The sequence below is a fragment of the Thalassophryne amazonica genome, chromosome 8 (genome assembly GCF_902500255.1).
Source record: "Thalassophryne amazonica chromosome 8, fThaAma1.1, whole genome shotgun sequence".
Taxonomy (NCBI): domain Eukaryota; kingdom Metazoa; phylum Chordata; class Actinopteri; order Batrachoidiformes; family Batrachoididae; genus Thalassophryne; species Thalassophryne amazonica.
This window is the reverse complement of record NC_047110.1, coordinates 92,235,031-92,307,119: the sequence shown is the minus strand read 5'-3', so window position 1 is coordinate 92,307,119 and position 72,089 is coordinate 92,235,031. Positions and strand designations below refer to the sequence as shown.

General features: G+C 41.7%; 1 protein-coding gene across 1 annotated transcript; it reads left to right on the top strand.

The window, feature by feature from the left end:
- Positions 1 to 25,815: 25,815 nt before the first annotated feature.
- Positions 25,816 to 67,054, top strand: tshz3a (teashirt zinc finger homeobox 3a). The gene is made up of 2 exons (XM_034176991.1): positions 25,816 to 26,239; positions 62,846 to 67,054. The coding sequence occupies exons 1-2, from the start codon at positions 26,200 to 26,202 to the stop codon at positions 66,145 to 66,147; spliced, it is 3,342 nt and encodes a 1,113-aa protein (XP_034032882.1). The 5' UTR covers positions 25,816 to 26,199; the 3' UTR covers positions 66,148 to 67,054.
- The last annotated feature ends 5,035 nt before the right edge of the window (positions 67,055 to 72,089 follow it).

Below are 72,089 nucleotides of genomic sequence, written 5' to 3'. Positions count from 1 at the left end.
AACAGCTACAGAGAATGCCAACAACAAAGTACTCGTTTTACCGAAAGTTTCCGACACTGTCACTCTGAGCAAACATCCCAGCATGCTGTTGAATGGAATGTAGACAAACTGCTGCTAACAAGAGCGGAGTCACAAATTCATTGCAAGGTTTATATAAGAGTGGTGTTGTGTCATGATGACTCATTTTTAACATAACTGTGTTAATTTTAATGCATTTGTGGTAACAACAGCAGCCGCACTTCACTGTGAGAAGGCGTGCTGCATGTGCACGTTGGATAGTCATGAATGCACCCTGTTAAAAATACAGTCTGAGGCAGTCAGTGTTCAGGCAACTTGTAAAAACAGCATTGTGGAGGAGTTCCACGTGCACATTCACACCGTGTTATAACCAGTGTCACCGACCAAACGGACCCCCCTAAAAATCGGCCCACCCTGCCTTCACTGTGCATGCATCATATTGGAGCATTAGCAATGTTATTTCTGAGCGTCAGCTACGATTCACCAATTATCACATTGTTTCTGCTTAAAACTGCACTCCAGACATCATCTATCTCAGCAACAGATATCTGAAGCTTTTATATAACAATCATTTCCACATAAACTCAGCATTATTTCATAATAAAAGACAGGGGGACCAATCAGAACGCCACAGCAGCAGATCTGAGTCTGATGTGGTGCTGCTGCACCTACGTCATTTCGGAGCATCAGTAGCGATTCACAGATTATTGCCTCATTTCTGCTTAAAACTACCTCGTTTCTGCTTTAAACTGACTTTAGAATAATTTAAGAGGTTTAATTTGTCATCTGATGGTTAATAATCACATTATTCCCTTTGATCGCTTTGGGTGTAGAGAGTCAGACTCAGAGTCAGTCTCAGACGCATGCGCAGTGAAGGCACAGTAAAGGCACAGTGAAGGCACAGTGAAGGCAGGGCAGACCGATTTTTAGAGGGGACCGTTCTATCGGCGACACCGGGTTAAAACAGCTTCATGGTCCGGTACAGAGAGCAGACTCTACACACATCTGGATCCAAAGTGTCTGTCATCTTCTCTCTGTACAGAACACTGTGCACAGTGGCGCACACAACGCTCGTGCACATCCACGAGCTGGAAGAAAGTCCTGAAGCTCCTGAAAATAACAAGTGCTGTATTCCTGACTTTTTCCAATGTAAGAAATATAGCTGAATGTTCAAGCAGCTTGTAAACTACTGTTCTGGCAGCATTTCAGATACTCGTCCACACAGCCTCATGGAGAATATCCATGACCCAGTTCATGGTGCCAGTTATAACGGGGTTAAAACAGTCATGCATCATTACAGAGTGCAGACTCTGCACACATCTGGATCCAAAATTCAGCAGACTCTCTCAAAAATAAATAAATAAATTAATTCATTAATTAAATTAAAATTAAAGAATTGAGGGTGATGTTTCTGTCATCTCCTCTCTGTAAAGAGCACTGAGCCTATGCTTGTGCATATCCGCAAGCTGGTAGAAAGTCCTGAAGATCCTGAAAATAACATATTCCCAACTTTTTCCAAGCGTCTGCTCTGCAAGTCCACTGATCTGAATGAATGCTGAGCCATGACTTTCATATGAGTGGTCAGCACTTTCATGATCTGCAGCTGCAGGACTGCTTCAACAGCACTGACTGGGACATCTTTGAGGATGAGGACCTGAATGTGTTTACAGACACTGTACTGTCTTACATCAGTAACTGTGTAGATATGGTCACAGTGGAGAAACATATCTGGGTCGACCCCAATCAGAAAGCCTGGATGACCAGGGAAGTGAAGCAGCTGCTGAAGGAGAGAAACTCTGCCTTCAAAGCTGGTGACAGGGCTCGCAAGGGTTCTCAATCCAGTCCTCAATGACCCCTGAACCTGCACACTTTCCATCTCTCCCTGCTCTGCCACAAGCTGATTTGCTAATTCAGGGGCACAGCCAATCAACTCCTAACTTACACCTGAAGAGATGGAAAATGTGCAAGTTCAGGAATCCTTAAGGACCAGATTGAGAACCCCACAGCACAGCCCACCCCAACCTGAAGAGAGGCATCAGAAAGGCCAAGAAGGATTTCAGCACTGAAGCTTTTGTACAGCAATCATTTCCACATGAATTCAGCATTATTTGATCATAAGTTGATCAGCCACAGCATGAAATTATGGGAAAGAGTAGTGGAAGCTAGGCTAATAGGAGAGGAGCTGTGAGCAGCAGTACAGTTTCATGCTGAGAAAGGCCTGTACAAATGCAATGTTTGTGCTGAAAGTGCTGATAGAGAAGTATATTGAAGGCCGGAAGGAGTTGCATTGCGTGATTGTGGATTTAAAAAAAGCTTATGACAGGAAGACAAGAAAAGAGTTGTGGAATTGAATGAAGAAGTCTGGAGAGGCGGAGAAGTATGGGAGAGTGGTGCAGGGCAAGTACAAGGATAGTATAACATATAGTATAACAAGTATAAGATGCACAGTAGGAATTAGAGATGCGTTCAAGGTGTAGGAGAAATTACATCAAGCATCAGCTCTGAGTCCTTTCTTGTTTGGAATGGTGATAGGCAGGTTGTTGGACAAGATCAGACAGGACTCTCCATGGACTATGATGATTGCAGATGACAGTGACTACATTTACATACAGCCAATAACCCTTTCATAACCGGAATATTAGCAATAACACGGCCATGTAAACACCCGCAAAAACCCGAATATGCTCATATTCTGGTTTTTAGAAACCTGAATATGACCGCTGGGTTACTCTTTTTCTAACCTGAATATCAGGTCATATAAACGCACATCGGGATATCCCATTGAAAGGAACATTATTTTGTGTTCTGCACATGTCCTATCCGCAAGGAATCTTGGTCTTTTGAGTACGGTAACTACTTGTATGCGGCGCGTGCAACTCACCAGACACCACAGAAGCAGAGGTACAGTAGTGTTCAGAATAATAGTAGTGCCATGTGACTAAAAAGATTAATCCAGGTTTTGAGTATATTTCTTATTGTTACATGGGAAACAAGGTACCAGTAGATTCATTAGATTCTCACAAATCCAACAAGACCAAGCATTCATGATATGCACACTCTTAAGGCTATGAAATTGGGCTATTAGTAAAAAAAAAAAAAAAAAGTAGAAAAGGGGGTGTTCACAATAATAGTAGCATCTGCTGTTGACGCTACAAACTCAAAACTATTATGTTCAAACTGCTTTTTTAGCAATCCTGTGAATCACTAAACTAGTATTTAGTTGTATAACCACAGTTTTTCATGATTTCTTCACATCTGAGAGGCATTAATTTTGTTGGTTTGGAACCAAGATTTTCCTCATTTACTAGTGTGCTTGGGGTCATTGTCTTGTTGAAACACCCATTTCAAGGGCATGTCCTCTTCAGCATTAGGCAACATGACCTCTTCAAGTATTTTCACATATCCAAACTGATCCATGATACCTGGTATGTGCTATATAGGCCCAACACCATAGTAGGAGAAACATGCCCATATCATGATGCTTGCACCACCATGCTTTACTGTCTTCACTGTGAACTGTGGCTTGAATTCAGAGTTTGGGGGTCATCTCACAAACTGTCTGCGGCCCTTGGATCCAAAAAAAAAAAAAAAAAAAAAAAAAACAATTTTACTCTCATCAGTCCACAAAATATTCCTCCATTTCTCTTTAGGCCAGTTGATGTGTTCTTTGGCAAATTGTAACCTCTTCTGCACGTGTCTTTTATTTAACAGAGGGACTTTGTGGGGGATTCTTGCAAATAAATTAGCTTTACACAGGCATCTTCTAACTGTCACAGCAGTTAAAGGTAACTCCAGACTGTCTTTGATCATCCTGGAGCTGATCAATGGGTGAGCCTTTGCCATTCTGGTTATTCTTCTATCCATTTTGATGGTTGTTTTCTGTTTTCTTCCACGCATCTCTGTTTTTTTTTTTGTCCATTTTAAAGCATTGGAGATCATTGTAGATGAACAGCCTATAATTTTTTGCACCTGTGTATAGGTTTTCCCCTCTCCAATCAACTTTTTAATCAAACTATGCTGTTCTTCTGAACAATGTCTTGAATGTCCCATTTTCCTCAGGCTTTCAAAGAGAAAACCATGTTCAACAGGTGCTGGCTTCATCCTTAAATAGGGGACACCTGATTCACACCTGTTTGTTCCACAAAATTGACGAACTCACTGACTGAATGCCACACAACTATTATTGTGAACACCCCCTTTTCTACTTTTTTTTTACTAATAGCCCAATTCATAGCCTTAAGAGTGTGCATATCATGAATGCTTGGTCTTGTTGAATTTGTGAGAATCTACTGAATCTACTGGTACCTTGTTTCCCATGTAACAATAAGAAATATACTCAAAACCTGGATTAATCTTTTTAGTCACATAGCACTACTTTTATTCTGAACACTACTGTAAACAAGTATGGTGAAATCCAGATGTGGCAGCACAGCACCACACTTTTGCAGCGAGGAGGAAACCGAATACTTCATTAGTATCATGAAAAACTTGAATATAATATCTTTTATTGACGGTAGAAGGAGGAAGAAGAAACAGAAATGACGCATATTTGCATCATGACGTTCTCCGTGCATCTGGACATTGTCCATGCGTCGCTGTTTAGATGGGGATATTCCAAATGATACCAGTGACCATGTATAAGGGAGTAACTCTGTCTGCTTAAGCATGTAGACCTTAACCCGAATATTAACAGCATGTAAATGTAGTCAGTGCGATCTGTAGTAGAGTAGGAAACAGGGTGAAATTAGTCTGAAAAGGTGGAGATATGCTCTGGAGAGAAGGGGAATGAAAGTCAGCAGGAGAAAAATGGAGTACTTGTGTGGATGAGGGGGAGCTTGGTGGAACCATGCGGTTGCAAGGAGAAGAGGTGGTGAAGGTAGAGGAGTTATCCAAAGTAATGGAGAGTGTAGTAGAGAGGTGAAGATGAGAATGCAGGCAGGATGGAGTGGGTTTAGAAAAGTGGCATGAGTGATTTGTGACAAATGGATGCCTGCAAGTCTGAAAGGGAAGGTTTGCGAGAAGGTTGTGAGACCAGCAATGCTGTATGGCATAAACAAAAAGGCAGAGTCAGAGGTGACAGACATGAAGATACTGTGATTTTTATTTGGTGTGACTTGGATGGAAATCATTAGGAATGAACATATCAGAGGAACAGCACTGGAAGGGCAGTTTAAGGACAAAGTCAGAGAGGTGAGATTGAGATGGTTTGGACATGTGCAGAAGAGGGACCCAGGCTATAAAGGGAGAAGGATGCTAAGGATTGAGCCACCAGGCAGGAGAAGAAGAGAGAGACCAAAGAGGAGGTTTATGGATGTGGCAAGAGAAGACATGCAGGTGGTTGGTGTGACAGAGGAAGATGCAGAGGGCAGGGTGATATGGAGACAGATGATCTGCTGTAGAAACCACTAACAACAGCAGCCTAAAGAAGATGAAGATGATTAATGGTCTACAGACAATTCTTTTGACATCATACTTGGTTGATGCTCTGACATGCACTGTCAACTGTGGGACCATATATGTAGACAGGTGTGTGTCTTTCCAAATCATGTCCAGACAACGGAATTCACCCCAGGTGGACTCCAATTAAGCTGTAGAAACATCTCAAGGATGATCAGTGGAAACAGGATGCACCTGAGCTTAATTCTGAGCCTCATGGCAAAGGCTGTGAATACTAATATACATGTGATTCCTTTGTTTTTTGTTTTTATTAAATTTGCAAAAATCTTAAACTTTTTTCACATTGTCATTATGGAGTATTGTGTGTAGAATGTTTGGGGGAAAAAAATTTATTTTATCCATTTTGAAATAAGGCTGTGTGTAACATAACAAAATGTGGAAAAAGTGAAGAGCTGTGAATACTTTCCAGATGCACCGTATCTATGTTTGGGTTCAGGTTAAGGTTCAGGTTAGCATTTTCCCACTAAACAATGCAAAAGATACGAGGGCTGTCAATAAAGTAACGGTCCTTTTTATTTTTTTCAAAAACTATATGGATTTCATTCATATGTTTTTACGTCAGACATGCTTGAACCCTCGTGCGCATGCGTGAGTTTTTCCACGCCTGTCGGTGACGTCATTCGCCTGTGAGCACTCCTTGTGGGAGGAGTCGTCCAGCCCCTCGTCGGAATTCCTTTGTCTGAGAAGTTGCTGAGAGACTGGCGCTTTGTTTGATCAAAATCTTTTCTAAACCTGTGAGACACATCGAAGTGGACACGGTTCGAAAAATTAAGCTGGTTTTCAGTGAAAATTTTAACGGCTGATGAGAGATTTTGAGGTGATTCTGTCGCTTTAAGGACTTCCCACGGTGCGAGACGTCGTGCAGCGCTCTCAGCCGCTGTCGTCAGGCTGTTCAAGCTGAAAACCTCCACATTTCAGGCTCTATTGATCCAGGACGTCGTGAGAGAACAGAGAAGTTTCAGAAGAAGTCGGTTTCAGCATTTTATCCGGATATTCCACTGTTAAAGGAGATTTTTTTTAATGAAAGACGTGCGGACGGGTCCGCTCGTTGGGACGCAGCTGCCGCGACGCTCCGCCACAGGAAAAACACCTCTGTTGAAAGCCTTAAGGACAAGTTGGAACATGTCCTGCCTGTTAAACAATTTCTCATATACTCACTCCACTGAAAGCCATCAAAAGCCGCCTGGATTTTACAAATGGCTATCAACACGGAGGTGTTTTTCCTGTGCCGCCGCAGTGCGTCGGCTGCGTCCCGACGCGCGGATCCGTCCGCACGTCTTTCATTAAAAAAATCTCCTTTAACAGTGGAATATCCGGATAAAATGCTGAAACCGACTTCTTCTGAAACTTCTCTATTCTCTCACGACGTCCTGGATCAATAGAGCCTGAAATGTGGAGGTTTTCAGCTTGAACAGGCTGACGACGGCGGCTGAGAGCGCTGAGCGACGTCTCGCACCGTGAAAAGTCCTTAAAGCGACAGAATCACCTCAAAATCTCTCATCAGCCGTTAAAATTTTCACTGAAAACCAGCTTAATTTTTCGAACCGTGTCCACTTCGATGTGTCTCACAGGTTTAGAAAAAATTTTGATCAAACAACGCGCCAGTCTCTCAGCAACTTCTCAGACAAAGGAATTCCGACGAGGGGCTGGACGACTCCTCCCACAAGGAGTGCTCACAGGCGAATGACGTCACCGACAGGCGTGGAAAAACTCACGCATGCGCACGAGGGTTCAAGCATGTCTGACGTAAAAACATATGAATGAAATCCATATAGTTTTTGAAAAAAATAAAAAGGACCGGTACTTTATTGACAGCCCTTGTATATTGACATCCGGTCACAACAAGGGTTTTGCCTCAGAATGTGATGAGTTGGGTGTGAGAATGTGTTGATCGCATGTGCTGATTTTGGTTTTACCTTACAAAGTTGAACATTCCTGTGACCAGTCTCATGAGAGCCTGGCACCGAACTTTGAACTTTTACACGAGTTTGAAGACATGAAAGCAAGAGTGAAACAAACTTAATTAAACCAATTTATAATGTCAAAATCAAGACATCGACCGGTTCATAGTATATTTATTTTGATTCAAGGGATCAATGTAGTTGTATCTATTATGGTACTTTAAATTTTATTTTTGATTCATATTGGTGAGTTGTTACACCCCATTGAGAAGCACTGTCAGCTAAAGTGATATTCTGCTGATCTTTACAGGCGATTTAGAAAAACCATCACATTTCACAGGACACTTTGAGCCCACTGTATGAGCGAGAGTTCCTGCCCTGCCCCTTCTGTTGTCCGAGAGGACGCTGTGCACTGACAATGGTGTCACGTTGGCCCCCGGGGAAAACGGGGGGTACCTCCAAGTGATTTGTGGTCGGGGAAGACTGATGAACTGCTATTGCCACCCTGTTTCTTTGCAAGATCAATTCTACATGTAGGAGTGCGCTTTATGAATGATGGAGACCTCCTCAAGCCATCCATACAGCTGCCCAAAGACACAGCCCCAGCCCCCATAGCACCCACAAGGCAGGAATAAAGCAATCACTCTTCTCAACAGGGCCATGCATTACGCACCCACAGCCACAGACAAACATACCCACATGAATACATGGACAAACTCAAAACACACACACACACGAAAGTGTGTGTCTGTTTCAAACCAATGGAAATCTGTGCAGAGTTTAACGTTTCTGCAGAAACATGTCAATGAGTTGGAAAATTAAAAAGTGTGATTGCTTGTCTGTGTGCACTGTGACACCGGTTTGTGATGTCTTCATGGACAGACAATCTGAAGGATCGCATACAGAAACACGTCTGAAGACTGAGCACTGTCGTGAACAGGAGCAGCACGCACACTGTAGATGTCACGTTTCTGGCCTCCTGCAGAGAGGTTGAAAGAGAAAAGTAGAATCCAGTCATTACTGTCGTGTTCTGAAGGATATGAAATTGAAAAGTCTTCTCATTTTTTGCCAAACTTTCCAGCTGAAAAGTAGATACAACTCTGTTTTTTGTTTTTTTTTCAACATAACTTTTGGATTGATTTGATGAGGTGATGCTGGATTCTGCTTTCAGGAAGAAGGAAAACAAAAACAGCAACAAGGTGACTTGGTGCAAGTGAAATCACACAGAAATTGAGCAAAATTTCAGTAAATTCTTTAAAGGGGTCATAATGTTCAGCTTGTCAGTAGTTCTCCAGATGCCTTAAAAACATATTCACGTTTTTAGACAATGAGTGGCATACATTTGTGTCCCCCACCTGTGTAAAATGTTATTAATATACAAAAGTTTGAAAGCATATCAAGTCAAGGGACTATGTAGTGGCACTGCGATTTGTAGGATTAACAATGCCACTAGTCCATCCTCGCCTCTAGAAAGTTACATCTATCTGCTGCAGTCAGGTGAAGTGTGAATGTCCCCTTGGCCTTCTCCAGCCAGTGCGGTCCTCAACACTCAGACACCGATGTGCTGGATCATGCACATAAAGTACCGCATGGCCAAAATATAGAAATTGGGTAAAAAAAAACAACATGGAGTCAGCTTCATGTGGGTAAAGGGTCAGGTGTGCTGTTCCACAGGCAGTGGAGAGGAGCAAATGTCCACAAGGACTGATACATACAGCTGCCTTATAAATATATATAAGATGTATCTCAGTTTAGTTATGGTGGCAACATGGTTGGCAAAGTGCTAATGTGCAAACTCATCCAACACAGAGCACATGTCTATATGATATGAAAGTCATACCCAGACACACTAAAAATTTATGACAGAAACATTTTTGACTGTGATTTACTTTGAACTATGTCAGAAGGATCATAAAGAGAACATATGGGTCACAGAGAACTCACATGTAAACCCATCCAAGATTTTGGTTCAGAGAGCATGTGTATCCAAAGTGAGAGCAACAACTGGACCCAATGATGTGTTCTTTTGGTGAAAAGGCACAGATCCAACCTTCTGGATGGTGGGCTACAAAATCACCCAATAAACACTGAATGTGATGCATTCAAAAAACAAAATGTTTTCATATCTCTTGAGAAGCTATTTGTTTCTGTACCTGTCACAGGGTCACAAACCCTGTTCCTGGAGGGCACCTGCCCTGTATGTTTTCTAACTCTCCCTGTTCCACTCCCAGGCATTTAACTCTATCAGGTGTGCTCAGTCAATCAAGAGCTGGAAAACACCACTTTTAAAAAAATCAGGTGTGACTTGAATAGGTAGATGTGGAAAGCATGCAGGGCAGGTGCTCTCCAGGAACAGGGTTGGTGACCCCTGCTCAGATGCCATAAATGGTAAATAGACTGCAGTTCTATAGTACTTTCCCATCTGATGCAGGCGCTCAGAGTGCTTTACAATGATGCCTCACATTCACCCATTCTCTCTCACACACACAAATGTCAGGGTGCTGCCATGCAAATTGCTGAACTGTACCCCAGGAGCAACTTTTGGATTAGGGACCTTGCTGAAGAGACGTTATTGACTTTCCTGTCTGATGGGAATCAAACCCGCTTCTGGAGCCTCTTGACCTCCTCCGGGTCATAAAAGGGGTTTCTCCTCATCTGTTTCCCATTGATCGTATGGCTGTGTCACACAGAACACAGATCACAGAGGAAGTAGGTGTCCAGACATGGGCACACCCCTTTTTGTTTGTTTGTTTGTTTGTTTACAAACGACAGCACGTCATACATCCTGTTGTGTATGGAAGCAGATTACTGCCATATCTGTGACTGAATACCAAAATTGAATATTTAGTGATAAGTCAATATCTTTTTGAATTCATGTGGGCTGAATTTCACCTCATCATAGACTATCATGAGCTTCAAGATGTCATGACAAAAACTTTATTTTCCAGTATATGTTTATTTTAGGTTCTCAAATTCAGAGAGAGAATTCACATCCATCCTTTATCTTCAGACTTGAATTTGATGCATCATATCAGAGCAACCAGGTTAGCTTTTTCTTCCTTCTGATCTGATCTTAATGGAACAGAACAATCTGAATATGGCTTTTGAATATTACTGAGATGAATTCTCTGTGAATGAATGATGCAGAAACTAATAGTATCATACGACAACGAGGAAGTACCACAAATAGCAAACTTGTCCTGCAGGATTTCTAGTTTCAATCCAAAACTGCACAAAGCTATGAAATGTTAATGAAAACCTTGATGGAAATTGATTCTGTATTTGTTGCCATTATTGAGCATTTATTATGATGTACTGTAAATAACTCACAATTTATGCTGTTTTTTCTTCTTTGTCATCTGGGCTGAATTGATCATATAAATCCAGATTTATCAGTTTACAATTTCCCTCAACTGTTTCGTTGGATTACTGAGTTTCATGTGAATATCAAACTCATTTGCTTTGTGATCAGGTCTGGAAACATGCACCGATGCCACATCCACCACTCCACAGAACTCCCCCGGATCCTGGATAGCAACTACCCAGGCAAACAACGAGTCCACTTTACATTAACTTTTTGAAGAAGAAGAAGGACTGCATTTCTTCACCATTTTCCATTTATCAGATGCTCAAACCACTTTGCAAACATACCTTTTAAATTTATTTCACCAGCCGAGGCCACACCTGTTTTTACAGCTGGGTGGACTGAGACAACGTACATTAAGTGTCCAAAGACACAGATAGGTAGCATGCGTGGGATTCAAACCCAGGTCTACATATTGGCAGGCCAGCTTCTTTTTGCTTTCAGTTTACTTAAAATACATGCCTTTTGTTATGTTAATTTTTCCCAAAATAATATAACTTCATTTAGTTAGATGAAGTTAATAAATTTGCTTTAACTAACCTAATAAAAATTTTGTAGAACCTGCTGACAAAATAAATTTAATTAAAATCACTCAAAAGTCTTCCAGCTGCTGGGGCCCTCAACACTGAATGCAAAAAAAAAAAAAAAAATTAACATATTTTAAATTAACTTTGCACTCCTCTCTTGCACACCACTTGCAGTTTCACAATACATTTCAAATGGACATGCTATAAAATAAAGGTGAGCATCATCTCACATCACGGAGAGGCTCTGAAACCAAATGTGTTACTGTTGTTTCCAGTGTCCCCTAATGCGCTGTCTTATATGGGCCTTTTTGTTTGCTTTTCTTAAATACCTCACATTCTATTACACGTGTTGACACGTGAACATTTTACCAGTTAACTGCATAATTTATTTTTTGTTCCATGTCTTAAACACCCCAGTCTTTAGATATCGGTGCTTTTGCGCACAGTGCAAAGCAAGACGGATGCACAGCTGAGATAACTCCCATTACCAGTGTAAGCCTGGGAGACACACAGTGTAGAGGCCATATACTATTTATGGGTTAATCAATACAGTCACTGGATGACACCATGTCCCCGCTACTTTCTGTCATCATGATGGCTCACTAATTTTGGAAAGGCTGCTTTTTCCTCGTGCCTATAGCGGGCTGTGTGATGGTTTAATCTGGCTGTAAAAATGCCAATCACTGGGTTACTCCTTGTTCCTGAGGGAGGTCACGATGGGGGCAAGTCCATAGGAGGAAATATATTCACATAGTTCTCTTAGAGGCACGGCTAACCTCTGACATCCCATTTGGGTTGTAATTTCATGTTGTTAAAGTGACAGAGACCACAGTCCCTGTGCTTTTTTCGAGGAAAGAAGGCAGAGAGGTGTCCTTATCACAGGCTTTTGATTCGAGATCTGTGTGTGGGGGGTGGGGGGCAAGTACACAAAGCATGTTTTGGTAGCTGTATAAGTCTTTTGAGAGAAGAATGTGCAGTTGCACGCAAGATATAAATCACATTCTGGAAAAATTTGTACTTTAGTCAACAATTTATTAAGGCACATGGATTGGAAGGCGACTGTCCAGTGTTTAAGGCTGGCCTCCCATTACCGATTTTTGACCCAAATTGCCATCCTGATTCCAAAAATGAGGTAATCGGGCCTGAGTGTCCACAACAGCCATCTAAGGTTGTGTGTCATAATATGAGATGCGATCATACATCAGGTTACTGTTGATTACAAGTGAGACTGATGCAGCCCTGTGACACGGGAGCAAATGGGCGTGCTCACAGTGGTACTGTGTGCAATCTGTGTGTGACTGTATTTATACCAACACATTACTACATAACTACAATGAATCTGTTAACATCTGAAAACTGTCTTCTGCTGAAGAGTGCAGTATGCCTTTTTGCAGTATGATTATGGATGTACCGTGTGTCCGGAAAGTATTCACAGCACTTCACTTTTTAATTTTTTTTTTTCAAGCTTGTGGTATTATATTCAAAAAGACTTGAGGCTGTAATGCTGCCGAAGGTGCATCAACGAAGTACTGAGCAAAGGGTGTGAATACTTATGTACATGCGATTTCTTAGTTTATTTTTTAGAAATTTGCAAAAATTTCAAAAAAAAAAACTTTTTACATATTGTCATTATGGGGTGTTGTTAGTAGAATTTTGAGGGGAAAAAATGAATTTACTCCCTTTTGGAATAAGGCTGTAACATAACAAAATGTGCAAAAAGTGAAGCACTGTGAATACTTTCTAGATGCACTGCATATTATATTTCTAGAGGAGATTTACAGAGGTTGGTGAAGAGGGAATCTATGAACACACACATACACACAGACTGACCGCTGCGATGCTCGCTCCGGTCAATGACATCATTCTGCTCCAAAACGTAGTATTTGCACTGTATGTTCATTTAAGACTTCCATTTTAACTGGGCATCACTATGACTGCACAGCTAAATCCACATTCAGACAGAAACAGTTTATTTCAAGATGCATTAATGAAATTAAAATCAAACTGTTTGTAAAATTACAGTAAACAATGCATATTATCCCCGTCTGCACAGATTACATCTGACTTCATTCAGATTGTTCTGTCTGAGTTATTTTCATTAGTTACTTCATCCAAACCATCAACATGTCTTTTAGACCCCATTGCTACCAGGCTGCTCAAGGAAGCCCTACCATTATTTAATGCTTCAATCTTAAATATGATCAATCTATCTTTATTAGTTGGCTATGTACCACAGGCTTTTAAGGTGGCAGTAATTAAACCATTACTTAAAAAGCCATCACTTGACCCAGCTATCTTAGCTAATTATAGGCCAATCTCCAACCTTCCTTTTCTCTCAAAAATTCTTGAAAGGGTAGTTGTAAAACAGCTAACTGATCATCTGCAGAGGAATGGTCTATTTGAAGAGTTTCAGTCAGGTTTTAGAATTCATCATAGTACAGAAACAGCATTAGTGAAGGTTACAAATGATCTTCTTATGGCCTCAGACAGTGGACTCAACTCTGTGCTTGTTCTGTGTTTGAATCATATTATCTAATAGATTACAATTTGTTCATGTAAATGGGGAATCTTCTTCACAGACTAAGGTTAATTATGGAGTTCCACAAGGTTCTGTGCTAGGACCAATTTTATTCACTTTATACATGCTTCCCTTAGGCAGTATTATTAGACGGCATTGCTTAAATTTTCATTGTTACGCAGATGATACCCAGCTTTATCTATCCATGAAGCCAGAGGACACACACCAATTAGCTAAACTGCAGGATTGTCTTACAGACATAAAGACATGGATGACCTCTAATTTCCTGCTTTTAAACTCAGATAAAACTGAAGTTATTGTACTTGGCCCCACAAATCTTAGAAACATGGTGTCTAACCAGATCCTTACTCTGGATGGCATTACCCTGACCTCTAGTAATACTGTGAGAAATCTTTGAGTCATTTTTGATCAGGATATGTCATTCAAAGCGCATATTAAACAAATATGTAGGACTGCTTTTTTGCATTTACGCAGTATCTCTAAAATTAGAAAGGTCTTGTCTCAGAGTGATGCTGAAAAACTAATTCATGCATTTATTTCCTCTAGGCTGGACTATTGTAATTCATTATTATCAGGTTGTCCTAAAAGTTCCCTGAGAAGCCTTCAGTTAATTCAAAATGCTGCAGCTAGAGTACTAACGGGGACTAGAAGGAGAGAGCATATTTCACCCATATTGGCCTCTCTTCATTGGTTTCCTGTTAATTCTAGAATAGAATTTAAAATTCTTCTTCTTACTTATAAGGTTTTGAATAATCAGGTCCCATCTTATCTTAGGCTCCTCTCCTGTGGAACCAGCTCCCAATTCAGATCAGGGAGACAGACACCCTCTCTACTTTTAAGATTAGGCTTAAAACTTTCCTTTTTGCTAAAGCTTATAGTTAGGGCTGGATCAAGTGACCCTGGACCATCCCTTAGTTATGCTGCTATAGACTTAGACTGCTGGGGGGTTCCCATGATGCACTGAGTGTTTCTTTCTCTTTTTGCTATGCACCACTCTGCATTTAATCATTAGTGATTGATCTCTGCTCCCCTCCACAGCATGTCTTTTTCCTGGTTCTCTCCCTCAGCCCCAACCAGTCCCAGCAGAAGACTGCCCCTCCCTGAGCCTGGTTCTGCTGGAGGTTTCTTCCTGTTAATCAATCAATCAATCAATTTTTTATATAGCGCCAAATCACAACAAACAGTTGCCCCAAGGCGCTTTATATTGTAAGGCAAGGCCATACAATAATTACGTTAAAACCCCAACGGTCAAAACGACCCCCTGTGAGCAAGCACTTGGCTACAGTGGGAAGGAAAAACTCCCTTTTAACAGTAACAGTGGGAAGAGTTTTTTCTTCCCACTGTCGCCAAGTGCTTGCTCACAGGGGGTCGTTTTGACCGTTGGGGTTTTAACGTAATTATTGTATGGCCTTGCCTTACAATATAAAGCGCCTTGGGGCAACTGTTTGTTGTGATTTGGTGCTATATAAATAAAATTGATTGATTGATTGACTATGTACTTTCACATTCTGCAATGAATCTATCACCACACATTATTTACAAACTATAGCATGCCTCGATTGGTTATCCAGTTGTCTTTTTAGCCACAGTCATGAACAACTGGGTGCCAGAATTCTGCAGTGGGAGACCTCTTTTACTTTTTTTTAGGAATTAGCCCACCTCTGAGACACAGGACAGCTAGGGCCAACATCCTCAAAGATACTGCACCCGAAAAGAGAGAGGGGGGGATGCTCAACATATTTAAAGCTACACTGTGTAGAATTTAGGGAGGCTTATTAGCAAAAATTAAATATAGCATTCATAACCACCTGTTTATTGGTGCATAATTACATAAATAATCAATGTGGTTGCATAAGCTTAAAATGAGACCTTCATATCCATCTTCATGATGAAGTGGTATAGAGGAGGATTTTCTTAAAAAGAAGAACTGAAAGTTTAGCTACAAATTGCGAGAAGGTATATCTGAGATGCAAGCCTGGATTTGATCTGTTTTGGTGAAAGAAAATCCTTCTACGCTCTACTCCACTGTGAAGCTAAGAGTAGCGATGCAAAATGCAAAGCTTGCACTGTGCACAATTTCTCCAATCACAGCCACGTAAGCCTATAACTTCTTCTGGATTGTCTGGGTGTTTTGGTGGCTTTCCTCACTTTTCTACTTCTTGCACAGTCACTCAGTATTTCAGAACTGTTTACTCCATGCAGATTTACCATAGAGTGCCATACTGTTTGTATTTCTTTGTAACTGATGTAAATAAAGTCCAAGACATATTCAGTGGCAGCTTTACCATCAGAGAGCCTCGTCCAAAACTACCACAAAAGATTCCAAGCTGTCGTTGATGTTAAAGGGGCAATACACTGTATTAAGGACAGGTGTAAGTAAACTTTGGATCAGGTTCATTTGGGTAGTTCTCGTCATTTTGATTTAAAAAGAGGAAACACAGTTGTTTGACAATAAATGGCTTCACCCAACCACTAACCATGAGTGGAAAAAAAGTTTTTGTGTTGTCATTCATATCCTCTTAAAAATGGCCAAAAAAGAGAGCAAAAATTCTGCCAGGGTATGTAAACCTTTGAGCACAACTGTATGTAAGGTGATGCCCAATCTCAACATGGTCATTTTTTAATTGTAAATTACCATTTGTTGTATGAAAAAGGCAATCAAGTTATTTGTTTTGTTTTGTTTGTTGTCTGCAAAATATTTTCTTTAATATTTTAATTTTATATGACTTGGCCTCAAAAGCTAACTGCCATCCTTTGTCGGTTGGTGAAGATAATTATTACCCAGACACAAATAGGCACTTTCTATGTGCCCTTCCAGATTCTAATTGCTCCAACAGTTATAAAATGTGTAACAATCTATATCTGCAATATCAATCAATCAATCAACTTTTTTCTTATATAGCACCAAATCACAACAAACAGTTGCCCCAAGGCGCTCCATATTGTAAGGCAAGGCCATACAATAATTATGAAAAACCCCAACGGTCAAAACGACCCCCTATGAGCAAGCACTTGGCAACAGTGGGAAGGAAAAACTCCCTTTTAACAGGAAGAAACCTCCAGCAGAACCAGGCTCAGGGAGGGGCAGTCTTCTGCTGAGACTGGTTGGGGCTGAGGGAAAAAAACAGGAAAAAGACATGCCGTGAAGGGGGGCAGAGATCGATCACTAATGATTAAATGCAGAGTGATGCATACGGAGCAAAAAGAGAAAGAAACAGTGCATCATGGGAACCCCCCCCACAATCTACGTCTAAAGCAGCATAACCAAGGGATGGTCCAGGGTCACCCGATCCAGCCCTAACTATAAGCCTTAGCGAAAAGGAAAGTTTTAAGCCTAATCTTAAAAGTAGAGAGGGTATCTGTCTCCCTGATCTGAATTGGGAGCTGGTTCCACAGGAGAGGAGCCTGAAAGCTGAAGGCTCTGCCTCCCATTCTACTCTTACAAACCCTAGGAACTACAAGTAAGCCCGCAGTCTGAGAACGAAGCACTCTAATGGGGTAATATGGTACTACGAGGTCCCTAAGATAAGATGGGACCTGATTATTCAAAACCTTATAAGTAAGAAGAAGAATTTTAAATTCTATTCTAGAATTAACAGGAAGCCAATGAAGAGAGGCCAACACGGGTGAGATATACTCTCTCCTGCTAGCCCCCGTCAATACTCTAGCTGCAGCATTCTGAACCAACTGAAGGCTTTTTAGGGAACTTTTAGGACAACCTGATAATAATGAATTACAATAGTCCAGCCTAGAGGAAATAAATGCATGAATTAGTTTTTCAGCATCACTCTGAGACAAGACCTTTCTGATTTTAGAGATATTGCGTAAATGCAAAAAGGCAGTCCTACATATTTGTTTAATATGCGCTTTGAATGACATATCCTGATCAAAAATGACTCCAAGATTTCTCACAGTATTACTAGAGATCAGGGAAATGCCATCCAGAGTAACGATCTGGTTAGACACCATGCTTCTAAGATTTGTGGGGATTTTGTGGGCAGATTTTATCTGCGTTTAAAAGCAGGAAATTAGAGGTCATCCATGTCTTTATGTCTGTAAGACAATCCTGCAGTTTAGCTAATTGGTGTGTATCCTCTGGCTTCATGGATAGATAAAGCTGGGTATCATCTGCGTAACAATGAAAATTTAAGCAATACCGTCTAATAATACTGCCTAAGGGAACCATGTATAAAGTGAATAAAATTGGTCCTAGCACAGAACCTTGTGGAACTCCATAATTAACTTTAGTCTGTGAAGAAGATTCCCCATTTACATGAACAAACTGTAATCTATTAGACAAATATGATTCAAACCACCGCAGCGCAGTGCCTTTAATACCTATGACATGCTCTAATCTCTGTAATAAAATTTTATGGTCAACAGTATCAAAAGCAGCACTGAGGTCCAACAGAACAAGCACAGAGATAAGTCCACTGTCCGAAGCCATAAGAAGATCATTTGTAACCTTCACTAATGCTGTTTCTGTACTATGATGAATTCTAAAACCTGACTGAAACTCTTCAAATAGGACCATTCCTCTGCAGGTGATCAGTTAACTGTTTTACAACTACCCTCTCAAGAATCTTTGAGAGAAAAGGAAGGTTGGAAATTGGCCTATAATTAGCTAAGATAGCTGGGTCAAGTGATGGCTTTTTAAGTAATGGTTTAATTACTGCCACCTTAAAGGCCTGTGGTACATAACCAACTAACAAAGATAGATTGATCATATTTAAGATTGAAGCATTAAATAATGGTAGGACTTCCTTGAGCAGCCTGGTAGGAATGGGGTCCAATAAACATGCCGATGGTTTGGACGAAGCAACCAATGAAAATAACTCAGACAGAACAACCGGAGAGAAAGAGTCTAACCAAATACCGGCATCACTGAAAGCAGCCAAAGATAACGATACATCTTTGGGATGGTTATGAGTAATTTTTTTCTCTAATAGTCAAAATTTTGTTAGCAAAGAAAGTCATGAAGTCATTACTAGTTAAAGTTAATGGAATACTCAGCTCAATAGAGCTCTGACTCTTTGTCAGCCTAGCTACAGTGCTGAAAAGAAACCTGAGGTTATTCTTATTTTCTTCAATTAGTGATGAGTAGAAAGATGTCCTAGCTTTACGGAGGGCTTTTTTATAGAGCAACAAACTCTTTTTCCAGGCTAAGTGAAGATCTTCTAAATTAGTGAGACGCCATTTCCTCTCCAATTTACGGGTTATCTGCTTTAAGCTACGAGTTTGTGAGTTATACCACGGAGTCAGACACTTCTGATTTAAAGCTCTCTTTTTCAGAGGAGCTACAGCATCCAAAGTTGTCTTCAAAGAGGATGTAAAACTATTGACGAGATACTCTAACTCCCTTACAGAGTTTAGGTAGCTACTCTGCTCTGTGTTGGTATATGACATTAGAGAACATAACGAAGGAATCATATCCTTAAACCTAGTTACAGCGCTTTCTGAAAGACTTCTAGTGTAATGAAACTTATTCCCCACTGCAGGGTAGTCCATCAGGGTAAATGTTATTAAAAAATGATCAGACAGAAGGGAGTTTTCAGGGAATACTGTTAAGTCTTCTATTTCCATACCATAAGTCAGAACAAGATCTAAGATATGATTAAAGTGGTGGGTGGACTCATTTACTTTTTGAGCAAAGCCGATAGAGTCTAATAATAGATTAAATGCAGTGTTGAGGCTGTCATTCTCAGCATCTGTGTGGATATTAAAATTGCCCACTATAATTATCTTATCTGAGCTAAGCACTAAGTCAGACAAAAGGTCTGAAAATTCACAGAGAAACTCACAGTAACGACCAGGTGGACGATAGATAATAACAAATAAAACTGGTTTTTGGGACTTCCAATTTGGATGGACAAGACTAAAAGACAAGCTTTCAAATGAATTAAAGCTCTGTCTAGGTTTTTGATTAATTAATAAGCTGAAATGGAAGATTGCTGCTAATCCTCCGCCACGGCCCGTGCTACGAGCATTCTGACAGTTAGTGTGACTAATTTAAACTAACTAACTAGTGTTGACTCATTTAAACTAACATATTCATCCTGCTGTAACCAGGTTTCTGTTAGGCAGAATAAATCAATACGTTGATCAATTATTATATCATTTACCAACAGGGACTTAGAAGAGAGAGACCTAATGTTTAATAGACCACATTTAACTGTTTAGTCTGTGGTGCAATTGAAGGTGCTATATTATTTTTTCTTTTGAATTTTTATGCTTAATAGATTTTTGCTGGTTATTGGTAGTCTGGGAGCAGGCACCGTCTCTACGGGGATGGGGTAATGAGGGGATGGCAGGGGGAGAGAAGCTGCAGAGAGGTGTATAAGACCACAGCTCTGCCTCCTGGTCCCAACGCTGGATAGTCACAGTTTGGAGGATCCAAGAAAATTGGCCAGATTTCTAGAAATGAGAGCTGCTCCATCTAAAGTGGGATGGATGCCGTCTCTCCTAACAAGACCAGGTTTTCCCCAGAAGCTTTGCCAATTATCAATGAAGCCCACCTCATTTTTTGGACACCACTCAGACAGCCAGCAATTCAAGGAGAACATGCGGCTAAACATGTCACTCCGGTCTGATTGGGGAGGGGCCCAGAGAAAACAACAGAGTCCGACATTGTTTTTGCAAAGTTACACACCGATTTAATGTTAATTTAGTGACCTCCGATTGGCGTAACCGAGTGTCATTACTGCCGACGTGAATTACAATCTTACCAAATTTACGCTTAGCCTTAGCCAGCAATTTCAAATGTCCTTCGATGTCGCCTGCTCTGGCCCCCGGAAGACAATTGACAATGGTTGCTGGTGTCGCTAACTTCACATTTCTCAAACAGAGTCGCCAATAACCAGAGTTTGATCCTCGGCGAGTGTATCGTTGAGTGGGGGTAAAACGGTTAGAGATTGTGAACGGTGTTGACGGTGTACACGGGGCTTCTGTTTAGGGCTACGCTTCCTCCTCACAGTCACCCAGTCAGCCTGCTTTCCCGACTGCCCGGGATCTGCCAGGGGGGAACTAGCGGCGGCTAAGCTACCTTGGTCCGCACCGACTACAGGGGCCTGGCTAGCTGTAGAATTTTCCACAGTGCGGAGCCGAGTCTCCAATTCGCCCAGCCTGGCCTCCAAAGCTACGAATAAGCTGCACTTATTACAAGTACCGTTACTGCTAAAGGAGGCCGAGGAATAACTAAACATTTCACACCCAGAGCAGAAAAGTACAGGAGAGACAGGAGAAGCCGCCATGCTAAATCGGCTAAGAGCTAGTAGCTACGCAACCTAGCGGATTCCTAAAAACACACAAAGTGAATAATGTGTAAATAATTTAAAGGTGATTCAGCAGAAGGAGTGCCCCAATCAAGGCACCAAACAGGCCATGAAGCAGCACAGTCAACGCACGACAACGGTGCTAAAATAAAATAAAAATCAACTAAACACGCTGTGGAGCAGCACAGATAACGCACGACAACAGTGCTAAAAGAGAAAAAAAATAAATAAAAATACAATAAAAAAAAAATAAAAAAAATAAATAAAACGAAAGCGTTAGCAAGCTAGTTAGCTTGCCAACGCTGATGAAAGTTAGCTGATAAAAGTGCTCCGTCGCGATGTTTTGACCGTTAGAGGTCTTCCTTAGGCGTTGGAGCACAGTAAAAAGTAAAAAAAGTAAAAAGGTAAAAAGTAAAAAAGTCTTGAAAAAGACTGTTAATTCAAGTCCAAAGCAGCAGGTAGCAGTCTCTGTGTAAACAGTCCCAACAGAGAGCCAAAATTCTGATGCCAACACCTGTAACCTGGTGTCTCGTCTCGGGGTTTATTTCCAATAAATGCAACAATGTGTTAGTTTTGAATAACCTTAGTAGAGAAGCTTGAATCTTCAACTGGACTGGGTTGCTTGACGTGAGGACGTTTCGCTTCAGATCACAGAAGCTTCCTCAGCTAAAATTCTTGCTCTGGTAGTCTGACTTCTGTCTTGACTCTTGTAGAGAAGAATAAACCAGAAGACAACAAAAGCTGGAGTTTTTTTTAACCTAACCAGACCCCACCTACCGAGAGGCTGACTGCTATAGGCTAGTGACTAAACAATAGCTCTAATTAGCACCTATTGTGCTCTAGTTAGCACTCTCCTAATGACAGGACAGAAGCCTCCCCTGATGGCTCCCTTGACGACTCTCTCCTGATGATGTGAATGACTCATTACCATGAACAAAAGACTGAAACTGCTTTGACCTGAGTACCCCATTGTAAACAGGGGACAAAGCGTGTCTGAGACCCGCCCCCCGGTTAAGGCTGGGTTTCAACTGTTTTACAAAGAATGCTTCCTTGACACCTCTCTCAAACCATTTCTTCTCTCTGGCTAAGATTTTAACTTCCTTGTCCTCAAACGTGTGGTTAGTGTCTTTCAGGTGGAGATGAACTGCAGACTGAGGTCCACTGGCGACCTCTCTGCGGTGCTGGTATAGCCTCTTGTGTAAAAGTTGCTTTGTCTCACCTATGTAGCGTTCATTTTGAATAACCTATAAAAATCAATTATTAGTTCAGATGATTCCTCATTGAGACACAGTTCTTTCCTGTCAGTTCACAGAAGGCATTCTTTCTGATTCATTCATCGTGTTTGTATATAATAGAACTGATCTGTATCCTGGTATGTAAAAACCTATTATTTCGATTAAACAGTTGTTATTAAGTAAAAGTCACTAGTAGCAATCACTAGTAGAGGCCACAACACTCACTTTAAATTAAGATAATATTAGCAAAAGAACACAGCTACCATAGGTCCATTACAAACAGATGCCAAGATCATAAAAGTCAGATTTCAGTTGTAACGCAGCATGAAGCAAAAAAAAAAAAAGTGTAGCCTATAATGATGAACATATTGCTTTACAACAATTCTAAATTATAATATGCCTGTTTATACACCACATCAAAACTATAATGGTGGATTGAAATATTAGCACAGATTTTTACCTCTGCCAAGTAGACAATGCTTTCAGTGCTGTTTTTTGCAGAATTATACAAAAACTACTGGCCAGCTTTTTATGAAGCTTGGTGGAAAGTCAGAGTGTGGGCCAAGGAAAATACCTTTTGGGTGATTCTTAGACTACAGGCACTTATTATGTCTTTTGATCATATTGTATGAAAAACAGAAAAAAAGGGGAAATTTCACACTTTTATAGTTATCTTTACAATGAAAGTGTGTTAAGAAATTTGTTCTAGTAGTCTATGATGACTTTTTCACCTTTTTTCAGCATCATTATATGCAAATATTGCCGTTTTGTGCTTGTCCCACACCCAGACTTTTGATCTTCAATGATAAAAATGAATGGTAAAGATACATTTTTTCTAATGTTTTAAAATATCTCTGAATAAAATATCAATAAAATAATCAAAACATAATTGGGGTATTCAATGTCATACAATTGTTGTGATTTTTTTAAACAAAATGTAGTTGTCCCACACTATTGCCGTAATTTCCACCACAACACTGTAATGTCCCTTTAAACAGTTTGTATGAAAGATTGTTTGGGTAGTTTCTATGGAGATAAACAGTGACATTAGAGCACATGTATATAGTGCCAAATCACAACAAACAGTTGCCCCAAGGCACTTTATATTGTAAGGCAATGGTGTGGTGGAAATTACATTTACAAGGCCAATAGTGCCCGTAGTTAAAGAATCACCCTTTTACTTTTGGAGCAGATCCAATTGTACCGTAGTATTGTTTGAGGGTGTGTGCTAAAGGGGTAAAATACGATGCATATGATGCAATACTTCTGGGGACAGCCCTCATCTGTCCCCATCAGAAACACGGCACTTTCACTGAGTTTTCAGGCAAATTACATGACAAACAAGGTGAAAATACAAAGAAAAAGTGATGATGCCTTGGAAAGTGGACAAGTGTTACAGTCTGTCTATGACCCAGAACTCAAACATATCAAGGTGGGTGTGCAGGTGACAGATCGCAGCTACTCTGGCTAGCTGTGTAGGCTAACACTTACTGACATGACCTCTCCCATTTGCCTCATCTTCCCTTCTCCACTGAGAACCAAAAAACCTATACTTTTCGCAACTGATTCTGTGACTGCAGCCGAAAACAAAACAGTACACCAATTTTCCATTAGAAGTGATGCTGTGTTTGTGCAGGCTGTTCCCAAAAGTGGCCAAATCCCACGATATCACACAGGGATTCATATGAGACTACAATTTCCTATTCGCCCTATTGACATTTCAAATCCCGCAAAACCTCAGAGAGGTCGCCGCGTTGCGAGATCTCAGTAACATTGAGAACTGCACTGAGACGCTCTGATCACGCTGCACTTTAACCGCTGCACACGGACAACACAATTAACATCGCAACATAAAACTATTTTTATATTGTGCCTAAAACTCTCATGAATATATTCTCTGGGTTTATAGATGTTGTTATTGCGTTTTTTTATGTAAACATGCAGAATCACAGTCTGTCTCTCAGTTATGGAGCTGCTGTGAGCTACGCTCGCTTCCTGATCATGTTGTTCTGGGGGGAAAGTGAAGTTTGCTCTTTAACGTCTTGATTATTGTTCTTTACAACACTGTTTTCCTCTTTGTTCCAGACTAATATATATATTTCTGAAATTCGGTTTGCGTTTATTAAATTTCACGCAGATTAAACGTAGCAGACACAGATTATTTGTTATTCGCCCTATTGACGTATCCCATAATCCCTTGTGTGCCAGAGAGTCAAACAACATATAGAGAATCAACACGATGACAGTTGTAAATTAATATTATACTACAACAATGTATTTTTTTATGCTTTTCGTCACGTTAATAAGAGACTGCTGCATGACACCCTGAAAACTTGCTAAAACAATTATAACAAATAATCTGTGTCTGTTACGTTTAATCTGTGTGGAATTTAATAAACGCAAACCGAATTTCAGACATATTTTATTAGTCTCGAACAAAAAGGACAAACAGTGTTGTAAAGAACAATAATCAAGACGTTAAAGAGCAAACTTCACTTTCCCCCAGAACGTCAGGAAGCGAGTGTAGCTCACAGCACCTCCCACTGAAAATAACGGAGAGACAGCCTGTGATTCTCGCATGTTTACATAAGAAAATGCAATAACAACGTCTATAAACCCAGAGAATATATTCATAAGAGTTTTAGGCACAATATAAAAATAGTTTTATGTTGCGATGTTAATGGTGTTGTCCGTGTGCAGCGGTTAAATTGCAGCGTGATCAGAGCATCTCAGTGCAGTTCTCAATGTTACTGAGATCTCGTAGCGTGGCGAACTCTCTGAGGTTTTGCGGGATTTGAAACGTCAATGGGGCGAATAATTGTTTTAGCAAGTTTTCAGGGTATCATGCATGCAGTCTCTTATTAAAGTGATGAAAAGCATAAAAAAATACTTTTTGTAGTATAATATTCATTTACAATTGTCATCATGTGGATTCTCTATGTTGTTTTGACTGCAGCGACTCTCTGGCACGCAAGGGATTATGGGATACGTCAATAAGGCGAATTAAGGGTATTATTGCTTTCTTTAATATCATGAAATATGGCTTTTTCTTTTTTCCTTTTGGTCCACAAAATCTGGATTGTTATCCTTCTCTGAGCATTATCTCTTGAAAAATACACAAAAATGTTTGAAAGAAAAAAAATGCCCAAACTTGCAATGTTAAAGTGAAAAAAAAATCACCTCTATTTAAAAATACATATAGATGAATTTTGGGTTGGATTCAGGATTTTAGCAACTTTAAAAATTAATAATACATAAGAGAATGGGCACCTGTTACAGAGCTTTAAGTGATGGCGGAGGTATGTGCTCCTTGAGTGCCGTTCTAGTTAAGGAAAAAAATTCCCTACTGAAGACTACAAGAGAAGCCTTTTGAAAACCGTGTAGTAGCAGGAATAATATTAAAAACAATAGTAATAGTGATGATGATGTGAGCAACGGTGGGCGGGGCCTGGTGTTTGATGCCGCCCCTCTGCGGGCTCTAAAGGGTTAAGGGGGCGGGGACTTTGCCCATTCTGCTGCTCTGAGTGACGTGATCATTTCTCTTATCCCTCAACTTTACCAGAGCAGGCAGCCGAGCTGGACGGTGCCTGTCATCAGGCCACAACCTTCCCAAAGAAAATCTCAATTCATCCCGTTCGTTCTTTCTCCTTTATTTTTTTTTCACCCCCTGCTGGCTGCTCCTCCACAGCGATGATTCCCAGTTTTCCTGCGTTTCCGTCGGACTCCGCGATGTTGTGCGGGTTACTACACGAAGGCGTGAATCTTTTCTGAGTGGAGGTGGATCTTTCCAGATACGTCGAGGGTACATTAAATAATCATCACCATCATAACAACAATTAAAAAAAGAAGCGTTTCCCCGCAAAAATTGAAAAAAAAGAAGGGGAAAAATGCCACGGAGGAAACAAGAAGCGCCGAAGCGCGCGGCAGGTACGTGAACACACACACACACACATATCAAGGTTTGTTACGACACAAAGCTTTGTTTTGTCAAAGTCACTGCATTTCCGTTTCCACTTGTGGTGGCAGTTTTTTCTTTTCTTTCTTTCTTTCGTTAACTCCTGCTGGAAACGGTCCCACTTTCGGAAAAGAAAAATAGAGTTCGTGCGTTTTGTCGAAACACCGGATGAGTTTAAAACTTTTACTTCCAACGGAACACGGCGACTAATTTAAAATACACGAGCTGTTATTGTGCTGTTTTAAAGCGAGATTTAGGGAGGAACGTTTAGATCCGGGCGCATAACTTTATTTATATATATATGTATTATATATATATATATATATATATATATGAAGGAAAACAATACCCTTTGCGCTGTGTTTTGTTTTCTTTCTTTTTCTTGTGTTAAGATAAACAGTGTAAGCTCAGACAATGGGGGAATTCGTGGGCTGGAAGGAGACATAATCGACAGTTGCCATGTCTGATTTGACGGTTGATTGATTGGCTGTCACGCGCCTTTTGATGTGATCCTTCCCGATTTGCATCAGAAAATCACTTCCCACCATGTGCCGCTGCCCTCTGACGTCACCACCAAACCTCTCAGTGAGGCCCTGTGTGGGTGGGTGTGTGTGTGTGTGTGTGTGTGTGTGTGTGTACTCACACAGTCTCTCTCTCTCTTCTGATGCTCAAGTGACTTGCCAAAAAGTGAAAGGTGTGTGTGTGTGTGTGTGTGTGTGTGTGTGTGTGTGTGTGTGTGTGTGTGGGGGGGGGGGGGGGGGGGGGTCACAATGACACATCTCACACACACTTACAGCAGAGAATATCACACTCACTTGTCCCTCTGATCACACACACTCACACGGTGTGTTTTCGGGGTTGTAAAAGGAGCCCTGTGCGATGTAATGGAGGGGAGGAATGGGTTTGCTCTGTCAGACCGAGGCCGTCACTACGGCTTTGTTTCATGTTTGATTTAATTGTCTCTCCCCTGACAGGCCCATTCATCAATGGCTTTAATGGTCAATCAGAGACAGGCTGAGTGAGTGCTCCCATTCTGTTTAGACCATAAGCTGGCCTGGGCTTTTATTTCATCAAAATGCCCCGGCCTAATGTACACGCTCGCTGGCTCAGAGTGGCCGCGGGGAGCACATAAAGAATGACTGAAAGCTTTCTGATTTCAGATCAGCAAGAAGGACGTCTTTCTGTTTAGTCTCTCTCTCCCCCCCCCCCCCCCCCCCCCCCCCACACCCATTATTGCTGTTTCTCTGTTGACGAAAGAGAATAAAAGGCTGTAATGTCGATCGTTTGATGTTTGCAGAAAACAACTTTTCTTTTCCTCGCTCTCTCATCTCTCTTCCTGTGTTCTTTGTTCATTCATTCTTCTCTCTGTTTCTTCGTTTTTTGCATGCTCCCCTTCCACCCCTGTCACTCAGCCCATGCAGCTGCAAGTTATAAAGTTGTCAACTGTTCAGTGGCACACAAAGGGTGATGATGAATTGATTGCAGCACCAAGCATGGTGATAGAGAGAGCAAAGAAAAGGATGACAGATGATGGGCCTTGATTAGGGACTTAGGGGGAGAGTCAGCCCAATGCAACCTTGAGACTTGCATGAAAAATTTACCCCCCCTCCAACTCCCCACTACCCTCCTTTGCTTTCCTCTCACTCTCTTTGATTGTCTCCCTCAGCTACTCCCTCTTCCTCTCCTCGCCTCCCGTCTTAGTGGGTTTCTCTCTCCGCAGTAGAAAACTTGTTTTGCCTGCTTCATTAGCGTTGGGCCAATTAGCCGTGAGGCTGATGGAGTCCTGACAGGCCTCGTGATTGGAGATGACAAGCTCGGGGTGCCCGGCCCAATGAGGTTTGCCACCACTTAGATGTAATCAACTCGATATTACACAGAGCCGCTTGCCTTTGGTTGCACTGTAACTCAATTTTCTGCTGCAGGTGACAAATGGACCTGTGTACCTGTGTCAGGTCTGAGTGTTCTCAACAACCAAAGGGCAGCTGGGCGCGTTAAGGGGAAAGTAAACCTGAGAAAATGCGGCTCTGCATCCTGTTTCGGCACCAGCCCAGAGTCTAAAGCCGATCAAGTAGCTGCAGGAAAGTTTAAGATCTCCACGTGCTTACGAGCGAGTCAGCAGAGGCTTTAGAGCACGTGAGCAGGGACGGAATGTGGAATCTGTAAAGTATCTGTGTGGAGTGGCGGAGCGTGTTTACAGTGCACAGGACACATGCGCTATCAGGCAAACACCATAACGTGTCCTGATGTGGAACGGAAACTAACATGGTAATAATATCAGCTGTTTAGTCTCTATAGTTTTTTTTCAACTCCGTGACAAGGATGTTTTTTTATCATGAATTTAACATGTTTTAATTCTCAAGGTCAGTCATCCGGGCATTTAACCTCGAGGGGCGGGTTTTGTCGGTGAAAATATCGCTTGAATTCAGTATAAATACATGTAATTTGATCACTTTTCAAACAAGTCGGAATCATTAATAAAGTCAGTTTAATGTACAACGGTTCATTTCAGGTCAGCTTGGTGTATAACTCTCATCCTTCCAGGCACTGGCTATGTTTACATGCCGTTAATATTCGGGATAAGGTCAATATTCCGGTTTCTGAATCATTAGGAATAACCCGTTTACATGCTTAAGCAGACAGTACTCCTGTATACATGGTCATGGTATCATTTGGAATATCCCCATCTAAACAGCACGCACGTCTTCCACCGGTGCTTGATTTAGTCTGGCGTTTGTGCAAATCCTGCTTTGCGTAACTTTTCGGTCACCTCCTTGTAAGTGTCGCTATCTCGGTACTTTCTATCATCAATAAAATACATTATATTTATATATTTCATGATACTAATGAAGTACTCGGTTTCCTCCTCGCCCCAAAGTGTGGTGCTGTGCTGCTGCGTCTGGATTTTCCCATGCTTGTTTACCTCCGCTTCTGTGGTGTCCGGTGGGATGCGCGCGCCGCATACAGTAGTTGCTGTACTCAAAAACGACTACTCCTTGCGTATAGGACATGCGCAGAACACAAAATAATGTTCCTTTCTATGGGAATATTCCGATGTGCGTTTATATGACCTGATATCGGGTTAGAAAAGGAGTAACCCAGGGTCATATTCGGGTTTTTAAAACCGGAATATAAGCATATTCGGGGTTTGCGGGTGTTGCGCAACCGGGTTATTGCTAATATTTTGGTTATGAAAGGGTTATTGGCTGCATGTAAACGTAGTCAATGACAGCTGTCAGCTGGCTGTTAGACACAAAAAAACCCGGCTGATTTAAATAGAACAGCATACACACCGAGCGTGTTTTCACTGAGCAGCCAGTCACAGTAGCACGAATTCTCACTTTCGGATTGGCTACTTTACCGAAGTGACGTAGCGCTGACCTCGAGAATACATTGATTATGAATAGTTAGGGGTGTGGTTGCTTTGAGTGACAGGTAGTGTGCGTCATAAGCCGAGTCCAAAGCCCTGTTAGCAAAACCGGTAGCAGTGGTTGCTAACTGTTGTAGACATTTGTGTTGTCGTCTGTCCTTACTGAGTATTTTATTTCAAATATCTGCAATAATATGGTTTGTTGTGCAGTTAATTATCCTAATGGACCAGCTAAGAAGTATGTTCTATATTATTCTGTTATTTAATTTGTATGTTAGCACTGTTAGCAGGTTTCATTAGCTTAGTGATGGTTACCGAGGCAGTAAGATGGTCATAATTTTTAATACCCACACCCAAGCCACCATCATGAAACCCGCCGCTCAGTCTGCAAAAACATGCTTAAAATTCGAACCAAGTTTAGCCTGCTAGCTTTAGCTTGTTTCATAACTCGGTGAGATGGGGCATAAACTCGGCTGTGGATACCGCCATATTTGTTTGTTGTGCGTGAAACAAACAAAGTGTCATGGCGGAGGTTAGCACAGCAACGCTAACGTGAATTAATTCACATGATCAGTGGTAATATTTTAAAGACAGATGTAAAAACTTGAGTTATTTCTGGCGAGGAGATGCAAAGCCTTTGACAAAGGAGATAAAAGTCTTGAAAACATGACTTTAAAAAAATCTTTTATTCCACCGTGAATGTAGTGAAGAGTCGACTGACGCTGCTGTTGTTTGCCCCCTTGGCTTCCCAGAAGGCATTGCACACAACAAATATGACGTATCCGCGACCGAGTCTAGTTCAGGCTTCATTCGCCCTACCCAGGTCATGTTCACAAACGGTAAAACATCTGAACTCATTTTCATGAAATTTATAGTTTTCCTGTATATTGGCATGGGGCACAAAATTGACCTTGACCTCTAACCTTGATCACTGACTGATCCTAACGTAACTCTGAGATTGGGGTCTTGTTCAGGCTTTATTCGTCCTGCAGAGGTTATGTTATAAAGCAGTAAAAACAACCTTGATCATTGACTGATCCTAACAAAAACCAATTCACTTGATTCGATCTAGAGGCCCAAAGGTGCAAGTTTGATCAAAACTGGATCAGCCTTTGAGATATCTTGCTGAAGTACATTGAAGCATAGAGGCCAATGTCCTTTTGACAGTGTCACTAAGTAGATATTAACTTGTTTTAAAGGAGTCATATCAGGGGTAGTCAGAATCCTGGTGCCATAGTCGACACCGGTGTAATGGTGCACTGTGATATATATACATTTTTTTTCCAGTTACTCAAATAAAAACAACAGTCAAACTAATAAAAAAAATTACATCAACTATCCATTAATTTGGATCATTTTGGCACATCCATACCTCTGATCAGCACTGTTGCGCTGATGCCCCGTTTTTATTCTGAAGGGGTCATATAGTGCTTAGCACATATACAAGTAGTATAGACATATCATAGCAGCAGTGTGATATGTCAGTGCTCAAACAGTGAAAAATACTATGACATTAATTTCAGGTCATATTACACACTCACTCACTCATCTTCAACCGCTTAGTCCAATTAAGGGTCTTGGGGGGCTGGAGCTTATCCCAGCAGTCAGAGTGTGAGGCGGGGTACATCCTGGACAGGACACCAGTCTGTCACAGGGCCACATATAGACAAATAAACACATTCTCACACACACACCTACAGACAATGTAACATTTCCAATCCACCTAACCTGCGTGTCTTTGGATGTGGGAGGAAGCCGGAGCACCCAGAGCGAACCCATACAAACACGGGGAGAACATGCAAACTCCACACAGAATGGCCACAGGTGGGAATCGAACCCATGACCTTCTCGCTGTGAGACAACACTGCTAACCACTAATCCACCGTGCTGCTCACATATTTTGCAAAATCTGAAAATTTCAGCCTAAATGTTTTTCTTGTATATAAACAAAAAAAATGTGGTACTTTGAGGATCTTTATCGTAAAATGTAGATAAAACTAATTTCTCACAACACAACCCTTAATATCTGCTTAAATTACAGATTATCTGGTTTTCAGAGGTTTACAACTGTCCAGCACTGAGGATAGACTGGTTTAAAGTGTTTTTTAATTATTATACTTTGATTGAATTTTAAGGAAGATATAAAATTATTATAAAGAGCCCAAAACTATTAACTAGTTTCTGTTTACTTCTACACTTGAGTCTATAGGTATTTGGCAGTGACACACTTTTTGTCATTTTGCATCTATGCCACGTGAGTAGTCTGAACATCAGTCATCAAGAAATATAGACAGTAGGCTCCTATGTGGTCAGTTTACAGTATTTATATAAAACTTTCATTATCAAAGCGCTTTACAGTGATGCCTCATATTCACCCTTTCTCACACAGACACCAATGTCAATGTACTGCCATGCAAGGTGGTTTACTGCACACTGGGAACATCTTCAGGATTCACCAAGAAGGAGTTTCCTGTATGGAAATGCATCACATCTAGGCTGCCTGGAAAACTGTAGCTGCAATTTTCACCATAACTGGTGATACAAACAAACAAAAGTTGCATGTTGTACACTTTATCCAATTGCAGCCACAGAAGCCTACATTGCCTTCATAATTGTCATGGATGTCTTGGTGGCTTCCCTCACTAGTCTGCTTCTTGCACACTCAAGATGTGTATGCTGCCTACTCCAGACAGATTTACCACAGAGTACCATGCTGTTTGTATTTCTTAATGATTGATCTAAATCTTTTATATATGTAGTTTGTCCCAGAGGTGGGACGAAGTTACCATCAAGTCAGAATGAATCAGCAAGTCCCAAGTGAGGTCTGAAGGCATAATGACCACCAATTGTTTGCAAGCTGATTTGAGGCTTAACTTGGGACTTGCAGATTGATGACTTGACAGTGACTTCGTCCCACCTCTAGTTTGTCCAGTTAAATATGGCCTCTGACAATCAGGGGTCAGTGTATAAACATGGCTGTAATTCCTAAATGGTTAATGCAATGTTTTTGTTTAACTGCTAGAGTTAAAAGTGAAAGTCTACCATACAAACAGATGTTGATTGTTTCATTTCAACTCCATTGTGGTGGTGTACAAAGGCAAGATTACCAAAATGGTCACTGTCCAAATACTCATGGGTCTGACTGACTTAATTGACACCACTTTAGGCACTCATTCAGTCAGTTACTCATCTTCAAATGCTTACTCCAATTAGGGATCATGGGGGGTGCTGGAGCCTATCCCAGCAGTCATAGGGCATGAGGCGGGGTACACCCCGGACAGGATACCAGTCTGTCACAGGGCCACATATAGACAAACACATTCACACCCGCATGCACACCTATGGACAGTTTAATTTTCCCAATCCACCTAACCTGCGTGTCTTTGGATGCGGGAGGAAGCCGGAGCACCAGGTGGTAACTCACGCAAACACTGGGAGAACACACAAACGCCACACAGAAAGGCCACAGGTGGGATTTGATCCCATGACCTTCTTGCTGTGATGCACCAGTGCTAACCACTAAGCCACCGTGCTGCCCACTACTTATGAACCATTAAGTAATTATACTTAAATTTAGTACACAGATTAATTTATAGGGAAATTCATATGACTGCATTGGAGTCGGCAGGACACAGGATTAAGGATGGGTTTGGATCAGGCTTTACTGTGGGAGGCTCTTCTTTCTGCAGGGTCAGGATGACAGCTGCCAGACTGGCAGTTATCAATTGTGTCGGTGCGCACAAATCATAGAGTGCGTCCACTGTCTGATTTGTTGTGTGTATCTGCGGTTTGACCCGCGATCATGATGAAAGGAACTGTAACAGTACACCGCTCCGTGGGGGCAGGCCATTTGAACCCTGTTTGCTCACTTTTACCTTCTCTCCCTTTCAGTACTCCTTACCTCAACATCTTCTGTCTGCCAGTTTAGAGACGTGAGATACGGTGCACAAACACGAGAGCTTTCGCGGTACACCTCATGCACATGTTGTCACTGCATTCTGGAAGTGAAGCAAGTCGGCTTTCTGACTGGCTTCCAGTTGTTTATGTGTGTGAGACGTCCGCCTCACAGAAACAGCAGGGGAGCGCAAGGTGGAGCTTTAATTACACGAGCTGACGCTGTAGCGAGCTTAACAGTGAAACGCCTCTCAGGTGTGAGCATCGCAAATGTTTTGGCCACACAGGCCCTGTTGCTAACGAACATCCTGTGACTGTATTCCGGTGAGGTTGAGTCACATCAGTGATCCGTGCGTCTGATAAGTGCATACCTAATGAGGAGGAAGGCCGAGCGTTTCCCACAGGTATTGACAGATGCCTTTTTGTTTTTGCCATAGGCCTTTCGACTCCATAAATTCCACCTGCGTAATGATAACAGTGCCACCCTACCAGCAAGTGAGCCAAAGGAAAAGAGAGAGGAGGGGGTGGCGGTTGGAGGGGACGGTAAAACGGGCTTTCTCTCCTTTTGAACACACAGCCGGCAGATGTCAAGTCGTAGAGTTCAGGCTCCGAGAGGGGAAAAAGAAGTGCTGTAGTAGTGTTGTGATTTTTTTAAAAAAAAGTTAACCCTCGGACTCGTCCTTTCACCTCATTGTGGTTTTCAGGTGGGACCATCTGACTTGGAGGTCTTGCAAAAATAGGTCCGACTCTGTTGTGATAGATGCAGCTGCGCTGTGGTGACAATTTGGACAGGCTGGACAGGCTGGACCCCACCAAAACCACCCATCTCTTCACCCCCCCCCCCCCCCCCCCCCAGAGGTAGAGAGCATCAGAGCCTGGTGGGATGTGTGCTCTTTTCGGGAGAACTGAGCCACTCTGGTCTTCAGGGTCCTGAAACCCAACCCAGGAGGAGAATAGCTCCGGCCATTACAGAGGAGAAGCCGATTTCCTTTTTCAAACAGAGTCATTTATCACTGACCCACCCTCGTTTCTGACACCGGACGTGTGTCATTTATCAAACAGGCTTTACCAGACACACAGAGAGGTAGGCGGATAAGGGGCAGGGAGGAAGAGAGCTGGGAGGAACTAAAAAGGAGTCGCAAAGTGAGTGGAGAAACAGAAACGGAGGCTCGGAAAAGACTGGTTGTGTAGGTGTGTGCGCGCGCACTGTTTTTCCAGGGAAGACTTCACTTTTCCTGAAACCCTTGAGGAGCAGCGGTTGGGGAGGGGAGGATTTTTTGAGATGACAGGGAGGATTGAGTTACACAGACTTGTGTTTTGATGAGTGACACGGTGTTCTTCCAGGACATGTCTCCAGACGTCCGTACGGGAGAGGTGAAATATGCAAGTCTGGACAAAAGCGTCACTGTTGTTTCTAACTCATAATATATGCACACTCTTGCCCATCGACGTGCGCACGTGCCCATATGGCAATCGGCGCACGTTGCCCATATGCATCGGCGCGCGTGCGCGTATGCACGCTGCTTCCTGATGAGCACAGCTGACAGGTATCACTCATGCAGCAGGCTGGCCTTTAAATGAACCCGAGCTGCTCTGCTCTCCTGCGGCCCTAACAGGCTCTCTGCAAGACGGATGCTTCTTTAAAAACTCTGATTAATGATGGATACCAGGCTTATAGTGCCATTTATCATGAAGAATTATTTAGGCTGGCCGTGTATGGCTGTAACTGGAGAGCCAGGACGAGAAGAAGCAGGGTGGAAAGCCTTAGACAGACACTCACTGTGTGATGGATGGCTGATGCTCTCTCTCTGAGTGTTACTAGACACCAGTGCTGCAAGCAGTAGGCCATAATCAGATAGCCCAGGGATGTTTTATCCCACAACTACACTACCCAGATTGCCTTGCTTCCAAAGTTTACTTTGTGACAGGTATAGTCTGTCATTATTATCATCTTCCAAAACTTGGGTGAAATCACAAACCCTGCACTCTGAAGGACACACAGAATCTTTAGAGGTTATTGCAGTTTGTGTGGACTAATGTGATTCATCCAGTGTAACTGTCTGTCGTGAATACCTACAACCTTTTCATTAAGTTTTGCCCAAAAGAGTCCCCAGCCCTGTGTCATTCATCGGCCATCACAAATAAAAGACTACAGTGAGAGGTCAAGGCAAGGCCAGCTCTTCTGAAGTGTTGGTCTCTTTTTTCTCCTGTTTGACTTCATTCTCTCTCTTTCCTGCCTCCCCCTCCTCCCGCATGCTACTGTGATTTATGGTGGCCATCCATCTTCAGGTTGCGTCCATCAGCTTCTCGTTGCTAGGTGATCACTGCAGCAGCTGCGAGTTGTGGGACGGTTTGGTTGTCCCATATCCGACGCTGGCCTCGACATTGCCACTTTTCTGCTCTTGCCATATTCACACGATGCAACTTGAAACAAACCCAAATTGTAGCGCCACTGCAACTTTAACGGTGGCTACAGGCGTTTTGGATTGTTGAAAAGAATCTTAAGGCAGTCATTCTCACTTTTACCATCATATGAGCTAAATCGGCTGCGTTCTGGTAACCAGTTATCTCTTGACTGATTATGCTTGACAATTATGCTTACATATTTCCTTTATTAAAAGCCTGTCCTTGAATTGGGATCTGCTTCATTTAATGACCAGGTCAAAACTTTGTCTGAAAAAAATAAACGCCTACCTTAAATAAGCACCAGGAATTTATGTGCATTAAAAAGGTTACATTTGGTCAAGTCACTCATTTTTCTAACTCCACTGTGGAATGGTACCTTAAAATCCTAAAGCCTGATTTATGCTTCTGTAACTCCGTGGCCATGCAATTACAATGATGTGCGCTTGACCGTTTTAAAATTCTCTTTTGCATCTTTATGCAATTTACAGCAGGAACAGTGGCTTTTTCTGGATTAATTTGTCCCTCAACGAGCTCCACTTCTTTATGTAATCTTCAACTGCCAAACCAACTATACAGTACGTCCAATTTCCATCCATGAATTATGGGCCATTTGAACATCTTTTTCCGACTCCATGTTGTGAAGTTTGCGGCCTTTTCTGCCAAACGTATTTGATCCATGATCAAAATGTAATCACTGTGCACACTGCAAAAACTTTTAAAATATGATGTGAGAGGAAGGAGTGAAAACATAAAAGTGACAAATTGCAGCCTTTGCAGTCTTAGTCATTTAGCGGGTGCGCATCAGGGTATGGAGAGGGTTCGCAGCCCTGTAGAGGCTCTGAACTAAAGCGGCTGCGTTCTGGTAACCAGTTATCTCTTGACTGATTATGCTTGACAATTATGCTTACATATTTCCTTTATTAAAAGCCTGTCCTTGAATTGGGATCTGCTTCATTTAATGACCAGGTCAAAACTTGTCTGAAAAAAATAAACGCCTACCTTAAATAAGCACCAGGAATTTATGTGCATTAAAAAGGTTACATTTGGTCAAGTCACTCATTTTTTCTACTCCACTGTGGAATGGTACCTTAAAATCCTAAAGCCTGATTTATGCTTCTGTAACTCCGTGGCCATGCAATTACAATGATGTCGCTTGACCGTTTTAAAAATTCTCTTTTGCATCTTTATGCAATTTACAGCAGGAACAGTGGCTTTTTCTGGATTAATTTGTCCCTCAACGAGCTCCACTTCTTTATGTAATCTTCAACTGCCAAACCAACTATACAGTATGTCCAATTTCCATCCATGAATTATGGGCCATTTGAACATCTTTTTCCGACTCCATGTTGTGAAGTTTGCGGCCTTTTCTGCCAAACGTATTTGATCCATGATCAAAATGTAATCACTGTGCACACTGCAAAAACTTTTAAAATATGATGTGAGAGGAAGGAGTGAAAACATAAAAGTGACAAATTGCAGCCTTTGCAGTCTTAGTCATTTAGCGGGTGCGCATCAGGGTATGGAGAGGGTTCGCAGCCCTGTAGAGGCTCTGAACTAAAGCGGCTGTCTTTGGTTCATCACATCCATATTACAGTAAAGGTGGCAAGCAGCATTTTGTTAATAATCACGGACTTGAATAAAGGCCTGGTTTAGGTGCTGTGTGTGAGCACAATTTGAAAAAAATACATTTCCGGTGTTTTAATCACAGAAATACAGTGCTTGCTTTCCAGGTGGAATCAAACTCCAGGCTATAGATTGGTAGTTTAACTATCTGCTTCAGGCTACCTGTCTGCGTCTCTGGACAGAACACTTCATCTGTGTTGTCCTAATCCACCCGTTTCCATCCTTGGCTGGGAAAATAACATACAATGGGTTAGTGTAACGTCCAGGGGGAGTTGTAGACTCTTGTCTGTTTTACACTACAGTATCCATGGATAAGCACTGGCCCGATGGGCCTCAGGGCCTGTATAGGACTTATTTCTAATTAACGCACCTTAGTTGAAAACAAAAATAGGGAGGAGGCAAGGCTCTGATAAATCCTGTAACTTTGACAGCTGGGCCACTTTCATGCTCTGATTAGCCAGGTGTGCATGCTGCGAGCAGACAGAGCACTTTATTTTTTTCTTCCAGGACTCTGCTGAAATCTATAGATGGCAACAACAACAAAAAAAGGATCATCACAGTGAGAAAGGTGCAATGCGAGATACATACACACACACACATATATATATATATATATATATATATATATATATATATATATATATATATATATATATATATATATATATATATATACACACACACCTGACAGTGACACAATTACACCCTGATTGATGGTTGGTCAACTGAAGACAAGAAGGCAGAATAGGTATTAATATATTCAAACAAAAGCACAAAATATATGTTTTGTTTATGCAGCATTTGAGGCTGCAGGTGTACACTCGAGTGATTGGTCTCTATGTAACTATGTTTGTATGTATTTTAGCAAGACATCTTAACAGCTAATCTGATTTTGACCAAATGTGGGAGGTATATTGGAGCTATGGATGAGAATAAGTAAATTGGCATTGATTAGAAACGGTGAAGCATCAAGATGCTTGGTCATGGTGAAATTTCCAGCCCCATACTAAAGGCACCTTGACACTTGCATGAATTTGATCCCTGCACTGTCGCACAGTTCATTGTGCCAGTGTGACCCGCTTGACGCCACACAATATAAAATAATCATATCGTAGCCAATGACGCATTTGCTCTCAGAACCTGGCTAATGAAACCATTCTCTCATTGCTCCCAGAATCACAGAGAAATTATCTACAGCTCCAGGTTCTCTCATGCACATCATGTGGTGGAGAACACAATTGGCATTTTATCTTAAAGGAAATTATTTATAATATATATTGTAATGGATTGGTAAAACAGTTCCATTTTCACTCCTTCTTCTGAGATAGATAATGTATCTGTAATATTATGTTTATTATTGATGTAACATCTCGCCATAATCGTTCAGATGCCCTGCGCGCAGTGGCATGATATTGACACACAGTGTTTTCGAATAGGTTGGGCAATGTTCACAAAATTAATGCATGCCAGAAGTTCTGAACATTTCAAGATTTTCTTTGCACATTGGCACGCAGCCACACACAGTTTATGCACAGTTCATGATGAGTTTACTCACTGGCATGCAAGATCTCGTGCCAGTGTGGGGATCAAATTTGTACAAGTGTCAAGGTGCCTTAAAATGTAGAAAATGTTATCGACTCATGTTATGGATATGAGTTCAGCAGAGGTCAGCACAGTGGTGGAACTGGTTCAAACACTTGCCTCCAAAACAGAAGGTCCCCCAGTTTGAGGCCACATGTGCCCCATTCTCCATGTACATCTGGAGTTGCTTCAGAAAGGGCATCTTGAAGTAAAACTTTCAAATCAAATATGTGGATCTGCAGGGGTGTGTGTGAATGAAAGAGGGAGCAGACATTAGTTTAGTTTAGGTATTTTATTTGTTTGCAAAACTCACCTTTCAAAAGCCTAAGTAATGTTTCCTCTACAGGCCTGATAGTTTGAGATGTGGGTGTGGTGTTGCTGTTCTCATTGAGAACTTTTGATCTAGTTTCCTGTTTGTGAGAGTCTGAAAGCAAGTTTTTTTGACAGCCTCGGACAGAAGAAAAAATGGTAAAGCTCTCTGATAAGGAACAGGTAGTTTTTGTTTTTTTTGTCTGTGTGGGTTTCAGTTTGGCTTTTCCTATAGTGTCCCTGAAACATCTGGCATTGAAGTGCATCCTTCGTCTACTGTCATTATGGGTACACCCCGGAGTCAACCGTGTCCATGTGAAATAAAAGCCAGACAATAATCCCAGTTTCATTCTCAAATCCATAACTTTAGCATTAACTCGTTTTGCCCCACTGCCCAACAGTTGTTGCCGAAGTGTATGTCACTATGTCATTTTCTACTCACAGTAAAAAAAAATCTCAAAGGTAATAATGCAACTTTTTCCACAACTCAAAAAAAAAAAAAACATCTGGACATAAACGGGTTAACTTCAGCTATGCTATCTGCTTGCTCCTAAACCTGGCCTCCCCCTGGCACACCTACAGAAACAGGGGTTTATCCTTAACTGTAGATCTACTGTAACTCTAATACAACCCCCAGCTTCAACCTGAGACTTAATGTTTCTCAAATATTTTCAAAGAAGCATCAGAAAAAATACAGACACCTGTTTACCAGCAGCATGTAACGTAACGGACTAATCTTACAAAAACATTGATCCATTCTTATGTGCCAATCTATCTTTCATAAATGTTTGAACATTCTTATATAATATATTGAATTTAGGTCAAGTTAAGTCTGGGAGCATTTGCTGATTCTAAATCCACCACACTATGCAACAACCTGAATGGCAACCACCTGGGTGGACAACATCCTCACCTCTTGAAAGTAGCCGTCTGTGTGCTGCTGCCTTGTCAAATATGGATGTCCACTTGGCATTCTCCAGCCGCTGGCATCCTCAGCACTGAGGCACCTGCCTATTGAAACATGCCCAGAGCCAGAATGTCATAGCTGACACTCCCTCACAATAAAAGTGATACTCCTCATCTCCCTAAGTAACTGCTTGACACAGTCATTCTAGCAGTACCAGAGGATCCAACTGAATTGATATATCCATCGGTTCTCAGTCCTGGTCCTTGGGGATCTCTGCCTTGCATGTTTTCCTACACTGGCTAAGTCTGTTGTCTGCCAGCTCTTGACTGTCTGAACACACCTGTCTGACTTGCTGTGCTGTAGATACAGCAGAGAGAAATGGAAACATTGCAGATCCCCCATGAGGATTAGGATCTCCTTCCCAAAGCATTAAACAGTAAATTTGTCCGAGCCCACTGGTGTCATTACAGGTACATGAACAGTCCTTCAGTTGATGTAAAGTGCCACACAAGGGACTCAACTTGTCCATGAGCATAACTGCTGGTCAAAACATTTTGTAAATGTCACTAAAACAAACCTGAATCCCCTGTGGTTCAAATTCTTCTTTTTTTCTTTTTTTTTACCCCAGCGAATGTACTTTGCCTAAATGAAGCCTTTCAGGGAAATTCAAGGGTTGACCTTCATCCACATCATCAAGCCAAAGAACCAGAGAGGAGTCAGCCAACAAACATAGACAGACAGACATGACCTTCACCTTGAGGATCACCCTTTTGCAAATTTCACATTTCCCGGGTGATTCTGGAACTGACTTTATGTGTATGCCAAGGTTGGGAGAAATGGGAAGTAAAGATCCAAATTTTGAGTTTTCCCAAAATAAACCCTTGAAAGGCCATTCTGGATTGTATCTACATCCACATGCCAAGATTCATGGAAATCTGCCATAGGACCTGGGACAAGTTGGGAACCAAAGATAGACAGAAAAAAAATGTACTTCAATTCATACTATGATGATGACAGATAGTTTGCATAATTTGTTTATAACCAAAAAGGGAGACAGTTAACTTTTGATCCCTGTACAAATTGAAATGGGTCTTTTCACCATTTTTACTGTTTTGTTGTTGTTGTTTTTATCCTATAATGCGACCTGCTCCAGCCCATAGATTATATAAATTATAACAGCTATTGGTCTATTATGTGATCTTTATGATCAGATAAATAATGTGTGATGTTTCAACATGACTGGAGCATTTTTAAATTTTATTCCCTCTGTAATCCGTAACTGACCCTGCCTGACTATAGCAAAGGTTATCATACATTTAGAGGCTGGATTACAAGTGACATTTTGTCACCTGACATCAAGGGTGAGTATGAAAGAACATGACGGTGCAGGTTTTCCTTGTAAACAATCATCTCAGCAGGTGATTTCAGAGATGATTGGGACTTTAACTGGACACGAGGAATTTATCAGTAACACTGCTTGTTGAGGTGATCCGTTGCAAAGGAAAACCTGCACCCCTCTTGGCCCTTGTCACGATACTAGAACTTCAAACTTTATATTGACCCACAAAAATACTCGCTACCATTTTTGATACCACAGGGGGAATGATTTAAAAAAAAACTAAGAGGCTAACGATGCAAACAGTAACATCAATGGCAACATTATTTTTAGTCTAACAAATGCTTATGCCCACATGCACGCAACCATGGCGCAAAGTGTGTTATTCCAAATTTTGTTTTTTGGAGAGAAAAAATAACTTCAGTATTTTATAACTAATTATAGTTTATTCCTCCTTTTGCCTTAATTTATTTTATGATCTTTTTAATTACTATTAATTCTCCAGTCAGTGAGTTATTTTATATAAAAGGCACTTCTCATTTTGATAACCTTAGATCTGACAAAACCTTACAACCCCCCTGTGATCTTTGGGAAAGAGATACCGATATTAGGGAGTAAAGTATTTACATTACCAATATATTTGCTGATATAAAAATGAAAATAGTAATGATTCCTAACATTTTATTATCAAACCCTTATGACAACAAGTAATTGATGCTTGATGCTTTATAGTTTAAACATGAGCTTCATGTTGCCTTCACTCGGATTGGCCGTTGCTGTGTCACATATCTCTGCATTTACATAAAATACACTTCTGTCCTATTTTGGCTTTGTCTACCTGACAACATAGTAACCACTTGTCCCTTGTTGCTGTAAAACGCCTGCTCTGGTTCAAAATTGGTGGCAGCTGGTCACTTTGCCTCTGGCTCTTGTAGCTAATGTGAGCAAGTGGTGATGGGGGGCCTAGCTATGCACGATAGTATTATAAGCAATGCCATTGGCATGCCCTCTGCTAGACAGATTATGTAATGACACCATTTCCAAGTGTTTTCCTGCACTGTTTAAAAATTAAAAGTTTTCATTTCGGCAAAAATAATGCAGATACCAATATGTTTGTGAAAGGCTCGTATGGGCTGATATTATCGGCCAACTGATATATTGGTTGGGCTTTACTCCTAGTGGGTCTTGGACCCCACATTGGGAATCAGGTTCTTACATGATACTGAAAACTAGGCTGGATCATGGACTATTAATTCAGAGTAATCACAACAAAGCTGCATACCTTTGGACTGTTGAAGGATGCTCAAATACTTGGACATAAGGGGAACATCTAAATTCCGCGGTTGGAATTGTACCTCGACCATTTTGCTGTCTAATGGCCCTGTCACACCTTGACGATTTAGCCTGTGTTTGCCGACATATTCAAAATTTGGCGTATATGCTGGGGGGTGTCTCAGAATTTATGGGTAAGTTTTAAGAGCACATTGAAGCATACTGGTATATGTCATAGTACAGCAAGGTTGTCGAAAAATTTTGTGCACGCACAATATTTTCCACACATGCCAGCATATGACTCATACGTCCTGCATACACGGGCCATGCGTTGTAGGTAAGCTATGCGGTTGTTGACGCACAGTACTTGTAAGTTACTCATAAGTCGACATACATTGAGATAACATCTAACATACCCCAAACATATTCCTAACCTATGAGTAACATGCGTTGAACTTATGTGTAACTTATATCGAACTTATCGCCAACGCATATTTACGTATGTAGATGCATTTGACGTGTTCTGGACAACCACAGAAGTTACTGAACGTGTCAGCTGCTGTATAATGGCATATTGGCAGCATTTTTGATACGTCAATATATGCTGGCTAAATCGTCATGGTGTGACAGGCTCTTTACCACCAATTTTTAATGTTTATCAAAAAAAAGTATAGCAGCGTGTTTTTGAACATCATCATCAGTTTAATTTCATCCTGAGCAATGACCTCGTCTTTTCTTGTTGCTATAGTCTAGTAACTCCACTAGACCCCGCAACAACAGAGGTGTCAACACTTTCTAGAACGTGGGGAAAAGCAGCAGTTGTGCTTCACGGCGCTCTGCTGGATATCTGCTCAGGCAGATGTGGGATTAGAAGTTTGGCCGACTACGCATCAACAGACAGGACCAGCTTGGTGCATTAAGAATCAAATAATTCCTTCCAGTGGAATCTTAATGTACACTGGCCTTGGTTTGGCACCTGTGGAAGCAGGTTGTGTTTTTGTATGTTTGTTTTCCTTTTGTGTATCACTTATTGTGGCTACAACAACTTTCAAATTGTTAAAATACAGACTTCAGAGATGTCTTTCTGTCCGGTGTTAGAAGTGAGGAAGGTTTGTGGCTAATCTCATGTCAGATAAACACGATGGGCTTTCAGGAGGTCTGTATGTGCAGCTGGCAGCTTTGGGGTTCAGTCATAACACAACACTCAGCCAAAGTTCAGTCGATTTTCTCTTGTCTCTCTCTCTCTCTCACCCCCCTCTCTCTCACTCGCTCACTTTACCATGTGCATTGACAGAGTTCAGCCTGAAGCCTTGCTGCGGGCCAGAATGATCTCTCTGTTTTTCCCATCTCCTGTGTCACACATCCTGCACTACAATCGGCGGACACAATGTATTCACAAAGTCATCAGGGGGTAGAGAACACACAGAAATAAAAAGCCAGAAAAACATCCACGACAGCTTGTAAGACGCTTGTGCAAGTGTAGCATAGGGTTCACATACACATGGTTTTTTTTTATCCTTTTTTGTTTTTTAAGCCCAGTTTTTGAGATGTAAACGATATTTCTCTCTGATCGTGTCTGAAAAGGCGACTTATGTCAGGAATTAAGCTTTGTAAACGGCCACCTGTTCCATATTTTCTCACGGGACGTTGAGCCAGCGTAGAGGGATCAAAGGGGGAGAAAATGTAGAGCAGCAAGTTTGATTGTGTTACTTTGACAAATGATAACAGATCAGCCTGTGTTGACAGAATGAGGCTGTTTGGAACTAAATAATTGTAATCTATTTAAAGAATTTTGAGCTGCTGGGAAACTCAAGAGTGCAAGTGGAAGTTTATGGCTTGTTTGATTGAGACCGAGGAGTCTTCCTGTCCTGTCGTGTTCTGCAGCGGTTTCCTGTCTGTAAGGGCCCCCTGCTGAAGGGCCATGTTGGTTTAAGGCCGTCAAGGTCCAGTCGAAGTAAACGCATATCAAGAAACTCTTGTCATATCGGGACACAGTTTGACTCACTTCACTCACACAATGTTCTGTGCTGATTCTGTTTGATCTGTCTTCGGCATTTGATACCGTTGACCATGGCATTCTGATAAACAGATTGTGGGATTTGGTTGGAATATCAGGTTGTGTTTTAGAGTGGTTTACCTCTTACCTGACTGGTAGAACTTTTAGTGTGACGGTGGGCAGTGCAGTGTCGGAATCTGCAGATCTTCTGTGGGGTGTGCCACAGGGATCGGTCTTGGGACCTGTTTTGTTCTCGTTGTATCTCCTTCCTCTCAGCAAGCTGATCCAGCAGTTCAGTGATGTGTCCTATCATTTGTATGCCGATGATCTGCAGCTGTACTGCTCTTTTAAGACAACTGAGCCACAGAAACTCTGCTCTCTCACAAATTGTTTGGCCAAAATTAAGGAATGGCTCACTGAGAACAGTCTGCAGTTAAATTCCAATAAGACTGAGACTCTGATTGTAGCACCAGATAGTGCTGTACCTGGAATTAAGCAGCATCTCGGTAGCCTAAGCTGCACGGTCAAAAGCAGCCTGCGTAACCTGGGTGTCATTTTGGATGGAGGGATGTCTTTGGAGCAGCACACAAATTACCTGGTTAAGAACTGTTTTTTCCAAATTCGGAACATCTCTAAGCTCCGTAAGATGGTGACTTTAAAAGAGCTTGAGATGATTGTTCATGCGTTCGTCTCATCACGTTTGGATTATTGTAACAGTCTCTTCACCTGTCTGAATAAGAAGGAGTTGGCCCGCCTGCAGGTTGTGCAAAATTCTGCTGCGCGCCTGCTTACCCGCACCCGCAGGAGGGACCATATTACTCCTATTCTTAATACTTTGCATTGGCTGCCTGTCTCCTACAGGATTCATTACAAAATCCTGGTATTGTCTTTTAGAGCTCTGCATGGACAGGCACCGGAGTACATCAGGGACCTGATCCAGCCTTATGCTTCCTCCAGGAGCCTCAGGTCGTCCAATCAGAACCTGTTGATGGTTCCTCGGACCCATTTTAAAACTCGCGGGGACAGATCTTTTAAAGTGGTGGCGCCTAGCCTCTGGAATGAGCTTCCCTGTGCCCTTCGTTCTCTGGATTGTATAGATACTTTTAGAAGGCAACTAAAGACGCATTTCTTTAAGTTAGCTTTTTAGCGTAATATTGTATTTTATTGTTTTCGTATGTTATTTTTGTATGCCATGTGCAGCGCTTTGTGACCCTGGTCTGTGAAAGGCGCTTTATAAATAAAGCTTACTTACTTACTTACTCAAGAGTCCTGCATCCCAAACATGTGCCTTCAGATTAGGGCTGTGCAGCGTAAAAATATATATACAGTGAGGAAAATAAGTATTTGAACACCCTGTGATTTTGCCAGTTCTCCCACTTACAAATCATGGAGGAGTCTGAAATTTTCATTTTAGGTGCATGTCCACTGTGACAGAGACATAATCTAAAAAAAAAAAATCCGGAAATCACAATGTATGATTTTTTTAAAATAATTTATTTGTATGTTACTGCTGCAAATAAGTGTTTGAACACCTGTGAAAATCAATGTTAATATTTGGTACAGTAGCCTTTGTTTGCAATTACAAAGGTCAAACGTTTCCTGTAGTTTTTCACCAGGTTTGCACACACTGCAGCAGGGATTTTGGTCCACTCCTCCATATAGATCTTCTCTAGATCTTTCAGTTTTGGAGTTTCAGCTCCCTCCAAAGATTTTCTATTCAGTTCAGGTCTGGAGTCTGGCCAGGCCACTCCAGGACCTTGAAATGCTTCTTACAGAGCCCCTCCTTAGTTGCCCTGGCTCTGTGTTTGGGGTCATTGTCATGCTGGTAGACCCAGCCATGACCCATCTTCAATACTCTTACTGAGGGAAGGAGGCTGTTTGCCAAAATCTCGCAATACATGACCCCATCTATCTTCTCTTCAATACGGTGCAGTCGTCCTCCTGTCCCCTTTGCAGAGGAGCACCCCCAGAGTATGATGTTTCCACCCCCATGCTTCACAGTTGGGATGGTTTTCTTGGGGTTGTTCTCATCCTCTAAACATGGTAAGTGGAGTTGATTCCAAAAAGCTCTATTCTATGTCTCATCTGACCACATGACCTTCTCCCATGCCTCCTCTGGATCATCCAGATGGTCACTGGTGAACTTCAAACGGACCTGGACGTGCTGGCTTGAGCAGGGGGTCCTCGCTGCCCTGCAGGATTTTAAACCATGACAACATCATGTGTTACTAATGTAATCTTTGACTGTGGTCCCAGCTCTCTTCAGGTCATTGACCAGGTCCTCCTGTGTAGTTCTGAGCTTTCTCAGAATCATCCTTACCCCACAAAGTGAGATCTTGCACGGAATCCCAGACCGAGGGAGATCATCTTGTGTTTCTTCCACTTTCTAATAAATAATCATAACAGTTGTTGTCTTCTACCAAGCTGCTTGCCTGTTGTCCTGTAGTCCATCCCAGCCTTGTGCAGGTCTACAGTTTTGTCCCTGGTGTCCTTAGACAGCTCTTTGGTCTTGGCTATGGTGGACAGGTTGGAGTGTGATTGATTGATTATGTGAACAGGTGTCTTTTATACAGGTAACAAGTTCAAACAGGTGCAATTAATACAGGTAAAGAGTGCAGAATAAGAGGGCTTCTTAAAGAAAAATTAACAGGTCTGTGTGAGCCAGAATTCTTACTGGTTGGTAGGTGATCAAATACGTATTTGCAGCAGTAACATACAAATAAATTATTTAAAAAAAATCATACATTGTGATTTCCGGATGATTTATTTATTTATTTATTTATTTTTTTTATATTTTTTTTTTAGATTGTCTCTCACAGTGGACATGCACCTAAGTTGAAAATTTCAGACCCCTCCATGATTTCTAAATGGGAGAACTTGCAAAATCGCAGGGTGTTCAAATACGTTTTTTCCTCACTGTATATATTATCACATTATTATTTTTTTCCATATTAATTACAAATGTCATGGCTCATAAAACTCACAATTCAGATCATGTCATGGATCAGATCATTTTTCAGATATTGAGATAAAATAGGGGTGGAGAGAGGCAAATATAACTGCTTTGCATTTTTAAAAGAACTTAAAGAACAATAAAAACAAGATGTCTAATGTTTAAAGAGCTTTACGAAATACATTATTATTGCTATATTAAATTGTAATATGAACAGTACCATGGTGTTGGGGGGGGCAGCACATATGAATCACAGACCGACTGTGGTCCTTTACTCTTTCATCCATTTTCTTTACCCATTTACTCCAGTTAAGTGTGGGGGTGTTGGAGTCTATCCCAGCAGTCACAGAACATGAGGCAGGGTGCACCCTGGACAGGATGCCAGTCCATCGCAGGGCCGGTCCTTTACCACACTAATATTAATTAATATTGACATTTATTACTATAAACTGTGCATCCGGAAATAATTCACAGCACTTGACTTTTTCTAGTCTATGTTACAGCCTTATTCAAAAATGGAGTAAATTCATGTTTTCCCCTCAAAATTCTACTCACAACACCGCTTAATGAAAACAATAAAGTTTTTTTTTTTTAATTTATTAAAAATTAAACTCAGTACTTTGTTGATGCACCTTTGTTAGCAATTACAACCTCAAGTCTTGTCAAGTCAGCACTGTATGCTGACTGTTTGAAAAATATGCTGATTACTGAAACCTAAAAACCTCATATTCAACTGACAGTTTTGTCATTTATTGTAATTTTTTTGGGAAGCACTTTGATGTAAGGTTATAAAGTGCCACAGAAATAAATGTAATTCGTGATGGCGCATGTGTAGGGTTTTTACTGTGAAAGGTCAGGACAGGAGATGGCTGTTTCTGGTTGTGTTTTGCTTGACAGTAACCTCCACACAGAAATGTACTCTATTTACCGTAGAGAAACATAGTACTACTGGTTATCTTAAGCAAGTCAGCACAATATTCTGCCGTGCTGAAACCAACTCAGCCCACTTGCTAACCAGTTGATTGTTGTATGATATTAGTTGTCTGTTTCCATGTTATGTGTGAACCTCTGTGCAGCCTTGGAAATACCTTATAGCTGTGCGTGTTATGGATGTTTTAACCAAAGAAAAGCTGGTGGAAAAACATCTTTCCACAAGTATTTAGACTTTTGTTTTTGTTTTTAAGAAAAGGAAGACAAACTGCAACTACTGCAGAGAGAAATGTAAATGGCAAGTTAAGAAGTGTAGTCAGGGTGTTTATGTAGAACACGAGACAGCGATGCCGTATGAGTGGATCAAGCTCTGAATTGTGCACCTCCTGTATTTTGGATGTGCCTTTGAAATATTGAAGCTACTTTGGGGTCCTCTTATGCAATATTGGTATGAAAAGCAGTTTATTTGTTTTTGTTTTTTTGTTTTGTTTTTTTAAGTAAAGAGATTTTTTTTTATATGGCTCATTATTTTGCATAATTTATAATAATAAACTAGGACACTCAGAGTAATATTGATTCAATGTGTAAGTTATTGAAAATATGTTAATAATAATGCTAAATGGACTGCATTTATATAGCGCTTTTCCATCTGCATCAGATGCTCAAATCGCTTTACAATAATGTCAGGGTGATGCCAAACAAGGTACTCACTACACATGGGAGCAACTAGGGGATTAAGGACCTTGCCCAAGGGCCCTTAGTGCTTTTCCGGTCTGGCTGCATTTTGAACTGAGGATCCTTTGGTCTCAAGCACAACGCTTAACCATGAAGACCATCACCTCCCCATTATGTGAAAAAATGTCTTTAAAATGTCTTCAAAAGTGGAACTTTATTGAGGGTGGTGGTGGGGGCTTTCGTTCCCTCGTCCCTAGGCTACACAGCTGTACTGTCTGTTACCAGGAGAAGAACAGACACGGCAAGAAGATAAACTTATGTGGAAATCCCTACCTGATTGACCGGTAACAAGTGTGTTTCACCCCCCCCCCCCCCCCCCTGCCCTTTTTTCTATGTTTTCTTCACCACAGGTAGTAAAAACAACAAATGGTTGTGCTCTTTGATGTGCAGTCTAAAGGCTGCACACATTGTTCTCACATTTATTTTTACTGTGTAATGGGACTTTCGAGCTGTTCACATCGAGGAAAAATGTTCAAAACCTGTTGTCGACGTAAATTTGATCACGATACAGTGTCATGATAATTATATCGACCAGCCCTACTTCAAATAAAGATCGGGCTTGATGATGTGTCCAACATTTTAATGGTGATGTGGAATTCCTTATCGTGCAATTCATTTGTTTTACAAAGTCAATTTCGATTGCAGTACCCACTGCTGTTTTACAACTTAGCAACTGTTAAAAGGAGTCAACGCCACAGCGCTGCACTCGCATCCAGCTATTCAGGAAGTGACAACATTAACACCACAGTCTGTGCTGATACACACCATCCAATCCTACAAGCGTCTCTGTGGGGGTCTTTGGAAAAACAGTCCGTATATCAGCTGAACATTCACTCCTCATTGATGGCACGGACTGACCTCATGTCAGCTTTGGCACTATGAAGCTTGAGCTTTCCCGGCTGCTTCCCTGCGATAGCGCAGCATCTGAAAAGCTACAGTCTGCATCCAGGGTTGTTCGTCCAGGGGTGTGATCAGTCACTCATATCAGCCATTTAAATTAGCATTTGCTAAAAATTAAATACTGGATTTCACAATGGTAACTTAGTCTGAACTTGCTTTTCTTGGCATTAGCTTCTGAACTAAAAGTGAACATAAGTTTTGAACTTTGCACAAGATTGAATTTCTCCCACAGGCGTTTATTGTGACTTGATCAACCATTCTGGTTTGTTTGTATGAATATTTGACCTGATATAAAAATATGTATTCCCATTCATGATCACGATGCATTGACTGCTGATTGGGACTTAAACTGGATCAGTTCCAAAAGTTATGAATTCATATTTGGATAAGCAAGCTTCTTCATTCAGAGGAAGGTTTAGAATCAAAAGTATGCTCCAAATTAGGACTGAATCTAAAATGCCAAATACCAGGGGCCCTTTGTTTGTTAATAATGGTTCCGCCGTGGGTTCTTTGAACGTGTTAATCCTATAATATTGCAAGAAAAGACTACACAAGATGGACCATTGTCAACACTCAAAAATTTTGCTTCATTCTAGAAAATAAAAATAGGTCAACACTGACAAATCAAGTTGCACATCAAATCTAACCAAACACTGTCATTAGAGCTACTAGCACCTCCCTAGCATCTTCAGTACACCTAGCAACGGCCAGCCGCAACGCACTGTTCTCATTTGCAGTAAAGGTTAAGGTGAATTGGAAACTTTCTAAATGTTCAGAAATGGGTTAGTCCCATTGAGAGTCCCATTGAGATCTCAATCTCAATGGGACTAACCTTGTTAAATTAAAAAGTTAAAAAAGGTGGTTGGAGGTGACCAAAGTGAACACTGAAAAGTTCAATGATGCACTTGTAGACTGTTAATTTGTAGGTAGATGACCAGATGACCAAGGCCCTAATTCCTAAGTATAAAAGCTTGGTGATACCCAAGTGGAAACCATTTGCAAGATTCAGTGGGCTTTTGGCGATGATGCCATGAGCATGACACAAATAAGAGTGGCAAAACCGCTTCAAAAATGGGCGCACAGTACTGAAGAGCAATGCTTGTTCCAGTAGGCCATACACAAGTGATTGACAGCATGCAGACTTTGGTCATGGTTGACCATCACGTCACCATCCAAGAACTTGAGGATGAGGTGGGAATAAACAGGTTTGGTAGATTCCATTTTGACAGGATTTGGGCATAGGTAGAGTGTCAGCAAAATTTGTGCTGAAGCTACTAATGGCAGGGCAGAAGCAACTGTTTCTGGAAGTCTCACAGGACATGCTGAAACAGTGACCCCGACTTCCTGAACACAGTCATCACTGGTGATGAGACATGGGTTTATGGGTACAATATGGAAACCAAATTTCAGTCATCGCAGTGGAAACGATTTGATGGAATTTTCACCCAATTTAAACTGTATATCCTAAAGGAGTGTATCTCAGGCCAGTCCAAATGTGAGCCTGACCTGTTTTCACCAGGATGTTTCAAGGACTGCCCACTTCACTACATAGAATATTGATTATTGGAATTCATTATCCCCTGAGTAGCCAATAGTTTCTTTTTCTTTCTTTTTTCATAAGTGTGTCTCCTTGCTATTGTATGAATTTAATAAATACTTTTAAATAGCAAATACTAGACAGCACAGTGGTGCAAGCAGTTGGTGCATGTGGTTACCTCTCTAACCGAGGGAGCTCTGTTAATAGAATTTGCACCAGGAAGGGTATCCGATGTAAAACTTGTGCCAAATCAACTCGTGCATTTATACGGGATCTGCTGAGGGAACCCCTAGTAAAAATAGGAAGCCACAAAAAAACAATTATTATTCACTTTTGAAATGTTGAGTTGGCGCTTGAAAGAATTAACATTTTTGTTACCTTTTTGTGTGTGTGTGTTTTTTCCTTCAGAATATTTTGGAATGGAGTCAGGGAATTGAGCAGAATTGATATCTGAATCAATAAATTTCAGACAACACTCAGAGCTATTTCAAATGCAGATTCATTTGGAACAAATTTTGACTAAATCTACAGTTTGATTTGCGTACACATTTTAAATATAGAGCTACTTTATGAAAATCAAATGTAATGTGCTACAATTGAATTGAAGTCTGAGTAAAATCTGAGCTTTATCACCATATTAATATTAAAATGAATCACGTTGCATGGAATTGTTAATGTCTTGTTAACGTCATCTGTTTTTCAGACTGGACTGTTTGTATGCTGTTAAAACATGGCAGTCTTTTTCTGGGTTTTCTTTTCTCTTTGAATTAATACACATGTACAACAGAAAAAAATATATGTAAGTGCTTAGTGTGCTTGTCTCCCAAACAGTAGGTCCCTGGTTCAAGGCCACCAGTGCTGTATTCTCCATGTGTGTCTGGAGTTGTGTCAGGAAGGGCATCTGGTGTAAAACCTCTCCTAAATCAACACTTTTTTGTTTTTGTGCTGCGCAGAGCAAGAAGTTCAATGGATTAGGAACTGACAGCCAATATGTAGACCTGGGTTCAAATCCTACCCAAGCTACCAGTTTGTGTCCTTGACCTTCATCAGCTTTGTCTCAGTCCACCCAAGTGTCCTGGTGAAGCAGCCTGTGTCGGACTGGTGTCCGGTCCAGGGGGAGCGATTGACTCGTGTTTGACGCTATAGAATCTAGATGAGCAGCACCCGCATTAACGGGTCTGGATCTGACTTCCTAATTCATTAAATAGTCTTAGTTATCCAAGTTATAACCCTAAAGTTAAGATAAGCGACACAAGTCAAACTTAATTGCTTTGTGGGGGACGTAACATCACAGAAATGGTGACAGATCCATTTGCATTTAATAATATGGTTATTGTTAAAATCTGATTAAATATTGCCAGGTTTTCTTATAAATTATAGGATACCACTTAACAAAAATAATGTAGTTTTACTTTTTAAAAAGGCATGTAAAATCAAGCAGGTACTTCACAAAGTTGAAAAATGGTCAAAAACGTTTGGTTTTATTCAAACTTTATATAAGAATTTAGTAGGTTGATTTGTTTTCATTATTTTTGAAGGCCTGTAATGTGTGACCTTTATGTTATGTTACTCTAAATATTATCAACAAGGCACTTATAATGTCTGATATTTACTTACTTTATTCATTCATTCATTCATTTTCTAAACCTCCTTACTCCAATCAAGGGTCACAGGGGGGCAGGAGCCTATCAAAGTATGCATAGGGCAGGAGGCGCATAACCCCCCACCCCTTGAATGTAACAAAGTATGGTCTATTTTCAATTATCTTTCTGTTCTGCTATGTGTAAAGTTTGTCTATGCTCTTCAAAAACTTTATAAACACAATTCTTTCACAAAGGTTTTATTTCAGTCACACTGTGTGAATAACAGAACTTAGGAGGAGGCCATGCTCTTCAAAACCATTAAACACTTGATTTACTACAACTTGCCATGCTGTGACTTGAAATTACATGTGTAATTACATGATCACTGTAATAATATCAGTACTTATGTAGCTTTTGTGACTTCTCTAAAACAAGTACTACCAAGTCAGGAGCATTAGATATCATAAACTTGAATGTTTTGTTCAATGCAGGGTTTATCAAAACTAATCATGAAGTCAAAACAATTACATTCTAATATTTCGAAAGATGTTAAAATTACAGTATATATTGAAGTTTTCTTTTTTGCATGGGGTGGGGGTTTTTGTCATGGTAGACACCCACTTCCAATATGAACTATCTCCCAAATTACACAATGCACAATCTCTGAAGTGGATATAAGCATATTTGAAAAAAAAAATTCTACCATTACCACCTCCTGCTATATCTATCTATATATATATATATATATATATATATATATATATATATATATATATATATATATATACACACACACAGTGCTTTACACATCAGTGTCTCACATTCACCCCAGTGTAATGCTGCTGCCATGCAAGGACGCCCACTACACACCGGGAGCAACTAGGGGATTAAGGACCTTGCCCAAGGGTCCTTAGTGATTTTCCGGTCAGGCTGGGATTTGAACTGAGGATCCTCTGGTCTCAAGCCCAACACTTTAACCACTAGACCATCAACTCCCCTGGACAGGATGCCAGTCTATCGCAGGGCCACATATGGGTGGACAAATGCATTCACACTTGTACACACACCTGTGGTTAATCTAAAGCTTCGAATTCACCTAACCTGCATGTCTTTGGAAGTGGGAGGAACCCGGAACACCTGAAAGGAACCCACGCAGACACAGTGAGAACATGCAAACTCCATACACAAAGGGTCAGGTAGGGACTTCCCAGTGATTCCAGGGACTTCTTGCTCTAATGCAACAGTACTAACCTCTAATCCACCATAACGCCCATGTCTGATATTTGACTGAAAAACGATGCAGTACTCAACTAGACAGCACTAGTTCCCACCTCTGTGAAACCACCATCGGTATTGCTAGAGGGGGAGCTGTTTCTCCAAAACATACAAAATAACATGGACATCAGTAATATATATAATAATAATAATATTCATTTAAAAAAAAATTATTGTGAATGACATACAGTACAATGTCATCGTGACCCGAGGATGATCTGCTTACCAAAGTTCTCAGAGACCTGTACTTCTTTTCTTTCTCTTTTTTTTTTTTGCCTCTGTGGTGGAAGTTATAATGAAGAGAAATGTTTGCATCTTCAGACTGCACCGTCTGCTTTAATGTAGGTACTTACACAATTATCTGAGGCGTAAGCTTCATTATTATTATAGTTTGATATCCCTCCCACCCCCGCATCCCAAAAAAGTCTTATTTTCTGAAATAAGCAGACATCTGCATCTGTGCACTACTTTTTTTTTTCTTTTTTTTTTTTTTTTTTTACACCGCTAAAAAAAAGAACAGATGAAATATTGTACCTGTGCTGACGGCACAAGAGGCCTCACCTTTTTGATACCACTCTGCCTTTGGCAAGGTTGTAGCTTTTATTAATTGATTTATTTATTTATTATGACATCCTGTTTACCCTGCTGCTGTTGTTGGATATGATCTGGCTGCAAACTGTTTCCCCAACTGCAAAAGAATGGACCTGGGTCATCAAAGGTCATATTAAAGAAACATTTGAGGACTTGAAGTTGTTCCTTGTTTGCTTATTTGTTTTTTACATTTTGACACTCAGTTATTGCTTTGGCTGTTGCTGTGGTCATACTTTAATCACCTTTGCACTTTTTTTTTTTTTGGTAAGTACAGATGGTTGCTTATTTGCACTGAGGTGCAGTCGAACCCAAGTGTCAGAAACGGGCCGATCCCTCGGCGGCTCATGAAGAGAAATATGGCACGATAAAAGAAGGGACACAGAGCGAGGCGCTGAGCAGCTTCACAGGCGTCCGCAGCACCTTCCCGCTTAATCAGCCGCCGTCCCTGCCCTGTCTGTTGTTCCTGATCATCAGAGCAGCACTGCAGTATTTGTATCAGATGATCTCTCCCTCCTCGTCTGCGGCCCTTATGTTTAGGAAAATGATACTCCACAGGAATGCCTCCTGCATGCCAAGTTGTCACAGCCTCTCCTCGTTGCTTGCATCTACTGTATGTGTGTCTATACAGATGTATGAGTGAGACACAGAGGGGGGCCAAGGGTGGGATTTGGGGTGGGGGGTGTCATAACTGACTGACTGGCTTTATTTATAATTACGTGGGAGTGTGTTTGAGGTTGTGCGCTGTTGAGTGAAATGTCTGCGTGTGATACCCGTATTTTCTCTCTCCGTCTGCAGTTTATGTGTTTGTGTGAACGCGTTATTGCTATTTCTGCGCGAGCCGTGACTGAGTTGTTGATTGCGCCAAAGTGTACCTCCTACCCTCCTTATCCGGCCCCCCCCACCCCCACCCCGAGGAATCATTGGCGGAGCCTAATGATTCTTGTCTGTGCCCCACATGGCATCGGCTCACTTTATCATTACGCAAACGTGCACACACTTTCTTTTTGTCCTGTCGCTCTTCAACGCGCACATTAGGAAAACTCGTGCACCGCCGCTGTACCATATGCTTAGATATTAGTTAAAACTGCATCTAAGAGTAATATTGTATTCATAATCTTGGTCTTATTTTATTCTAAGGGAGCCTCTATACTCTCATCACCTTTTATTAGCTTGATAAATCACCTCTGTTGTCAGTCAAGCCAGGGAGAATAATTGGATGTGGTTGTCGCCCTGTGTGATGGATTATCAGTCATTGGGGATTAAATTAACAGATAGTGCTCAGACATAATGGTTTTTGTTTTGCATTTTAAATTGCCTGAGAGCACTGCTAGACTGTAGGTTTTTATCACCGGTCCTTTTGGACTTCTTTTCCTTTCTCTCTCAGCGCTCTTGAAGCTTAATGACAAATGAACAATAAACTTCAAGACTGCCGCTCTCTTGGTGTAAAATGTAAAAACACTTATTATCAGATGCGGAGGCACTCAAGGACGCACAATCGTGCCGCCCGATGTCGGATACTGCATTTGTGCAGTGCATTTCCTCTTAAAATCTTACAAATATATTCATGCAATTACTATTCAAATGGCCTAATCTACACTTAATGTAAAAGTTGTTAAGGACTTGTTTTAGATCATAGATCTTAAAAAGTTTAAGTGAAAGTCTTCAGAAGATCTTGTTTTGAGTCCTATTTGAGATAAAACAAGCTTCATCTTTTTTTGACTCACCATCGTAACTTCGATCAGGGAGAGCTGGCATTTGCCTTTTGGTATGCTTATGTATTTTGGGTCAAGGATGAACATCGTGAAAACAGAAAGTTGATAGGACTAACATTTTTGGAGAAGTCAAGGATAAATGGACTGCATTTATATATATTTTCCATCTGCATCAGATGCTCAAAGCACTTTACAATAATGCCTCACATTCACCCTGATGTCAGGGTGCTGCCATACAAGGTGCTCACTACACACCAGGAGCAACTAGGGGATTAAGGACCTTGCCCAAGGGCCCTTAGTGATTTTCCGGTCAGGCTGGGATTTGAACCGAGGATCCTCTGGTCTCAACGCTTATCCACTAGACCATCACCTCCCCAGGGATATTAGGTAACAACAGTGATCAATGGATGTTGATATCCCCATTAATCAGTCCCTGGTAACCAGACAAGCTCTAAGCAAAGGAAACAAGAGCAATTCAAGATTTCTGATGTCCGCCAATCCGGATCACCTCCAAAATTCAATGGATTTTTCCATGCACTAATATCTATCCATCCATCCATTTTCTTCCGCTTTATCCGGATTCAGGTCGTGGGGGCAGCAGCTCAAGCAAAGCCGCCCAGACCTCCCAATCCACACACACCTCCCCCAGCTCCTCCGGGGGAACCCCAAGACGTTCCCAAGCCAGCCGAGAGATGTAATCCTTCCAGCGTGTCCTGGGACTTCCCCGGGGCCTCCTCCCAATGGGACGTGCCCGGAACACCTCTCCAGCAAGGCGTCCAGGGGGCATCCGGAAAAGATGCCAAAGCCACCTCAACTGACTCCTTTCGACGTGGAGGAGCAGCAGCTCGACTCCGAGCTCCTCCCGAGTGACCGAGCTCCTCACCCTATCTCAAAGGGAGCATCCAGCCACCCTGCGGAGGAAACTCATCTCGGCCGCTTGTACCCGCGATCTCGTTCTTTCGGTCATGAGCCAAATCCCATGACCATAGTTGAGGATCGGAACGTAGATCGATCGGTAAATCAAGAGCTTTGCCCCCCTACTCAGCTCTCTCTTCACCATGACGGTCTGATACAGCGACCGCATCACTGCAGACGCTGCACCGATCCGTCTATCGATCTCACGCTCCATCCGTCCCTCACTTGTGAATAAGACCCCAAGATACTTAAACTCCTCCACTTGAGGCAAGGACACTCCACCGACCTGAAGAGGGCAAAGCACCTTTTTCCGGTCGAGAACCATGGCCTCGGATTTGGAGGTGCTGAGTTTCATCCCGGACGCCTCACACTCGGCTGCAAACCGTCCCAGTGCACGCTGAAGGTCCTGATTTGACGAAGCCAACAGAACCACATTGTCCGCAAACAGCAGAGATGAGATTCTGTGGTTCCCAAACCAGACCCCCTCTACACCCTGACTGCGCCTAGAAATTCTGTCCATAAAAATAATGAACAGAACCGGTGACAAAGGGCAGCCCTGGCGGAGGCCAACGTGCACTGGAAACGGGTTTGACTTACTACCGGCAATGCGAACCAAGCTCCTGCTGCGGTCGTACAGGGACCGGATAGCCCTTAGCAAAGGACCCCGTACTCCCGGAGCACTCCCCACAGTGTGCCCCGAGGGACACGGTCGAAGGCCTTCTCCAGATCCACAAAACACATGTGGACTGGTTGGGCGACCAACCAGTCCACCAGTAATATCTATATGTGGTGAAAATTTTGTCAAAATACGTGAAATAATTTGTTTTGTTTTTTTTATGTAATCCTACAAAGCCTATATAAAGTGAAATCTTGATCTAGAATCTGGATTCAGATCACCTCCAATATTTAATGGAGTGTTCCATGGCCTAATGTGTATCTGTGGTGAAAACTTTGTCAAAATACCTGCAGTAGTTTTGATGTAATCCTGCTAACAGAACAGACAGACAAATTAATAAACGTCAATGATTTTATTACGTCCTTGGCAGACATAATAAATATCTCAACCTTGTCAGTTATAAAACAGGACATCACCTAAATGTGCCAAATAATAAATACACCTAGTCACAAAACTTTCTCATTATAATTTCCTGCACTTTCAGTTAAACTCTTTATAGAAACTTTGCATAATTTATTCCCACCCTTGAAAAGCCATATTATCTCAGATATTTGTAAGCCTTTTGTACCAGGGTGCAAACATGTTTATTTCTGCTGTGATAATGGACAGTTTAACATGGGCTGTCTTGGGGGAGTGACTGTTTTTTGGACTCAGTCTCAAGTGGCCATTCAAAGAACTGTAAGTCTTGGCGCTCCTCATTTGGCTTCATTTCTCAGCACCGGAGGTTGGGGTTTGCTCTGAATAAGATCGTTCCAAGACTCTCAGATAACAAGATTTTTGAGGGAGTTTTTCCTTACCACTGTTGCTCTGGGGTTTGGTAAGGTTAGACCTTACTTGTGTGTGGCGCCTTGAGGAAACCTTGTGATTTTGCGCTATATAAATGAATGAAATTTTGGGGTGTATTATCTAAAAACAAGTCCTTATAGCTTACTGAAATTTTTACTTCGGTGATTAGCGAATCTACACATACTGTTACTCTTGTTTGGGGTGGGGGGGGGGGGTAGTGCAGTCTGTTTTGTGTTTGAGGAAGAGGAAGGTGACCTGACAACTTGGCAAAGCGCTGCACCAATTTGGCACGATACGTCTTGACACGTATGACCAGTTAGTTGAAAGAGAACACGATGACTACATCCTCCTGGCAGAATTTCCTCTTTCATTTAAGAATCTGACATGAATACCATTCAGAGGAGAAAGCGTAGACGGGCGAGGGCTGGTTGTGGACCAGTGTTACAGCGCGATTTTTTTCCTGCCTGTTTTCTGGAGCATGAGCGATTTTACTTCTTTACCCCCCCACCTCCACCCAACTCGCCCTGCTCCGTCCTCCCAGATCCAGCAGCCAGTACGCCCCTTCCACCCCACCCTCCACTTTCACATTATCATAATTGTGTCCAGAACATGAGGGGCCGGCGAAGTGATCATGTCATTTTATTTACACCCTGCTTGGCCCTTTTTACAAACGACATGCCACTGACTGCCAAGCGGACTGGGGCCCAACGACATCTTTTGATCAGGGCTGTCGGGGCCTATCAGTGGAGAATGGCAGGTAATGGATACCCAGTGACAAACCAAATCTCCGGGAGGACGGAGAGTGGGCCGCACCTGCCAGGTCTCTATTAGGCTGGCTTCTCAGTGAGGCTGCCTGCTGACTGTGCCCCCAGGGCCCAAATCAGACCAGCGCCAGCTGCATGGATGCCTAGAGATTGGCTGTTAGCACTGGAAATGAGAGTTATTCCAGCTATGACATTTTTGTTTAGATTGGACGTGTGTGTGTGTGTGTGTGTGTGTGTGTGTGTGTGTGTGTGTGTGTGTGTGTGTGTGTGTGTGTGTGTGTGTGTGTGTGTGTGTGTGTGTGTGTGTGTGTGTGTGTGTGTGTGTGTGTGTGTGTGTGTGTGTGTGTGTGTGTGTGTGTGTGTCAGTGGTGGGGAAATGGATTCATTCAGCACGCATGTGTGTGTGTCTGTGTGTGTGTGCCTGTTTGTGTCCAAAAGCTGGAGTTCTACTGGGCAACGTTAAAGCCAACATCTTCTTTCCTGTCACATTTGTCTTTGTTTGGAATATTATCTAAGTACCCTCAAACCTGTCCGCAGGCCATCCACTGTTTTCAGAGATATTCGTTTCTCTTGAAGTTGAGCAGTTTAAAGACCAAAGTGGACAGGAAATAAGGGAAGGGAGGGTGTAATGACACTGCCGAAGAAGTGGCGGGTAAGCCGGTGTTGGGTGTGGAGATGTGTGTGTATGTGTGTACACCTGAGCAATACCTGCACTGTAGTGTATATTGTTGGGACACTTTAGACAGAAAGACACTCAGGATCTTCTCCCATTTAGTTTTTATTTTGCCTTCTAATTTACAACTGCATTGATCAGAATCGTGCCCAATTAAGGCTTTTTTTCTTTAAGGATCATATCGGACTAATGACACGAGTCTTGGTCTGTGTTCTGAGTCTCTGTACTTCATAAGGTCCATACCAAAGGCACAAAGGGCTGTCAGTCTGCTAGTTTATCAGCAGTGCTTCATTGTACATTTTAAAGGTATATTTATGCTCTGCTTCATTTCAAATGCACCAAATCTGTTTGTGATAGATGGTGCATGTGATATGCTTCTTACCGGCCAATAAGGTAGCAATTTCCACATGAATAGACAAGTTTTTCTCATGCTTTTTTCTGTAATTTCATCCTGCACCCTTCACCCCCCCCACCCAAAGGTTCACTTTTCAAGACATTGATGACGATTGCTACTACTACTGTAAATCAGGATAATTATAATAATTCCCCCCTCTTCCAAAACATTCAGGTTATATGAATTGATAACTTTAAATTAACTGTAGGTGGGAGTGTGAGTATGTTTGCCTATATGTGTCTGGCATGCAGCAGACTGACTACACCCCTGCCTCTCACCCAATGACCACTGGGATAGGCTCTAGCATGACCATCAACTGGAATAAGTGTGTTTAAAAAAAAAAAAAAAAAAAAAAAAGTATGGATGCATTATAATATTATAATATCAATGAGCATGAATGTATTTTTAAGAGCTAAAACACAGCCACCAGTCTTTCATCAATGTCTTTCAATCAATATTACTCTGAGTGTTCTAGTTTCAATATTGCAATGGCTGCACTAAGTGGATAAGAGCTATACATATCTAAAAAATATATATATTTCAACATTAAGAAGCAGCTTGGATTGAATTTAGTTTTATTTCTTAATGCACTGCACAACTGTTGAATTGTCAAGCATGTACATTAGACTGACTTTAATGTTCTTGTAGTGTTCTCTGGCAAATGTAATATCCAGGAAAATACAAATAACCGATCAGGGCTCGGTATCGGCAGATGCTCGCTATTAAATGACTCTCATTGGGTGCAAAAAACTTGTTCATGACATCCTGTGATGATTTATCCCGTTTCAATCGACAACCTTAACCAACTTAAAAACGATAAGGAAATGACCTCATTTCACATCGCACAGGAGGACATCACCCACCGTGTCAATTACTCATCAACGCCATACTGACATTCGTTCATTGAAAGTACTAAAGATGTGTTCTTTGTGCATGTGTGTGCGTGTGTACAATCAGAGAAGAGGCAGATGAAGAGGCGTCAGACATATTAACTGACAGATGGAGGTTGATCCAACTCATTTATTACCCCAGAGGAGAATGCCACAGTGAGATTGGGCTTCATTAATTTCAGATTTAGTTTTCATTTCAAGCTGTTGCGCCCTGAGATAAATAAAATGGCGCATTATGTTTTTGCCAAGATATTTTTCTCTTTTTTTTTGTTTTCTTCCAATAGAAGAAGTGAAAAGAGGGGAGGCACAAGTTCCGTGTGGCTGGGGTAGTATATAAATACAGGCTCGCCTAGAGGAAAATAACACCTCAACGGTTGATGAGGTGAAATGGGATGACTGTAATTTCTCAGCTCAGCTTTAAAGGCTCCCACACAGATGGCTCATTTATCCCTGGGAGTCCTCGGGCACACATAGCAGGGAAACTTTTTCTCCAGTTATTCTAACATTGCGCATTCACTCCCTGCCATTTCACTCATCTCTTTCTTCTTCTCTTTATCTCCAAATTCCTTGCAGCCTATTCTCCTGAGGAACTGGCTGAGCGCGCTGTGGATCATGAGGAGGTGGAGGAAGGCGACCTGGCATCAGCCCCTCAGGATGGCCTTCATATGAAAGATGAGTTAGTGGAGCAACGCATCGGGCCTGCTAAGGACCACGCCTGTGACCAGGAATCTGCTGGGGCTGCGGAGCTCTCAGGACAAGAAATGGACAGCGACTCACATGTGAGCGAGACCAGTGACCGTCTCTCAGATTTTGAGAGTCCTTCCAGAAATGCTGAGGGCAGTTTGGTCACAGGCCCTCTGAATGGTGGCGTAAAGACACCCCCTATAGGCATGGACACCCTGGAACAAATGAAGGCTATCTACTCCAGCTTTCTGACTGGTTCATTCTGGTCACCTTTAAACTTGAACACCACAATGCCGCAGGCTCACTCTTCGGCTTCAGCGGAGAAGCCGACACGTAGCAACAGCACTAGTAGCAGTAGTAGCTGTAGTAGCAGTAGCTATGACTGGCACCAGTCAGCGGTAGCAAAGACACTACAGCAGAATCCTACACAGAGTCATAACCTGGTTCAGTCAGAGTCCAATCTCTTTAGTACAGTGCAGCTCCACAGGCAAAACCCAAAGCTGTTTGGGTCCATCTTCACTGGGGCCAGCAAATTCCGCTGTAAGGGCTGCAGTGCTGCTTATGACACGCTGGTGGAGCTAACCGTTCACATGAATGATACAGGACACTACCGTGATGACAACCTGGACAGGGCAGGCAGTGGTTCAAAGCGTTGGTCCAAACCACGCAAGCGATCCTTGTTAGAGATGGAAGGGAAGGAGGATGCCCAGAAGGTGCTGAAATGTATGTATTGTGGCCATTCGTTCGAATCCCTCCAAGACCTCAGTGTCCACATGATTAAGACCAAACACTATCAGAAAGTGCCTCTGAAGGAGCCGATGGCCCCTGTGGCAGCCAAAATTATGCTTTCAAAGAAAAGGGGGCTTGTGGCGTTTGACATCACTGCCTCACCTCATTCTAGGGAAGGAACCCCCAAAGCCAAGGACCCACAAACGGATCTGACTGAACCCTCACAGAAACCTTCTTCCAGCCCCTATACCACCCCTAGTAGTCGCTATGGCCACCAGAATGGTGGTAGCTATGCTTGGCAGTTTGAGTCAAACAAATTTCAGATTCTTAAGTGTATGGAGTGTGGTAGTTCCCATAACACACTACAAGAGCTGAGAACCCACATGATGGTGACAGGACACTTTCTGAGGGTGACCAGTTCTGTCGGAAAAAAAGCCAAAACACTTCCTGAGGCCACCTCCCCAAACCCTGGGAGGGTCACCACCCCTACAGAACAGAGATTCCAGTCTGTCCCACTTGCACCCTCAACCTTCTCACCTCCACCAACCCAAACTATAACAACCACCCCTTCTCTCAAAGAGATAAAAAAGGAAGAGATTGAAGAGGAATGTACTAAGCAAGAGTCTGGAACTGAAAAACAGGTTGCAGTTTCAGTTGGGAAGGAGGAGGATGCTGACAATGAAGAAAAGTATGATGTCTCCAAGTATAACTATCTTACTGAAGAGGACCTAAAAGAGAGCCCTAAAGGAGGCTTGGACATTCTTAAATCACTGGAGAACACTGTGACAACAGCCATCAACAAAGCCCAGAGTGGAAATCCTAGCTGGGGGGGCTACCCTAGTATTCATGCAGCCTATCAGTTCCCCAATGCCCTCAAGCTTCCCCAGGGCAGTGCGGAGAAAAGCTCCCCAATTAAGTTCTTGTATAATGGGAGAGATGGGGTGGTGTCTTCCCTTACCAATAACCAGCCCATTATATCCCCACCACTTAACCAGTCCTCCCCCTTCCCCAGCAATAACTTCCAGGCGATGGAAGATTTAGTGAAAAAAGTGACTGAGAAAGTAGCCAAAGTAGAGCAAAGAGTAAAGCAGATGTCTCCTAAGAGAGAGATGCATCTTTCTCTCTGTAGTAGCGAAGGAGGAGAGTCACAGAAGGCAGGAGAGGCTGACTCACCTCGGGAATGGAGGGCAGTAACCCCAGCCAATAGTGACAGGCGAAGCCATAGCGACAGAGGGTCCCCGGCAACAGAACCCAAGGGAGAGACAGCAGTCAAGTCCCCACTCGCCTCCACACTGAGGTGCAGCACTGCCATTATCACTGGTCATACTCCTCCAGAGCAGCCCTTTGTCAACCCTTTAAGTGCTCTTCAGTCAATAATGAACATTCATTTGGGGAAAGCAGCCAAGCCCTCCTTGCCAAACCAGGATCCTCTGAGTCTGCTGTCCAGACTCAGCCAGAGCATGGCTGAGAGAGCTGCTGTAGCTGCTCCTCCCTCACAGACCAAAAAGCCTGAGACTGTGGCAGACCGTAGTTTTTGTCAGCCCAGTGATGACCAGCCAATGGACCTCACAAAAGGTAAAAGTGATAGCGTGAGCTCCATAGGCTCTACACCCTTGACCCCTTCATCCACAGCCTCCTCCATCTCTCCCTCCTCAATAATAACTCCTGCCAAGCTACCTGTAGTCTCTCCATACACATCCACCAGCCCTCTACATGAAAACGCACTGTCAGATATCTCGGACATGTTGAGGAACCTGACACAGTCCCACCATGTCCTAAAGCCTGCGTCGCGTTCCCGGGCTACAGATAAAGCCGAGGTCATAGGCTCTACCCAAGATGATGACGATTTACCACTGCATGGCCATAAACGCAAAGGCCGTCATTCCAATTGGAACCCCCAGCACCTCCTTCTTCTGCAGGCCCAGTTTGCCTCAAGTTTGAGGCAGACATCTGATGGAAAGTACATAATCAATGACCTCAACCCACAGGAAAGAATGCACGTGTCTCGTTTCACAGGACTCTCCATGACCACCATTAGCCACTGGCTTGCTAATGTCAAGTACCAGCTACGGAGAACTGGCAGAACCAAGTTCCTCAAAAACCTGGACTCTGGCCAGCCTGTATTCTTCTGTAGTGACTGTGCCTCACAAATTCGAACCCCAGCAGCATATGTATGCCACCTGGAGGCGCACTTAGGGTTCAGAATTAGGGATCTGGCCAAGTTGTCCCCCAAGCAGACTGTCAGGGACTCCCAGTCTCTTACTGACAAACTGGTACCCCTGGAGTCCTTCCTTTCTCCACAATCACAAGAAGACTGCAGTAGTAACGGGGCAGTGTACTGCTGTCAGCTGTGTGTCCGGAAGTTTGCCACAAAGCACGCCATCAAGCTTCACCTCAGCAAGAGTCACGGGAAGTCTCCAGAGGACCATCTGCTGTATGTGCGCGAACTAGAGAAACACTAAATTACTCACTGTTGTAGACGTACTGGAAAATATATGACAAGCGATGACTGTAGAAAAGAAAAAATACAAACGGAGAATATTTGCAAAGTGTGGTAAATAATGCACAAAGATGCCATGAACTACTGTCCAAAAAATGTCAGCACAATGTGTTTACATCTATTTGGTCTCTAAGCATTTCAAGTTTCTCTGTATTTCAAAAGGCATTTATTTCAACAATCATTATGTATACGGTTGGTCAAAAACATCCAACTTTGTAAAGACAGCAAAGGACATTTTACTTTATGATTACAGTGAATCACTTGAGTAGAAGGTCAGTTGACAACTTGAATTGTATTAACATTGTATTTATTATTTTTTTTATTTTGTGACTTTCATTTTTAATTTACTGATAGACTGCATGTTCTAACAAGTTCTATGGTCATTTTTGTACAGTTTGTGCTGTTCAAATTTTAAAACATCCTTTTGATTTCTTTTTTGTTGTTGTTGAAAATAGCCAAATACCTGGAAATGCTCCTTAGAAAAATCTGCCAAACAGTCATCAGTTTGTTTGTTTGTTTGTTTTGTTTTGTATTTCTAATATAACTGTTTTCTGTACAGCCTTTTGATTTTTCTTGTCAATTGTACAAGCTGCCTTGTGGTTTATCACAAAGTAAGGGGCACTTAAAATTCCAGGTTGGTGTAAAATTGTAAATATCGTGTATAAGCTTACAGTTTGCTGTTTAAATTATGCATACTTGTTATATTTCCTAATTTAAGAGGACTACGACTATCCACTGGTGCAGAGCCTTTGAAGAAGAGAAAAGGACATCATTTTGCACAATAGTTTTTTAAATGTTATTTGATAAAAATCACTACAAATATGTTAATGCCTTGCGCTTCTATAATTAAATTGAATTAACTGCTGGATAAAATTTGTTTTTTGACATATTATTACTGACAGAAATGTACGTTGCTATGAGAAAATCATAGTCATGACTGAAGAAGTCATAAGGCAGTGATGTGGCAGAAATAACATAAAGATTTGAAATGTGAAAAATAATTAAGCATTTAAAGCCTAAACATTATAAACAGTGGTAACTTTGGTGACCATCAGAGTCTTCATGCATGTAACTTTTCATGATCTTCACATGTAACTTCAACCACATTTACTCCTAATGTCCATCATGCACGTGATAACATTATTTTCTGCAACAAGTTAATACATGTCGTGCTGATAGCAGTCTTCAGCAGGTGGGAGACAGCTCTGTGGGATAGATTACATATGCAAAACAAATAGCTTTTTGGCTAAATCTCACATGTTGAAGTTAATCCAATTTTAATCATTTTAGCTTCATTATATGCCTTTTTAATTTTGAGACATGCAAGATGACAGCATTCATTATTTTCAAGTTGTGTTAAGAAACTAGAGAGGTTGGACTCATTATTTCTTTTTGTTTTTTAATCTCTTCACATACTACATTTAACAAGGTATGTGCCTAAACAGTTTTCATAGTCTGGGAATGTCTAGCTAATGTGATTACTGTTTAGTTTTGTAACTGATTTATATATATATATATATATATATATATATACACTCAACAAAAATATAAATGCAACACTTTTGGTTTTGCTCCCATTTTGTATGAGATGAACTCAAAGATCTAAAACTTTTTCCACATACACAATATCACCATTTCCCTCAAATATTGTTCACAAACCAATCTAAATCTGTGATAGTGAGCACTTCTCCTTTGCTGAGATAATCCATCCCACCTCACAGGTGTGCCATATCAAGATGCTGATTAGACACCATGATTAGTGCACAGGTGTGCCTTAGACTGCCCACAATAAAAGGCCACTCTGAAAGGTGCAGTTTTGTTTTATTGGGGGGGGAGGATACCAGTCAGTATCTGGTGTGACCACCATTTGCCTCATGCAGTGCAACACATCTCCTTCGCATCATCCGTGAAGAAAACACCTCTCCAACGTGCCAAACGCCAGCGAATGTGAGCATTTGCCCACTCAAGTCGGTTACGACGACGAACTGGAGTCAGGTGGAGACCCCGATGAGGACGATGAGCATGCAGATGAGCTTCCTTGAGACGGTTTCTGACAGTTTGTGCAGAAATTCTTTGGTTATGCAAACCGATTGTTTCAGCAGCTGTCCGAGTGGCTGGTCTCAGACGATCTTGGAGGTGAACATGCTGGATGTGGAGGTCATGGGCTGGTGTGGTTACACGTGGTCTGCGGTTGTGAGGCTGGTTGGATGTACTGCCAACTTCTCTGAAACGCCTTTGGAGACGGCTTATGGTAGAGAAATGAACATTCAATACACGAACAACAGCTCTGGTTGACATTCCTGCTGTCAGCATGCCAGTTGCACGCTCCCTCAAATCTTGCGACATCTGTGGCATTGTGCTGTGTGATAAAACTGCGCCTTTCAGAGTGGCCTTTTATTGTGGGCAGTCTAAGGCACACCTGTGCACTAATCGTGTCTAATCAGCATCTTGATATGGCACACCTGTGAGGTGGGATGGATTATCTCAGCAAAGGAGAAGTGCTCACTATCACAGATTTAGACTGGTTTGTGAACAATATTTGAGGGAAATGGTGATATTGTGTATGTGGAAAAAGTTTTAGATCTTTGAGTTCATCTCATACAAAATGGGAGCAAAACCAAAAGTGTTGCGTTTATATTTTTGTTGAGTGTGTGTATATATATATATATAGAGAGAGAGAGATATAGATATAGCTAGATAGATATATTAGTGCAGGGTGTTCAAGTATTTGAACACCCTGCAGTTTTGCAAGTTCTCCCACTTAGAAATCATGGAGGGGTCTGAAATTTTCATCTTAGGTGCATGTCCACTGTGAGAGACATAATCTAAAAAAAAAAAAAAAAATCCGGAAATCACAATGTATGATTTTTTTAATAAGTTATTTGTATGTTACTGCTGCAAATAAGTATTTGATCACCTACCAACCAGCAAGAATTCTGGCTCTCACAGACCTGTTAATTTTTCTTTAAAAGCCCTCTTATTCTGCACTATATCTGTATTAATTGCACCTGTTTGAACTTGTTACCTGTATAAAAGACACCTGTTCACACACTCAGTCACACTCCAACCTGTCCACCATAGCCAAGTCTAAGGACACCAGGGACAAAACTGTAGACCTGCACAAGGCTGGGATGGACTATAGGACAACAGGCAAGCAGCTTGTGGAAGAAAGTGGAAGAAACACAAGATGATTGTCAATGTCCCTTGGTCTGGGATTCCATGCAAGATCTCATTTTGTGGGGTATGGATGATTCTGAGAAAGCTCAGAACTACATAGGAGGACCTGGTCAATGACCTGAAGAGAGCTGGGACCACAGTCACAAAGATTACATTAGTAACACATGATGCTGTCATGGTTTAAAATCCTGCACTCTTTACCTGGGCAGCAAGGTCCCCCTGCTCAAGCCAGCACATGTCCAGGCCCATTTGAAGCTCACCAGTGACCATCTGGATGATCCAGAGGAGGCATGGGAGGAGGTCATGTGGACAGATGTGACCAGAATAGAGCTTTTTGGAATCATCTACACTTAACCATGTTTAGAGGATGAGAACAGCCCCAAGAAAACCATCCCAATGTGAAGCATGGGGGTGGAAACATCATACTCTGGGGGTGCTCTTCTGCAAAGGGGACAGGATGACTGCACCATATTGAAGGGAGGATGGATGGGGTCATGTATTGCGAGATTTTGGCAAACAACCTCCTTCCCTCAGTAAGAGCATTGAAGATGGGTCTTCCAGCATGACAGTGACCCCAAACACACAGCCAGGGCACCTAAGGAGGGGCTCCATAAGAAGCATTTCAAGGTCCTGGAGTGGCCTGGCCAGTCTCCAGACCTGAACTCAATAGAAAATCTTTGGAGGGAGCTGAAACTCCAAACCTGAAAGATCTAGAGAAGATCTATATGGAGGAGTGGACCAAAATCCCTGCTGCAGTGTGTGCAAACCTGGTGAAAAACTACAGGAAACGTTTGACCTTTATAATTGCAAACAAAGGCTACTGTACCAAATATTAACATTAATTTTCACAGGTGTTCAAATACTTATTTGCAGCAGTAACATACAAATAAATTATTTAAAAAAATCATACATTGTGATTTTCCGAATTTTTTTTCTTTAGATTATGTCTCTGAGTGGACATACACCTAAGATGAAAATTTCAGATTCCTCCATGATTTATAAGTGGGAGAACTTGCAAAACCGCAGGGTGTTCAAATACTTATTTTCCTCACTGTATATACATATATATATATATATATTTTTTTTTTTTTTTTCGATTAGTCATTCATTAAATGAAATTCCCAGTTCAAGACCACCCATGTATATTCTCCATGCTATAGGGAGTTTCATCAGGAAGGACACCCAGGATAAAACTTGTGCCAAATCGTCATGCAGATCCATGCAGCACGGTGGCTTAGCGGTTGGCACCGTTGCTTCACAGCAAGGTCATGGGGTCGATTCCCACCTGTGCCCTTTGTGTGGAGTTTACATGTTGTTTGCATGGGTTTCCTCCAGGTGCTCTGGTTTCCTCCCACATTTAAAGACATGCAGGTTAGGTGAATTGGAAACTTTATAACTGTCCAGGTCTCCCTTGCAAAAGAAGTATTGATCTCAATGGGACTAACCTGGTTAAATAAAGGTTAAGTTAAAAATCCATAGAGTTGTGCTCAAAAGTTTACATACCCTGGCAGAATTTTTGTTTTTTGGCCATTTTTCAAAAAATATGAATAAAAATACAAAAACGTTTTTTTCACTCACGTGATCAGCTGAAGCCATTTATTGTCAAACAACTGTGTTTACTCTCTTTAAATCATAATGCCAACATAAACTACCCAAATGACCCTGATCAAAGGTTTATGTACCTCTGTTCTTAATACAGTGTATTGTCCCCTTTAACATCAGTGACAGCTTGGAGTTTTTTGTGGTGGTTATGGATGAAGCTCTCTGATGGGGAAGCTGCTGCTGAATATATCTTGGACTTTATTTACATCAATTATGAAGAAATACAACCAGTATTGCACTTTTTGGTAAATCTGTATGGAGTAGACAGTCCTCAAAACATGAGTGATTGTGCAAGAAGGAGAAGAGTGAGGAAAGCCACCAAGACACCTAGACAACCCAGAAGAAGTTCTAAGCTTATGTGGCTGTGATGGGAGAACTTGTGCACAGTGCAAATTTTGCATTTTGCATTACCACTCTTAGCTTCACAGTGGAGTAGAGTGCAGAAGGATTTTCTTTCACCAAAACAGATCAAATCCAGGCTTGCATCTCAGATGTACCTTCTTGCAATTTGATGCTAAACTGTCAGGTCTTCTTTTTAAGAAAATCCCCCTCTATACGACTTCATCATGAAGCTGTATAACTATAGTGACACAAAATGCAAGACAGTTGTGTGACAATAAATGGCTTCACACAACCATTAACCACGAGTGAAAAAAAGGTTTTGCGTTCTCATTCATATTCTCTGAAAAATGGCCAAAAAAAAAATTCTGCCAGGGTATGTAAACCTTTGAGCACAATTCTGTGGCAACTGGCGACCCTGGGCATACTTAATTTAATGAAAACATTTTACAGAGCATCAAAATGTAATTGTCATTTGGGAATAAATTTGGTATTGTTTAACATCCAAATTAAATAAAACCTCAAAGGCTGCATTTATACAGAAACATCTGCATGCTTAAGAATTCTGCACAGTATGATAAAGCAATCAAGGTTATTATGATGATAGATGGATGGCTGGATAGATAGATAGATAAACTGAGACATAAACGGGTCCAAGATGTATTTGCAAAACTCAGAATTTTCTGTCAGTTTACTTACAAACTTACAATGCTGAACACAAATTCAAATCCCCCCGTTATCAACCACAATATGCATAGATTTTTCCTTGTGATTTCTCTTGTTGCC

Excerpts from the sequence above, each read along its gene's own strand:
- tshz3a (XM_034176991.1), top strand. The coding sequence starts at position 26,200 with ATGCCACGGAGGAAACAAGAAGCGCCGAAGCGCGCGGCAG. Across the intron at positions 26,240-62,845 it reads AGCGCCGAAGCGCGCGGCAG|CCTATTCTCCTGAGGAACTG; the intron begins GTACGTGAACAC and ends AATTCCTTGCAG.